The sequence below is a fragment of the Chenopodium quinoa genome, unplaced genomic scaffold (assembly GCF_001683475.1).
Source record: "Chenopodium quinoa cultivar QQ74 unplaced genomic scaffold, ASM168347v1, whole genome shotgun sequence".
Lineage (NCBI taxonomy): Eukaryota > Viridiplantae > Streptophyta > Magnoliopsida > Caryophyllales > Amaranthaceae > Chenopodium > Chenopodium quinoa.
This window is the reverse complement of record NW_018744111.1, coordinates 1,195,703-1,267,791: the sequence shown is the minus strand read 5'-3', so window position 1 is coordinate 1,267,791 and position 72,089 is coordinate 1,195,703. Positions and strand designations below refer to the sequence as shown.

The 72,089-nt window shown below is 40.2% G+C and overlaps 1 protein-coding gene across 1 annotated transcript; it reads right to left on the bottom strand.

Moving 5' to 3' along the window:
* Positions 1-40,454: 40,454 nt before the first annotated feature.
* On the bottom strand, positions 40,455-66,077 carry LOC110692421 (polyribonucleotide nucleotidyltransferase 2, mitochondrial-like). The gene is made up of 16 exons (XM_021869417.1): positions 65,656-66,077; positions 65,414-65,569; positions 64,768-64,938; positions 60,985-61,110; positions 60,744-60,905; positions 60,508-60,627; positions 59,829-59,966; positions 59,468-59,630; positions 54,975-55,100; positions 52,116-52,246; positions 49,853-50,072; positions 49,689-49,772; positions 49,334-49,413; positions 49,040-49,183; positions 44,075-44,662; positions 40,455-41,071 (listed from the first exon to the last, which is right to left on the bottom strand). Exons 1-16 carry the CDS (start codon positions 65,947-65,949, stop codon positions 40,967-40,969), a joined length of 2,808 nt encoding a protein of 935 aa, XP_021725109.1. The 5' UTR covers positions 65,950-66,077; the 3' UTR covers positions 40,455-40,966.
* Positions 66,078-72,089: the final 6,012 nt, after the last annotated feature.

The window sequence follows — 72,089 nt, the reverse complement described above, 5'->3', positions numbered from 1 at the left end:
GTAGCCAAGAAAGTACCCGAATTCCCTCCGGTTCTACCCCTTCTACTGCCACTCCCACTAGTCCCACTACTAACCATCAAACACATCATGAATGGTTAACCGAAACTGAGATGCTACTTTTGAAAAACCGAAGGAGTGAGGTATGGCGTTATTTTGTCCTAAGTAAAGATGGTGAACAATGGGCAAAATGTAAAACATGTAATAGTGTATTCACGGCAGTTACCAAAAACGGGATAGGACACTTATCTAGACACATGAAAGCTTGTGCAAAACCAGCTAGTGATCCAACCCAGCCCAAAATTTCCCAATTCCATCCATACGGCTTTACATACAACTATGAGAGGGATAGGGATGAACTAGGAAAAATGTTAGTACACGCCGAACAACCTTTTCTTTTCTCGGAAAGTGACGCATTCAACACCTACATTAACAAAGCACTACAACCCCAACATAAAAGAATCTCTAGGAAAACCGTTCGTTCCGCCGCAATGAAAAATTTCCTAGAGTACAAAGTCCGGTTACAAGCCGAATTGAGTAACCTTAACTGTAGAGTATCTTTAACAGCCGATTCTTGGGATAGTGGTTATAAATATCACTATTTATGTGTGACTTGCCATTGGGTAGATGATCAATGGATGTTACAAAAAAGAATAATACATTTCAAAATGCTGGAATACCCACACACCGGCATTAACATTGCTCACCATTTAATGCAAGCAATAGACAAATACAACCTTCGTGATAAAATGATGTCTATGACTTTTGATAATGCAACCTCTATGACATACACAGCTAATCTTATCAAACAAAACTTAACCGATGTACTATTAGACGGTGAAGCTCTTCATACTAGATGTGTTTGCCATGTACTTAACTTATGTGTACAGGATGGAGTTCGGGCAATTGGCCCATACTATAGCAAAATCAGAGATGCTATTATGTCTATTAATAGCTCTAACATGAGATACCAAGAATGGAAGAGTTTTCTAAAACAACAAAAGATAAGGGTAATAAAAATTAGAACCGATTGCCCAACTAGGTGGAATTCCACCTATGACATGTTAACAAAGGCAATTGAGTACAAGGGCCCGTTAACATTATTTTACAACCAAAAATTTCCACAAAATGCTTTGTATGATGATGATTGGAATAACTATGAAAGATATATGCAATTTTTACAGTTATTATATAACATGACGTATTGTTTTTCTACTGTTTACAATCCTTGTGCTCAAAACTTTCTTTCTAATGCATGCTTACTCGCCCAACTTTTCGCTGATCATCGCCATCAAAGTGATTATGATCAGTATCTTCCAGCAATGGAAAAAAAGTGGCGTAAATATTATAGTGAGATTCCTTTGATTTATATTTTTGCTTCCATATTAGATCCTAGGAAAAAGTATGAAAACACATTTATGTTAGTTGACATTTACTTTCAATGCATGTTTCTTGACGATGATGTAGAAAACTATAAGACTAATGTGAAGGATCAGTTTTTTGCTTTATATAGAGTCTATGAAGCCAAATATGGCACCGTTCCTCGCTCAGGGCCTTCCCAACCATCCAAAAACGTAAGTAAGAAGGCCAAACATTTATTTTCACAAGCTACTAACTTGATTTCAAGGTTTTCAGGTGATTCATCAATCAGGAGAACGCAAAGCGACGTCTCGGAGTTGCAGATGTACCTGAGTTACGACTTCACCAAAGGCATGGACGACGATGAGATAAACAGCCTCGACCTCCTTGCATGGTGGAAACAACAAAGCTCGAAGCATCCAACTTTGGCGGCAATGGCACGAGACATTCTTGCTATCCAAGTTTCCTCCGTCGCCTCCGAACGAGCTTTCAGCACATCCGGAAGGGTTTTAGACGATAGAAGAACAAGTCTAAAACCCGAAACACTAGAAATGTGCGTGTGTTTCAAAGATTGGTTGGATGCGGAAAATCGCTCACAAGACCGTTCTTACGACCACAACGACAACGAAGAAGGAACCTCCGCTTCCGGTTCGGGTTCGGCTAGTTCCCAATCTATGCAACTAGCCGATGACCTTGAAGGCGAAGGCGAAGACGAAGACGAAGACGAAGACGAGCAAGAAGAAGGAGAAGAAGAATAGACAATTATTGTATATTGTACGATTTTAAAAATATCAATTTTATCATTTTCCAATTTTTGTTTAATACCATCATTGTATGATTTTTATCATTGTTATCATTGTACAATTTTCTCAACTCAAGTAATAATAATATAAAGTACGCATTATTCACATCCAAAGTCCAATTTGCCTTTTTTCCCCGTTTTGTTACAATTTGTAAATTCATATTAAAAAAAAAAATTATACCAATTACTAATAAATTATAAACATTAAATTTTAAAGTAATAGTATAAAGGAAATATATAAATATAAATATTGAATATACAAATTATAAAACATAAATATTCAACTTATAATTATAAAATTCATAACTTAATAACTTATAACTTATAAGTTATAACCTTATAGAACTTATAATTATAATTTTATAACTTATATACATTATAAACTTATTAATTTATAATGTTGTCATATAAAAAATAAAAAAATTAAAAAAAAATTATTTGAAAACGGCACCAGCCCGCAGGCCGGCACGTGGCCGGCACGGCACGAGCCCTCCAGGCACGAGGGCCGTGCCGTGCCGTGGGCTGGCCTGTGAAAATGGCCGGCACGGCACGACACGAAATCTTGGGCCCGCCGGCACGACCGGCACGGCACGAACCAGCCCGTGGCCCGCAAGGCACGGCCCGCGGCGGTGCCCAGGTCTGATTACAAGGTTAGATTAAATGCACATTTTCATCACTAATCTACTGGTTTTAAAATATCCTTGAGCATAATAATGGAGTGTTTATTAGTGCTTAAGTTGATATACCAAGTTGTCACATAAACTTGTTTTTCACAAATTTTGCAAATAAATTGCAATAAGGTGTGAAAACTTGTTGTGATTTTGTATTTTAATTTCCCAAGTAATGTTAAAGTTCTAATCTTTAAATGTTTAAATGATTGGAACCCTAACCCTAAATTCCATGTTGAACAAAGTTTGGATTTTTTCATGTTTTGGTTGATTAAAATCCATTAAGTTCAATTACTTGTGAGTAAAATTTGATTAATCTTGATATTGGAAGATGTAATCTTGGTATTTTACACAAGTATGCAAGTTGGAAAATTTTATCATTGGATGGTTAATTTATTTTTCCAACTCCCTTTTGTCAAATCCATTATTAATTTGCATATTGGCAAGATTAATTTTGGACATAGCTCATTTTATTTTAAGCATAAAGTTTGACCTAATTTTGTTCAAAATGGACATTTTGGATAAATTTAGGCTTGTGCACCAATAAAATAAATTTATTTAAGTTAGACTTAATTTTATTATTTTATTTTCCCTAAAATTAATTCTAAAATTAATTTGGAATTAATTCATGTCACACGTAAATCGGGATTAAAATCCCGAGTCATAGCACGCAAATCAAGGAAAAACACCCAAGTGCCACCAAGGCTAGCCGAGCTGCTTAGCAGCCCACATGTGGCTGCCTGTGGTGCGCACAAGGGTAAGCCATGATGTTGCTGCTGTGCGCTGTTGTGTGGCAGGGAGGCATGGCTGATGTGCGTGGGGTGGCTAGGCTGGCCTGCGAAGGATGCTGCTGGGCAGCAGGGAAGTAAGCATCAGCCAGCGCACCACGAGGATCAGGAGGCGCCTGCCCAGCAGGCCAGATGCTCGTAGGCACCAGCGTGCTAGCAAGCATGTGCACCATGCTAGCAGGCAGCTGGGCCAGCAGCACTGCTTGCTAGGCACAGCAGGCCTCTTGCCACGCACCATGGCGACATGCCATGGGCTGCCTAGCAGCCATGGTGCGAACCCACCAAGGGATTTGTTGGGTGATTTTGCTTAAAGTTGAGCTATGATTTAGCGATTTTTCGTGTTAATAATTTTAAATTAATTATTTTAACGAGGCTAAAAACCTCGATTTTCAATTTTGCAAAATTTTGACAAATTACGGGTTATGCCGACTTAATTAATCGGATTAATTAAGTACGGATGCAGAATTTAGTGGGAGCTTAATTAAATGTGTTACCCTTTTGCGTTTAGAAATAATGGATTAAACCACTTTGACTAGTTTTAATTAGGCGCGTTAATTGGATTAACGACCCAAGTTAGTTACTAGTTGTGCGTGTTTAATTATGTATTTCGTAAAATTGTATGGGCCGTTCACAAATAGTGAACGGGTGAATGAAAGATTGATTTCAAAACAGGTTGTTTGAAAATGGCAACTAGTGAGGCCCGACTAGGATAGAAAATACGGACTGCGCTCCGTTATGTATTTTTGTAAATCTAAATACGGTTTGCGAATCGTTAAGTATTTTTGTACTAATTAGATTAATCTTAGTCGTTCTAGCTAGCTTCTTTTATTTCATTTTGGCCAAGATGTCTCAAGACGGCGTTTCGACGAAGACGAGCCGAGATGAAGACCCATGGAAATTGAAGATTTCAAGGGGTCATGCTAGTTGCCAAATGCATCTATTTTATGCCTTTCATATATTGTTATTATATATGATTGTTAGATGCATGTGTAGGATTTCTATAATGTTGCGATGATTAGTTAAGGTCACTTAAATCAACCAACATAGAAACCCTAGGTCCCTTAATAATATTGAGCTAAAATTTGTCGTTCCAAGAACAACACTTACCGAACTAATGCACGTACGTGATGGATTACGCCAAAGCGAGGCATCACTACTTCCCTAGGAACATAAGGTATACTAGGTATACAAGTTGTCTTGGTTAAGCTCAACGATATCAGTAAGGAGTCCTTAGATGTCGTGGCAAAATAGATAAAATATCAAGAATGCATTAGATGCGACATTTTATCAAACCGAGAGTAGCTTGGAGCTATTAGCAATTGGATTGCTTACCTTAAGATATTTAATGGTTAAGACAAGCCAAAGCATGCTTAACCATTTCTTGATCTTTGGGATCTCGGAATCATTTTATTCTCGCCCGTAAGGGACAATTTTAAAAATGCGTGGATAAAATGTTCAATAAGTGTTAATATGTGCATGAACGCATTAAATTTCAACTTATTGATGTATGAATGGTTTTTTCACTTCAAATTCTTTCAATTGTAGAAATCATGTCTGCAAGTAACTCAAACAACAACCAATTGTGCCCGGAACTCCCCGAAAAGTTGGCCTTTCCCTTAAAATTGGTCAAATTTAAGTAATGGGAGGAGGAACTCAGGAGAACTCTCCGGAATTGTTCCTTGGAGTATACTCTTCATACTCCCATTCCAACCTTCTTTGCCAAAGGGATCATGACCGACGAGGCTCATGAAGAATGGTCTTCCAACTGCAAAAGGGTCTCACGACTCATGGAAAATTCCATCCCGTAAGATTGGAAGGAAACTCTTTTCTCCTACCTTCCGGACATGTTCCTCAAAGCACTTGAGGACGTTGTCAATGTAAGAGTCACCAAAAGTGACAATGGCAACTTTGATGGACTTGTGCTTGACTTGACTAGGTCACTCTCAAACATGAGGATTAAGCCACCAAACGTGGGATGTCTTGCTAAGGAAAGGCGACGGCTTTGGACCAAGGTCTACAATGATAAATTGAGACCCGGCATGCCCCTCCGACCTCATGTGCTTGGTATGACTAGGCTCTTCAAACACATGCAGCTTCTCGGAATTCCATTGGAAGATGAAATGGCGGGGCATATCTTGATTGCTTCACTCCACTCGGGCTATGATGCACTTAGAGTGCATATCGCTGCGGGAAAGGAGACACACTCCCTCAAGGAGGTGGTGCAACTACTTAGCCAAGACACTGCCTATGGAATGACCAAAAGGCCCTTGAGAGCTAAGAAGAAGGAGTTCAAGAAGGTCAAGGCAAAGATGAGATGCTTCCATTGTGGCATGCAAGGCCATTACAAGAGGGAATTCATGCTCGTCAAGGAAGAGGGGATCACTCCGACCACCTCAGTTATCTTCCTCAACACTTGTGGATTAAGCTTATCATAATGTATTGGATACCAAGTATGACTCACTTTATGTTGCCTTTTCAGGGACCAAGTGAAGAAGCTTATCAAGTGTTGGTGCAAGAGCAAGAAGACGACGAAGATGGTTTTTTGGTCGTGCTTGCATGCACTATTTTGTCTATCAAATGTAATTAAACTATTTCTAGTTTTCATCATGCTTTGAACATACTATGATCCATGGTGTTGGACACCTAGGAATTTCAAATGTAAGACTTTTGACAATAGTTGTTTCAAGTTTGTCTTACAAATTTATGTTCAATTAAATTGCATGTTTTACATAAGATTAGACAAAAGTTGATACCACCAGCTAAGACCATCGAGTCGAATCATACCTACTTGTGTCATTGTCGTCTTGGCCATATTAACATCAAACGCATCAAGAAACTTCTTCAAGAAGGTGTTCTTGACTCATTCGACTTAGAGTCTTTTAAAAATTGCGAAGGATGATTATTAGGCAAGATGATAAAACAGCCATTCTTCAAGTTGGGAGAAAGGGCAAGTGACATATTAGATCTAATACACACGGATGTATGTGGACCCATGAGCACACCCGCAAGACAAAGTTACCGATATTTCATCACTTTCACTGACGATTATAGTAGATATGGCTATATCTACTTAATGTCGAATAAATCTAAATCCTTTGAAAAGTTCAAAGAATTTCAGAAAGAAGTTGAAAATCAACTTGGCAAGAAAATTAAAGCACTTTGATCGGATCGAGGTGGCGAATATTTGAGCCATGAATTCGATGATCACTTGAAAGAAAATGGCATTCTTTCAGAGTTGACACCTCCCGGAACTCCTCAATGGAACGGAGTGTCCGAACGGAGGAATCGGACCTTTTTAGACATGGTTCGGTCAATGATGGGTCTTAGTGAACTCCCTATCTCGTTCTGGGGACATGCGCTACAAACAGCAGCACTAACACTGAATAGAGCTCCGTCAAAAGCTGTTGAAAAGACTCCTTATGAATTATGTACTAAGAAACCTCCTAGGTTGTCTTTTCTCAAGATTTGGGGATGCGAAGCATATGTCAAGCGATTAATTTCGGACAAACTTCACCCTAAATCGGATAAGTGTTTCTTTGTGGGATATCCAAAAAGAAACCAAAGGGTATTACTTCTATAATAAATCCGAGAACAAAGTGTTTGTTGCTCGTGATGGTGTCTTTTTGGAGAAGGATCACCTTTCCAAAATGACAAGTGGGAGGAAAATCGAACTCGACGAAGTTTGAGAGGACGAGCAACAATGTTAACCTAACAAAACTGACAATCTAGATACTTTGGAAGCATCTAAGAAGATTGGTCAGAGTCAAACAGACAATGTAAATGCTCAACCGATTACCCTACGTAGGTCGCAACGACAAAGATCTCAACCAGACAGATACCTTGGTATAGTGTTAACTGATGATCAGGACATCCTAGTCATGTATGGTGATGAGCCGGCGACATACAAGCAAGCTATGACGAGCCCCGACTCTGCAAAATGGCAAGAGGCCATGAAATCCGAGATGGACTCCATGTCTGAAAATCAAGTCTAGGACTTGGTGAATTTACCCGAGGGTTATACACCCATTGGTTGCAAATGGATCTTCAAAGTGAAGACAGACAAAGATGGAAATGTATCGATATACAAATCTAGACTGGTGGCAAAAGGTTATAGACAAGTCCACGGGATTAACTATGACGAAACTTTTTCACCAGTTGCAATGCTAAAGTTCGTCCGGATCATCCTAGCGATTGCTGCATATTACGATTAGGAAATATGGGAAATGGATGTCAAAACCGCCTTCCTTAATGGGATTTTGGAAGAAACTGTGTATATGACACAGCCAGAAGGTTTTGTCGATCCATGCAACGCTGGAAAGGTTTGCAAGCTCAAGAAGTCCATTTATGCACTAAAGCAAGCCAGCAGAAGTTGGAATCCGCGATTTGATGAAGCCATTAGCAAGTTTTGTTTTATCAAGAATCCAGATGAGTCTTGTGTATACAAGAAGGTCAGTGGGAGTGATATTGCATTCCTAGTCCTGTATGTCGATGACATACTGCTCATTGGAAACAGCACAAAATTATTGGAGTCCGTAAAGGGATGGTTGGGAAAGTGCTTTTCAATGAAGGACTTAGGAGAGGCATAGTACATATTGGGCATCAAGATCTACAGGGATAGATCTAAGAGGATGATTGGATTAAGCCAGAGTACCTACATTGATAAGGTACTGGCTCGATTCAACATGGAAAATGCCAAGAGAGGGCATTTACCCATGTCCCATGGCATAACTCTCAGCAAAAAACGGTGTCCGCAGACACCTATTGAGCGAGAAAGAATGAATCAAATCCCATATGCTTCGCTAATTGGATCGATCATGTATGCCATGATATGTACAAGGTCGGATGTATCGTATGCCCTGAGTGCAACGAGTCGATACCAATCGAAACCAGGAGAGGCGCATTGGACTGCGGCCAAGAACATCCTTAAGTACCTGAAAAGGAACAAGGATAAATTCCTGGTGTATGGAGGCCACAAAGAACTGGTTGTTGAAGGTTACACCGACGCTAGGTTCCAAACTGACAGAGACGACTTCAAGTCACAGTCGGGGTATATATTCTGTCTGAATGGAGGAGTGTTTAGCTGGAAGAGTGCCAAGCAGAGCACCACTGTAGACTCTACAACTGAAGCCGAGTACTTGGCCGCTTCGGAAGCTGCCAAGGAAGCTGTTTGGATTCGCAATTTCATTAGTGAACTTGGTGTTGTACCCTCAATCAGGGGACCGATAGACCTTTATTGTGATAATAATGGAGCTATCGCTCAGGCCAGGGAGCCGAGAGAACACCAGAAGGTCAAACACCTGCAAAGGCGATTTCACATGATAAGGGAATGGAAATCCGAAGGTGAAATCAGAATTTGTAAGATCGGCACGGATGATAATGTAGCCAATCCTTTGACTAAACCTTTGCCTCAAGTGAAGCACAACAAACACGTTGAGGCAATGGGAATCAAGCACATAGGAGACTGGCTTTGAAATTCCCTATACATGTGTTTTAATTAAACGGGTTGATTTAATGTAAGACACTGTACTAAAACCATTCATTAATGGAGTAATTAATTTTTGTGCAAAATAATCATTCACTCCATTACTATTTAATTGTGGTTTAGAATTAAATAATGAGTCCATTCGATTTACAGAAATATTCAAAACAGGGTATCAAGACCATGTCTTGGATAAAGAAACACCTGTTAAGTGAACCTTGAATATTAAATCGAAAAGTATCCCTAATCGAGGTCATCTAACAGATTGACGATTGATGACCGCCATAGATTAGTGTGTAGTATGATTTACAGCACCGTTTCTTGTGCTGCGAGGACGTGACGGTCATAAATCATTTGCACAGGTACAGTTTAGAACTGTACTGGATAAGACTTATGAGAGTACTTCTAGAAAATTTAAATTTTGTCATAAGTACATTTCTCATTATGGTTATCGGAACTTTTTTCCTCCGACCATGAGTACTGTGAAGTTTTCTTGTTTAAGTACTAGACTCTTTGATGTTTCCAAACGTCTTCCGTAACTGGGGATCATAACGGGAACACTCGGGAGTCTATGTTCTCTTAGTAAGAAGAACTTACAATACAAGACTGGGATTGTCCCCCTATTAACAATAGGGAAAATGTTTTGTTGTTTAAAAGGCCGCTCAAAGAGTGAGACTGTGAAAATGCATGGCCGTGCTCAGATGGATTTTAGAAATCATCTGCTTATTGACAGTCGAACTTGGAGATCGAGAAACACTTCTGAACGTAATAAGGATGACAAAGAATCTTACCTTATAGTTCACGAAGAAAAATTAAGAGACAAAGGAAATGAGCTATACACTATATCCACACTTGTCAGGAAGGACAAGTGGGAGATTGAAAGGAATGGTGTCCTTCCAACAAGTGTATTCTTCCGATAGAGGGTTCAAAATTATTACAGAGCTAATTCTTCAGTAAGATCAAGTGATCGGACCTAGGTGGAGGCCGCTTCCGATCAATAATGTCAAGGTACAATTGATATTACAGCTTAATCTTAATTGAACCCTTCGGGTCGAACCCAATCGAATCACCGATCCGAGACGACGAATTAATCCAAAAGGATTCAATGAGTCAACAGAGTTTTACGAATACAAACGTCGGAAATCGAGCCTAGGGCGTCGAGACCGAGCGTCGCATTATCACAATCGACAAGTATGGCTGGCACCATGCCTAGGCGCTGTCGCAGCCCTAGCGTGATGGCTAGGCACCATGCCTGGCTATCGCTGGCACCAGGCGCGCCAACACAGCCCTGCCATCATGCCTAAGCACTATCGCATCCCTAGCATGATGCTGGGCGCCATCGCAAGCCAGCAGCCCATCGCAGGCCTATGCGCATCACTAGGCGCACCATGCGTGGCCTAGGATGGCTGGGCACCATCGCAGCCCAAGCAGCATCACTAGGCGCACCATGCGTGCCCTAGGATGGCGTGGTGCCATAGCAGCCCTAGCATAGTGCTGGGCGCATGGCAGGACCATACGCACCAAGCACAGCTAGTGCTAGGCACTGGCGCATGTGTGGTGCGTGGTGCTTGGGCGAGGCATGTGCGTGCATGGTGCACGATGTCGGGGCTGATGCGTCTGGCTGTGCGAGAGTGTGTGCGAGGGGCTGGCAAGCTAGCAAGCAATGTCAACCCAAGCATGCGTGGCTTGCTAACAGCACGCATGCTAGGCATTGTGTGCGAGAGAGATGCGTGGTGCGCATGGTGTGGGAGTGCGGTGCGTGGCGAGAGGCCAGCATGTGTGGCTCGCTAGCAGCACGCATGCTGGGCCATGCTAGCAGCGATGATGCGTGGCATGCTGGCACCAGCGCCAGCACGCACCAGCAAGCATCAGCGATGCTGTTGGGCTTGTGTTAGCATGTAGGGCAAGCTGGCACAACTAGCTGGCAGCTGGGCAGCAGCCTAGGGTGAGGCGGTTTATAAGGAGAGTGGGGACCAAGGCTTTGGGAAATCCTCGGGGAGCAAGGTATTGGTCCCCCCCCACCTCTCCATGGTCCTCACCGTTACTCTCTCTCCTTTTGACACTTGTCGAATTGTGATTTCATTTGTTTATTGATTTTTTTTAGAAATAAATTAATTGGCATATAAAACATTCTCCCACATTGGTTGGGGAATGAGAATCAAGGGATCATTTCCCTATAAATACCAAGCTTGGTATTGGGATTTGAAACAACCTTGAGTAGAATTAAAAAGGCAACTCTTGAAAAGAGTAAACCTTTGATTCGTAAAACTCATAGTTAATTTTGTCCGGGTCTTGACTAACCTTCAAGACTTGGGACGCTCGGGTCGGGTCTAGGGTACAATCCGTCGGAGATCTCGTCTTTTCGGGATTTTGAAGTAAGAGCTCTTTAGGAGAAAAGCACGCGTCAAAGGTATTATTCTCGTTCTTAATCTTGTTTGATAAGTTTATTATGCTTGTTTAATTGCTTTAATTAAGGGGAGGGTCTTGGTGGGTTTCCTTCCGCGTAGTGTCGGGTCACTACAAAACCCTACAGCTCCTTCTAGCCGGGTGCCAGCTATTGCTTCCGGCTCCAATGCGGCTGGGGGTGGTGGCACCCCTTAGTCGGATGACCAAGGTATGGACTCCGCTTTTGACCCCCCTGGCCGCTTGGGCCAGTTCGAGTCAAGTCTTATACTTCTCAGTCGAGAGACTCGGTCGGGAACCGGATGAATATAAGAGCCGTTTATTCCCAACACTTAACCGATATGTCTCATGATGCAGATACCGCTTCTCGCTGGCCGGACATGCAAAACTATGCCAGGAGAATGATAAGGACCTTGACCAGGTCCGAGAGGGAGGCTGTGCCGGGTGTCAGCCAGGTCAACCTTGACCAGCTCACCTCACTGCTGGCTGAGGTACGTTGCCGGATGTAGTGGCTTTGTACAATCTTTTTTTTTACCGGATGGGGTACTTTTGTGCAAGATTCGGTGGATGATGTTTTTAAGTTCAATTTTGCTAACTCAATTACCGGTTGATCTTGCAGGCGATGCTGAGGGTGGATGGGTTGAAAGCCCCCTTGCGGAAGAAGCAAGAGGAGGTAAGGGATGCCCAGAAACGGGCAGCCGAATTAATTGATGCATGTCAATACAACTCCCTAATGCTTGAAATCCACACTAAAGCCCGGGAGATGAAACAGGAGGAACTCATCCAGCAGCTGACGACTACTGCTGACACTGCAAACAAGACGGCTGCTGACCGACAACTCCAGATCGACCAGCTCAAAACCGACATGCAGGCTCTGAAGGATGCGGAGAAGGAGAAGACTAGGTTGAAGGAGGAAGTCACCCGGCTGCAGGGGAACCTCGACAAAGCCAAAAATGATTTGGTTAAGTCCAAGAAGGAGGCTCTGGACCAGCAGGCGGCTGAGCAAACCCCACAGGTCAACGAGAACGAGCGTGACTGCGAAGCACGCATGAAGATGGTGTGGTCCATGATCCATCCGGAGACCGACTACGCCTTTTTCGACTTGAGGTACAAATACACAACTGAAGTATTTGATGCTCAAGTTCTCGAGCTTCAGCAACCGGCGCCGTTTGAGGAGTGGGCCGGCGTAGGGGAGGAGTAGACATAAGGAGAGGTGCCGGGTGAGGGAACTCAAACCCAGCAGACCTAAGATGCCCCTAACGCCGGTCAGGACCAGCAGCCGGAGCAGCAGCAATAGCAGACTCAGCAGCATCAGTACGATTTATTTATTTCTTTTAACCATCCGACCTGCGAGCCGTGAATTCTGTATCACTTTTCCCGGACGGGGGTCCGGTTAACATTTGAATTCTAATTGTTTTAAATATATGTTTATACCTACTGTGTCGGTTTGCTTTCGCATTTTTTCAATCTCTTAATTTTTCGCCTTTTGCCTTGCGTCAAATCATGTGATATGCCGGATGTGTGAACCCTGCTTGCCCCTGGATGGTTGTTTTCTTATAGTTACCAGCTCTAAGTAGGCAGCCGTCCATAAACATCCGGACAAGCGATTAGGCGGTCCTTGACCGTTGCGCAACAGGGTTGGTTAGTTGAATTTGCTGACTGCGCTGGCTCAATTCAACGTGTATGGTGGCATGCAGGCAGAATTGTACTGGACGTATGCTCTTTGAATGGTATCCGGATATATACAAATAAGTGGATTACCGCCTGTATTGCTTTTGAGCAATAACCAAGCACAAGTGTAGTTGATATTTTTGTCAATGGCCGGTTGTATTACCTAGGGGCATTAGCCGGTTGTAATATAAGACAAAGTATATCGGCTGTATGGCCTAGGGGCAATAGCCAATGTCAATTTGAAGATGATTTAGTGAAATTCGGGATGGAAGCGGGGTCCGGCTGTAGTGCTTTTGGGCAAAGCCGGACGCTTAACAAGATTTAAGTTATCGTCTGTATTGCATTGGGGCAATGGCCGGGTTTATCTTGTTTGCGATAGGTCATTCAAACGTGCATGGGTTATCTTCAACCTAGACGGTTGAAGCCGCTTGAGAATATGACGCATAGATCAATGTACCACCCGGAAGGGAGATGTTCTCTTCAATGAATTCACCCGTATGGGCGTCGCCAGATGCCTGTTTTATATTTAAAGCAGACGGTTTAAGATATAAACGGCTAAGTTAGGTACTTAGTGTGTCCGGTTGTGCATTGAACAAGGGACTTAAGAGGTGCCCGGTTGTGCATTGCACATGGGACTTTAAATGGTTCCTGGTTGTGCATTGCACACGGGACTTTATACATAAAATTGAAATAAAGTATCTTTTTGTTCTTTTACTCCATTTACAAAAAATAATTACAAATTCCCCTAGAAGTAGTACTTTTTCAAGTTGTCTACATTCCAGGTTCTAGGCGGTAGGTGTCGTCTCTTATTTCTTCAAAAATCCGGTAGGGGCCTTCCCAGTTCGGGGTTAGCTTTCCTTGTTCGTTTGCCCTACCGGTTGACTCCATTTTCGTAACACAGAGTCCCCAACTTTGAGGGGCCGCTTGTGCACTCTTCTGTTATAAGCCCTCGTCATTCTCAGACGGTATATCTCATGACGCAAGGCAGCATTGCCCCTGCGCTCCGGGAGGGAATCCAATGCAAGACGCATAGCCTCCCAATTAGCCTCTTCGTCATAGAGCATGACTCGGAGTGTTGACTCATAAAGCTCAATTGGCAAGACGGCTTCAGTGCCGTATGCCATGAGAAACGGGGTTTCACCGGTTGCCCCCTTCTCGGTTGTTCTGATGGCCCAAAGGACGTGAGGTAACTCATCCACCCAAAGTCCACCGGCTCTTTCAATCTTCTTTTTTATGTTGTCTAAGATGAGCTTGTTGAAGGCTTCAACTTGACCGTTTGCTTGGGGTCGGCCAACGGATGCAAAACAATGTGAGATCCCCTGATCTCCCAACCAATCTTTGAGGGTAGGCGTTTTAAATTGCAGACCGTTGTCAAAGACCATAGACATAGGGACCCCAAACCGGGTGATGATGTTCCTCCAAATGAAGGAGATGACATCCTTTGTCTTGATGCCTTTGACCGCCTCTGCCTCAACCCATTTGGTGAAGTAGTCTACAGCCACCAAAATGTACCTTCTGCCGCCTGTGGCAGGGGTATAGGGACCCAGGATGTCCATGCCCCATTTTGAAAATGGAACCGGGATGTATATTGCCGTAAGATCAGTTGCCAGACGGTGTATGAGCCGACCAAATCTTTGGCACTTGTCACATTTCTTCACCAAATCCATGGCGTCTGCCTCAAGGGTGGGCCAAAAGTAACCTTGCCGCCTGACCCACTTTGCCAAAGACCTGCCGCCTATATGTGAAGCACAAAAACCCGCCTGCAGATCCTCTAGCACCTCTTTTCCCCTTTCTGGGGTAACACACTTCAGTAACGGCTGGAGGTAACCCTTTCTGAAAAGTTCTCCCTTGTACATTTCAAAGCTTAAAGCTCGTTTCTTAAGTGCTGCCGCTTCTGAAGAGGCGTCCGGCAAGGTGCCGTCTACCAAATAATCCCGGATGGGATCCATCCAGGTAGAGCTACGGTCAAGAATTCCAATGGGGTCATGCTCAATAATTCTTTTTTCCATGACCTCCCAGAAGACTGACCTAGGCGTATCACAAGTGGCGGATGAGGCCAATTTGGATAGAGCATCTTCCTGGTTATTTTCTGACCGGGGCACCTGACTCAGATGGAATTCATCAAGTTTCCCCGCCTCATCTTTGACCGCTTGAAGATATTTGATCATTTGACCATTGAATTGGCTAACAATCAATTGAGAATCAGAACAGGCGTCAACTTTTCTTGCCCCTGCCACGTTACACATGTGTATTCCGGCTAGTAGGGCTTCATACTCAGCTTCATTGTTTGAAGCTTTAAACTTGAACCGTAGTGCATATTCGTAAGTATCTCCTTCTGGAGATTTGCAAATTACGTCTGCACCACGGCCGTTCGAGGTAGAGCTTCCGTCTACGAATTACTTCCAAACCTGATCGGTGTTCTCCGGCTGTGCCGGCCTAGTCATTTCAACAATGAATTCGGCAAACGCCTGACCTTTCACTGCCCGCCTTGGTTCAAAAGTTATCTTCAAGCTTTGCATTTCAACAACCCACTTGATCATTCTACCGGATGACTCTATGGTAGTCATTGGACGCTTGATTGGCTGATCAGTATAGACGGTCACCGGGTGAGCCAAGAAGTACGGCTTCAACCGCTTGATAGCTTTGTAAAGAGTCAGCCCAAATTTTTCGATCATTGGGTACCAGAGCTCAGCATTCCTGAGTATATGGCTGATGAAATACACTAGGAGCTGCTTACCGTCTCTCTCAGCAAGGAGGACGACACTAAGGGAGTGATCTGAGACAGCTAGGTACATGTAGAGAACCTCCTTAGGCAGGGGGCTCACTAGCCTTGGCAACGAATGCAAGTGTTGCTTTAACCTCTGAAATGCAACCTCAACTTCTTTCCCCATTCAAATCTAGACCTCTTCCTGATTGCTTGGAAGAAGTAAAGGCACTTGTCACCTGACCGGCTGAGGAATCTTCTAAGTGCCGCCAGGTAACCGGTTAGCTTCTGGGCCTCCTTGACAGTGCGAGGTGACTGCATGTCAGTCACTGCCTGTACCTTATCCGGATTGGCCTCTATGCCTCTTTCATCAATCAGAAATCCGAGAAACTTCCCAGACTCAACACCAAAGACACACTTCTTGGGATTAAGCATGACCTTATGCCGCCTGTGGGTGGTGAAGGTTTCTCGGAGGTCAGCTATGTGACCCGTCTATAGCTTGGATTCATCAATGTACGCCTCTACATTCATGCCGATTTGATTGATGAAAACCGTGTTTATCATTCGTTGGAAGGTAGCAGGCGTATTTTTCAAGCCAAACGGCATCACCGTGTAACAGTAAAACCCCTGATCAGTGACGAAGGCCGTCTTTTCCTGATCCTTCTTCCATAAGGGAATCTGGTTGAAGCCTGAGTAGGCATCCATAAAACTTATCAAGGCATGGCCGGCTGTAGAGTCAACCAGGCTGTCGATCATTGGAAGGGGATAACTATCCTTCGGACATGCATGCCTTGTTCAGATCTGTGTAATCTACACACATCCGCCAGGTACCATTCGACTTCTTCACAAGGACAACATTCGCTACCCAATCCGGGTAGTAGCATTGCCGAATGAACCCGGCATCAAGAAGCTTTTTGACCTCAGCGGCTGCCACCTGAGATCTTTCCTCTCCATGATCCCTCTTCTTTTGCCTAACCGGCTTTACCTTGGGATCAACAGCTAATTTGTGGACAGCTAGATCCAGGCTGACGCCTGGCATCTCTTCCACTTCAAAGGAAAATATGTCTTTGAATTCTCTCTGAAGTTGGAGCAAGTTTGCCCCCAACTTTTCATGAGCAACCGTCCCAACCTTGACTGTTCTATCAGGGCGGTTGTCGTCCAGGACGACATCAACGCTCTCACCAGCCGGCTGTGGTCAGGACTCATCCGGCCTTTCACCAGCTAGTGATTGCTATTTTGTTTTTCTAGCGGGGGCCAACTGGTCTGCCTTTCGCTTTGTGCCGGCTGCCTTGGGGGCAGGCACTTCTTCGAGGTCAGCAGAATCCTCGTTATGACCGGCTGCGATAATAGTTGGCTTGACGTCCGAGAGGTAACACTCCCTAGCCGTCTTTTGATCCCCGCTTAGGGCACCAACGAATCCATCATCCCTCTGAAACTTGATCATCATAAGAGATGGGATGATGACAGCCTTGGACTCGTTGAGGGTGGGGCGGCCCAGAATAAGGTTGTAGGCGGTCAATTCCTCGACCACCAAACACTTGACGACCATGTGTCGCCCTTCCCCTTTGCCTCCTAGCCGGATGGGTAGGTTAATCATTCCCACCGGATGCACTACCCCTCCCCCAAAGCCAACTAGGGGGTGGGGAGCCTTGTGCATGCTGCTAGGCTTGTACTTGAGTTTTGTCAAGAACTGGTAACTGATCAGGTCAGACGAGCTCCCGGTATCGATTAAGATCCGGCCAACTCGTTGATTGGCAACTTTGCATTCGATTACCAGGGGGTCATCGTGAGGCCGCCCGACCATGCCCCTATCCTTCTCAAAGATGAAGACCTCAGGGAAGGTGTCTTTCGACGCCTGGCCCTCATCTTCTGGGTTGGATAGTTTCCGGATGTTATCCTTGGCCCCCCGGATAGTGGGACCTCCACTTGCGAAGCCGTTGCAATGGTGAAGATATGCTCTTCATCCGTTTCAGAGCTAGCAGCAGGCTTCTTGGACGGCTGTCCCCCACTTGATTTAGGGTTGCCCTTGGTCTTTACCAGATAGGACTCTAGGACCCCTTCATCAGCCAGACGGTCCAATAGCCGCCTGAGGCTATAGCAACCATTGGTGTCATGGCCGACGTCCTCATGGAACTGACAATACTTGCTTTTGTCTCTTTTCTTGATAGAGCTTTTCATCGCAGTCGGTTTTTTGATTGTCACCCGGTCCTTTATCTTCATGAGGATAAAGGAGCAGCCTTTGTTGAACTCGTACTCGGGGACGTACGGTTCCAACTTCCTTTGCTTTTTCTAGGACGGCTGACCTGGGCGGTCAGCTGCCTAGACTTCTTTTCTTTTATTTTCTTCTTTTTTGAACGGCTGGTTAGGCCGGCTGTCCCTTCTGTTGGACCGCTTGGGTTGCGACGGGTTCTTGATAGAGCATAGCTCAGTTTCCTGTATATAGGCCTCCGCCTCCATCAGCGCCTCTTGAAGGGTGGCTACCCTCTTGCGGACTAGGTCAAATTTGAAGGCTGACCCATCCTTCAGACCCTTGAAGAAGTCTGTATATGCCACTTCGTTAGACAGCCCCTAAATCTGAATTCTCATCAGATTGAACCGCCTGACATAGGACCGAAGTCCCTCCTTGTCACCCTGCTGGATAGCCCCTAAGTTGAGACTTGTCTTTTTAGCAGGGATATTCATGGAAAAATTGGATGCAAACAGGTATGCAAGCGTCTTAAAGTTATTAATGCACCCAACCGGCAAGTTGTCGAACCATCGCTGGGCTATGCCCTTCAATGTAGCCGGGAAGTATCTACACCAGGCGGCGTCATCCAACCCATGTAGGTACATGAGGTTGGTATATGCTATTAGGTGGTCTTATGGGTTGGTGGTACCGTCGTAGGAACCAACCAACACATTCTTAACCTTGATCGGTTGTACCGCCTCGGTTATCCCTCGGGAGAAAGCAGAAGGCTGTTTCCCAAGGTTTAGCAGTCGAAGCTGCCAGTTCATGGGCTGGACCTGGTAGGCCGCCTGACCCCCAAAGGGAGCCAACTGCATGAATGGAGATCCATACTGGGCGTATGGCTGTTGGGGCACATACGGGGTCTGCTGCTGGATCACATGAGGGCCTATACGTGGAGATACACTACGTGATTGACTCCCCTGCTGCGTCTCCGAATGCCTAATTGAAGTATTCCGGAAACTGTTTGAGTAGGTCGACGTTGAGGCCGACTGAGACATGCACTGACTTTTCTTCTCCCGGAGGAACAACCGGGCATTTGAGAAAGTCTTCTTTGACCCATCCGGCTGTGTATGCCGAAAGGCCTTCCGTTGCCCCGTTTCGGGGAAACGAAGTTTCGAAAGATCGATCAAGGGCCCATCCGTCCCCTTGGGTTTGGGATGCGGAGTAGGCACTTGGTCTTTGATTTGCTTCTTCCCGGAGGGAGAAGACTTCTTTGCCGACAAACCCTTGCTGGAGCCAGCTGACTTCCTGATTATATCTTTGATTTCCCCCTTAAAACTAGTCATGAGGTTCATGAGTTCGTCTCTGGTGACGGGGGCAGCACCCTCCGCCTCCTGGGGTTGTCTCAAAAGCTTGCCGCCTGGGTTGTTGGGACAAGCTTTGTCTTGGCTTCGTTCCCTTGTTTCCTTGGAGCGGGTGCGCCTAGAACGGAATGACCTGTCTGGGGCCATGTAGGTTTCGACGTCGTAGTCGTCCCCACTGCCACTCTCATGGTCCGAATGGACCTCAGGGTCATCCGGAGGCCGGCTTCCCTCTGCATTCGGTACAGGATCGGATTCCATCTCAGTAGTACTCTCCCCACAGACGGCGCCAAATGTTTTGGGTGTTTTTAGTCCCTCAGGTGAGTTACAATACGGAGTATGCGCACCTGACTTTTGTACCTGCAAAACCACGAAACTCCAGTTGGGGTGAATTCCGCCTCCGACGATCAAGTTAGTATGATTTACGGATGGGTAATAGTGCGGAAGGTAAATAGGTTTTTCTCACCAGAGAGATTCCGCAATTAATATTGCTCGGGTTTCGTGTATGAATTTTTGAATGCCCAATAAATGAGGAGGATTCCCCTATTTATAGTGGGGGAGACATGTTCCCTGATTAGGGTTTTGATGCCACGTGGCAGCATCCGATTGGATCTCGTTGGGCCATTGGTGGGCTGCCACGTGTCACGTTTCTACTAGGTCACGTGGCATAGGGTATTTTTACCCTAAACAGAGTGAATGATAATTTTGCACAAAATTAACTACTCCATTAATGAATGGTTTCAATACAGTGTCTTACATTAAAACAACCAGTTTAATTAAAACACATGTACATGGAATTTCAAAGCCAGTGTCCCACGTGCTTGATTCCCATTGCCTCAACGTGCTTATTGTGTTTCACTTGAGGCAAAGGTTTGGTCAAAGGATCGGCTACATTATCATCCGTGCCGATCTTGCAAATTCTGATTTCACCCTCGGATTACCATTCCTTTATCATGTGATATCGCCTTTGGACATGTTTGACCTTCTAGTGCTCTCTTGACTCTCTAGCCTAAGCAATAGCTCCATTGTTGTCACAGTAGAGATCTATCGGACCCTTGATGGAGGGTACAACACCTAGTTCACTAACGAAATTCTGAATCCAAACAGCCTCCTTAGCAGCTTTTGAAGCAGCTAAGTATTCGGCTTCAGTTGTAGAGTCTGCAGTTGTGTTCTACTTGGCACTCTTTCAGCTAAATGCTCCTCCATTTAGGCAAAATATGTACCCTGACTGTGACTTGATGTCGTCTCTGTCAGTCTGGAAGCTAGCGTCGGTGTAAACTTCAACAACCAGGTCTTTATGGCCACCAGAAACCAAGAATTTATCCTTGTTCCTTTTCAGATACTTCGGGATATTCTTGGCCGCAGTCCAATGCGCCTCTCCTGGGTTTGATTGGTATCGGCTCGTAGCACTCAAGGCATACGATACATCTGGCGTGGTACATATCATGACATACATGATCGACCCAATTAGCGAAGCATATGGAATCTGATCCATTCTCTCTCGCTCAACAGGTGTCTGTGGACACTGTTTCTTGCTGAGAGTTACGCCATGGGACATAGGTAGTGGCCCAATATGTACTGTGCCTCTCCTAAGTCCTTCATTGAAAAGTACTTTCCCAACCAGCCCTTTACGGACTCCAGTAATTTTGTGTTGTTTCCAATGAGTAGTATGTCATCGACATATAGGACTAGGAATGCGATGTCACTCCCACTGACCTTCTTGTATACACAAGATTCATCAGGATTCTTAATAAAACCAAACTTGATGATGGCTTCATCAAATCGCAGATTCCAACTCCTGTTGGCTTGCTTTAGTCCATAAATGGACTTCTTAAGCTTGCAAACCTTTCCAGCGTTGCTCGGATTAACAAAACCTTCTGGTTGTGTCATGTACACAGTTTCTTCCAAAATCCCATTTAGGAAGGCGGTTTTGACATCCATTTTCCATATTTCATAAGTGTAATATGCAGCAAACGCTAGAATAATCCAGACAAACTTTAGCATTGCAACCGATGAAAAGGTTTCATCATAGTCAATCCCGTGGACTTGCCTATAACCTTTTGCCACCAGTCTAGCCTTGTATATCAATACATATCCATCCTTGTCTGTCTTCAATTTGAAGATCCATTTGCAACCAATGGGTGTGTAACAACCCTCGGGCAAATTCACCAAGTCCCAGACTTGATTTTCAGACATGGAGTCCATCTCGGATTTCATGGCCTCTTGCCATTTAGAAGAGTCGGGGCTCGTCATAGCTTGTTTGTATGTCGCTGGCTCATCTCCATCCATAACTAGGATGTCTTGATCATCGGTTGAGACGATACCAAGGTATCTGTCTGGTTGAGATCTTTGCCGTTGCGACCTACGAAGGGTAATAGGTTGAGCATTTACATTGTCTGTTTGATTCTGACCAATCTTCTCATCTTCTTCCAAAGCACTTAGATTTTCAGTTTTATTAGGTTGACATTGTTGCTTGTCCTCTCGAACTTCGTCGAGTTCGATTTTCCTCCCACTTGTCATTTTGGAAAGGTGTTCCTTCTCCAAAAAGACACCATCATGAGCAACAAACACTTTGTTCTTGAATTTATTGTAGAAGTAATACCCTTTGGTTTCTTTTGGATACCCCACAAAGAAACACTTGTCTGATTTGGGGTGAAGTTTGTCCGAAATTAATCGTTTCACATATGCTTCGCATCCCCAAATCTTAAGAAAAGACAACCAAGGAGGTTTCTTAGTCCATAATTCATATGGAGTCTTTTCAACAGCTTTTGACGGAGCTCGATTCAGTGTAAGTGTCGCGTTTTGTAGCGCATGTCCCCAGAAAGAGATAGGAAGTTCACTAAGACCGATCATTGATCGAACCATGTCTAACAAGGTTCAATTCTTCCGTTTGGACACTCCGTTCCATTGAAGAGTTCCGGGAGGTGTCAACTCTGAAAGAATACCATTTTCTTTCAAGTGATCGTCAAATTCATGGCTCAAATATTCGCCACCTTGATCCGATCGAAGTGCTTTAATTTTCTTGCCAAGTTGATTTTCAATTTCTTTCTGAAATTCTTTGAATTTCTGAAAGGATTCAGATTTATTCGACATTAAGTATATATAGCCATATCTACTATAATCGTCGGTGAAGGTGATGAAATATCGGTAACCTTGTCTTGCGGGTGTACTCATTGGTCCACATACATCCGTGTGTATTAGACCTAATAATCACTTGCCCTTTCTCCTAACTTGGAAAATGGTAGTTTTATCATCTTGCCTAATAGACATCCTTTGCAATTTTCAAACGACTCCAAGTCGAATGAGTCAAGAATACCTTCTTGTAGAAGTTTCTTGATGCGTTTGACGTTAATATGGACAAGACGAAAATGCCACAAGTAGGTTTGATTCGACTCCATGGTATTAGCCTTTTTGGCAGTATCATCAATGTTATAGACTTGTTTGTCAATAGAAAGCACATAAAGACCATTTTCTGAATATGCTTTACCATATAAAACATTATCGAAATAAAATGAACAACTATTGTTCTTAATTCGAAATTCAAAACCTTTGGCGTCCAACGCCAATATTGAAATAATGTTTTTGGTAACACTAGGAACATGATAACAATTGTCAAGTTCTAAAATAAGCCCAGAGGGCAATGACAAACTGAGAGTTCCAACGGAGACGGTAGACATTCTTGCTCCATTGCCGACCCGAATCTCGACCTCTCCCTTCTCTAGCCTCCTATTTATCCTTAGTCCCTGAGCATTGGAACAAAGGTGTGAGCCACATCCGGTATCTAATACCCATGATGTTTTTCTAGCGAAGTTTAAGTCTATAACAAAAATACCTGATGAAGAAGCAACGGTGCCGTTCTTCTTATCTTCCTTGAATTTGAGGTAGTCCCGTTTCCAATGTCCCTTCTTCTTGCAGTAGAAACATTCGCCCAGATTTGGAAGAGGCTACCTTTTTGTTCTTGCTTCCCTTGGCAGTGTTTGACTTAGGCGGAAAATTTCTCTTTTTCCCTTTAAAGCTCTTCTTCTTGCCCAGACGTTTGAATGGCTTGCCCTTCCTCACCATGAGCATGACATGCTTGCCCTCATCCTTGAGGGTTTGCACGGCTTGCTTCAACATACCATGAAGCTCGGTGAGGGTTTTCTCCATGCTATGCATATTATAGTTCACCTTGAACTGACCATAGCCTTTGTGAAGCGAGTGGAGAATGATGTCAATTATCATCTCGGTTGAATACCCAACATCAAGCCTTTCTTCAATCTCTAAGGTACCGGCTGCCCTTTTTATTTTTACTTTCGCATTGACGATTTCAAACATTTCACCCCATCCGGGTTGCATGCCGCCTGGGAGGCCCTTAACCCATATCCCATTTGTTGAATCTTCTCCCTCAGCCGGCATAGCCCCGTCTGAGGGGTTTTCAATTTTAAAGCATTATGCATTCTGAACACCCCCATCCGGCTTAACTCCGTCTGGGGTACTTCTGAGTTTTTATCAAGAACCGATTTCAAAAACCCCAACCGGTTTTGAAGCCGGTTGGGTCATCATCCTTGTCTCTTTGGATTTTTCAAAGAAGTTTTTAAGATGCGTTCAATGCACCCCCATCCGGCATTTTACCGCATGGGGGTTATTTAAGCAGCATTTTCCTTCTTAATCAACATTCAAATAGCCCCCATCCGGTATCTAACCGTATGGGGGTCGTTTGAGCAGCCTTGGCTTGTTCTCAAACATCATTCAAATAGCCCCCATCCGGTATTTAACCGTATGGGGGTTGTTTGAGCAGCCTTGGCTTTTTCTCAAACAACATTCAAATAACCCCCATCCGGTACATAACCGCATGGGGGTGGTTTGAGCAGCCTCTAGCTTTTTCTCAAACCAACATTCAAATAACCCCCATCCGGTATATAACCGCATGGGGGTGGTTTGAGCAGCCTCTAGCTTTTTCTCAAACATTCAAATAACCCCCATCCGGAATATAACCGCATGGGGGTGGTTTGAGCAGCCTCTAGCTTTTTCTCAAACAACATTCAAATAACCCCCATACGGTACATAACCGCATGGGGGTGGTTTGAGCAGCCTCTAGCGTTTTCTCAAACAACATTCAAATAACCCCCATCCGGTATATAACCGCATGGGGGTGGTTTGAGCAGCCTTGGCTTTTTCTCAAACAACATTCAAATAACCCCCATCCAGTACATAACCGCATGGGGGTGGTTTGAGCAGCCTCTAGCTTTTTCTCAAACAACATTCAAATAACCCCCATCCGGTATATAACCGCACGGGGGTGGTTTGAGCAGCCTCTAGCTTTTTCTCAAACATTCAAATAACCCCCATCCGGTACATAACCGCATGGGGTTGGTTTGAGCAGCCTCTAGCTTTTTCTCAAACAACATTCAAATAACCCCCATCTGGTACATAACCGCATGGGGGTGGTTTGAGCAGCCTCTAGCTTTTTCTCAAACAACATTCAAATAACCCCCATCCGGTATATAACCGCATGGGGGTGGTTTGAGCAGCCTCTAGCTTTTTCTCAAACAACATACAAATAGACCCCATCCGGCATATAACCGTATAGGGGTTGTTTGAGCAGCCTGTAGCTTTTTCTCAAACATACAAATAGACCCCATCCGGCATATAACCGTATGGGGGTTGTTTGAGCAGCCTCTAGCTTTTTCTCAAACATACAAATAGACCTCATCCGGCATCTAACCGTATGGGGGTCTTTTGAATGAGTCCATTTAATATATCTGATCCTTTTTTCTTTATTTCAGCTTCAAACACATTCGGAGACTTCCGCCTGTGGAGGTTTCAAGCCATCATCTTAATCAAATCTCAATTTTCAAAGGTACCGCCTGCATCCCATACTTGTCACATTCTTTTATTTCCGGTTGCATAGCATTAGGATATGGACTCCACCAATGCACACACGGCACAGCCTACGACTGTGGTCAGCCGGTCACCAGGAACGACTGAGTCTAGGATTGGGATTGCCGTCTGGGGGTGCTTGGAACGACCTTCGAATCCGACCGTCTCTGTTCTTGTGCAGGACAGATTGGCTCGGATCAGAGTGACGGAAATCGACCATGACTACCAGTCCGAAGATGCAGCCGCTGACCCGACTAACCCTTTATATCAAGAACAAACCGAGGAGCCGGCTGAGGTGGCTCCTAATGAGGAAGTCCCGCAAAATTCTCCAAGTACACCTAGTACTCCGGGTGACACTATCTTGGATAGCTCTGGTTCCAACGCTGAGGAATCCGGAGAGGGGTCCGGAGAAGGATCCGGGGAAGCGACAGCTGATAATGGGGAGTCCGGCCCTGGCCCTGAGGAAGAGTCTTCTGAAGAGGCGGCTCCCGTTGAAGAAGAGGCCTACAAATGTCCGGCTAAGGGTGACCCGACTGATATGACCATGTCCGCCAGGGATGTGGTCACTTTGAACGCCACACTCCCTGCTTTTTTACAGAAAAAACCGGTTGGAGAGGGATGGGAAGTGGTCGTCCCGCCTGTAGAGGCAAGCGTCGTTTGGACCGACGACGTTGACCATGCCGACAACTTCTTCGGCTGCTATGAGGCGGCGTTTACAGCCGGCCTCCAGTTCCCCCTCCATCATTGCATAAAAGCCATACTGAAGGGGTATGACTTAGGTGTATGGCAGTTGACCCCTAATTCATGGGTCAACATTCTTGGATATATTGCCGCCTGCGAACTGCAGGGTGTCAAGCCAAGCTGGCAGACGTTTGCGCACATGCATTATTTAAGCAGAGTGCCGGGTGGGTGGAATGTGTGGTACACTCTCACCACGCTTCCAGAGTACATGATGACCTTGGATAAGCCGTCCAAGTGGAGTAATTGGAAGAGTAAAGTTTATGTAGTCTCTTCCCCCTCCCCGCAACTCAACCGCCGGTTGCGTAGATACAATAAGCACCCGGCCTTAATGGGTAGGAAATGCGCTCTCCCTAGAGTTCCGAGAGAGGCATGGGACCAGATAATGCAGAAAGGTCTCTTTCTGAAGACAACCGCCCCACTAGACGACGGGGGTGAGATCGTAGTTCCCAAATTTTTGGTGCCCCATCCGGACTGGTTTAAGGATGAAGGTTTTTTGTCACTTTGTAACTTGAGCACTATGTTCAGCAAGGGTAGGTTTAGTAATTTATCAAGTCTTTCCCGGATGGGTATGCTTTGTTTGATCTCTAACCATGTTTACTTAATTCTTGCAGAAGAAGCAAAAAGAATGGTGCCGCCAGAGAAGACTCCGGCTACCTCTGCCATCCTCTTGAGGAAGAAACAGCTAGAGGAGAAGAAGGCGGCGATGGCCGCCAAAAATGTCGGGGTAGTCTTTTCTAAACCATCCCTTTTTTTTTACCGGATGCACTTTTTACCTTGTTACAAGGTTTTTACCGGATGCATCCTATTGTGACTGTTTTCAGGCTGGGAGCCAAGTCATACCTCGCTCTATAGCGAGTATGCAGAAACGTCCGGCTGGGACTATTCCCATGCCAGCCGCCAAAGTGCCTAGGGTGGCGGCTCCTGCCCCGGCTGCAGGTCAGAAACAAAAGACGCCTGACAAGGACAGGCCAACAACTGGAGGGAAGAGCCTGCAGTTCACTCCCCACTTTGAAATGGTGATGGAGTCGGCAATACCGGTTGCTCGTACTCAGACGGGCTCCGGTTCATTAGCGGCTGGGGGGGCTTTGACCCCACAGTCCGAGAGAGGTAACACTTGTGCCTTTCGATTCCCCCTGGCCGCTTGGGCATATGAGAGTAAAAACCCAAGCAAGCCAATCCGGGGATTCTTCTGGACACCGACCTGGATATTGGCGAGGCATATGCCCAATACCTTACAGATGATTCTATTCTTGCAGATACCACCTCCAGCCTCCCAAACTACCAGCAGTATGCGAAGAGGATGGTCAGGACCATCACTCGGTCAGAACGAGAAGCTGTGCCGGCTGTGCACATGGTCAATCTTGACCGGATCACTTATCTTCTTGCTGAGGTACATAAACCGGATGGCCTATGTTTAAGCAATGCCCTTTTTTACCGGATGCATGTATTTTATCTTTAATCTTTCCTAATACTTTTTCCGGCTAATGCTGCAGACGCTGCTGAGAGTTGATGGGCTTAGCGTCCCTCTTCGCAAGAAGAAGGACGAGGTAAGAGACGCTCAAAAGCGCGCATCTGAGCTTATTGACGTTTGCCAATTCAATGCCATTTCATATGACTTGGAAACTGAACAAAGGAAGTTGCAACAGGAGGAACTGCTGAGGATGGCGACTGAGGCTGGGGAGGCGGCATTGAAGAGAGTTGATGAGCTTGAGCTCCAGGTCAAAAATCTTCAAACTGACCTTAAAGCCCTGGAGAATGCTGATAAGGAAAATGCCAATCTCCGGAAGGACAACAGCCGGCTAGTGACTGAACTTGCATAGAATCAGGCGGCTCATAAGAAAGAGCTGGAACAGGAACAACTCCGCCTGATTGCTGAAAATGAGGCCGACTGTGAAGAACGAATGAAGCTCGCTTGGAGCCTGATCCACCCGGATTTCGAGTATGAATACTAGAATCTTCGATACCAGTATGCCTCTGAAGTTTACGAGGCCAAGGTGCTCGGAACTGACCCCCCTCCCGTTTTCGACGAGTGGGTTGAGCACAACAATGTGATTCAGCCGGATGGGGCTAATCAGGATGCTCAGGCGGAGGATCAGCAAGTCTTTAGGACAGGCGTTTCGAACTGGGGGCCATTGTCAAAGACCATTGACATTGGTACACCGAACTGGGTGATGACATTTCTCCAGATGAAGGAGATGACATCCTTAGTTTTGATGCCTTTTACCGCCTCGGCCTCAACCCACTTGGTGAAGTAATCAACAGCCACCAAGATGTATCTTTTGCCGCCTGGGGCAGGAGTGTATGGCCCCAAAATATCCATGCCCCATTTGGCAAAGGAAATTGGGCTGTGAATAGCTGTTAAATCAGTGGCCGACTGTCTGATCAGCCGGCCAAACTTTTGGCACTTGTCACATCTTTTTACCAGATCTAATGCATCTTCCTCGAGGGTAGGCCAAAAGTATCCTTGCCGCCTGGCTCTTTTGGCTAGGGTCTTTCCGCCAATGTGCGATCAACAGAAGCCGGCGTGCAAATCTTCAAGTATTTCCTTTCCCCTTTCTGGAGTAACACACTTGAATAGCGGCTGCAAGTAACCCTTCCTGAAAAGTTCACCTTTGTGCATTACGAAGCTTAATGCTTGTTTTTTAAGAGCAGCCGCCTCTAATGAGACACCTGGTAGAGTGTCGTCTACCAGGTAATCCCGAATGGGGTCCATCCAAGTGGAGCTTCGATCTAGAACTCCAATGGGGTCATGTTCAATGCTTTTCTTTTCCATGACTTCCCAGAAGACTGATCTAGGCGTATCACACGTGGCGGATGATGCAAGTTTTGATAATGCATCCGCCTGATTATTCTCGGATCTGGGTACTTGACTTAGATTGAATTCATCAAATGCCCCAGCCTCCTCTTTGATCGCCTGAAGATACTTAATCATCACCGGATGGGTGGCCTCATAGTCGCCGTTGTACTGGCTAACGATGAGTTGAGAATCAGAACAGGCGTCAACTTTCCTTGCCCCGGCTGCCTTACACATGCGGATACCGGCTAGCAGGGCCTCGTATTCAGCTTCATTATTCGAAGCTTGAAACTTAAATCGTAGAGCGTACTCGTATTTGTCCCCCTCTTGAGAATGACAAATTACGTCTGCCCCACAACCATTCAGCGTAGAGCTCCCGTCTACATAAACTTTCCAAACTTGATCAGTTTTATCCGGCTGTATCGGCCTTGTCATTACAACAATGAAGTCGGCAAACGCCTGACCCTTCACTGCCCACCTGGGTTCGAAAGTGATTTCTAGACTTTGAATTTCCACAGCCCATTTAATCATTCTTCTGGATGACTCTAAAGTCGTCATAGGCCTTCTGAGCGGCTGGTCAGTGTAAACCGTAACCGGATGAGCCAAGAAATACGGTTTCAACCGCTTGACTGCCTTGAACAAAGCCAGACCGAATTTTTCAATCATGGGATATCGAAGTTCAGCATTCCGGAGGACATGGCTTATAAAGTAGACCGGGAGCTGGTTGCCGTCTCTCTCAGCAAGGAGAACGGCACTCAAGGAATGATCCGAGACGGCCAAGTACATGTAGAGAGCCTCCTGGGGTAGGGGACTCACTAATCTTGGCAAAGAATGCAAGTGTTGCTTTAGCCGTTGAAATGCCGCCTCAGCCTCTTCACCCCATTCAAACCTTGACCTCTTTTTGATTGCTTAAAAGAAATACAGGCACTTGTCACCTGACCGGCTGAGGAATCTCCCCAATGCCGCCAGGCAACCAGTAAGCTTTTGAGCCTCCCTGACGGTACGAGGCGACTACATGTCAATCACCGCCTGCACTTTGTCCGGATTGGCCTCTATGCCTCTCTGATCAATCAAAAATCCGAGAAACTTCCCAGACTCAACTCCAAAGACGCATTTTTCCGAATTTAACATGACTTTATGCCGCCTGAGGGTGGTGAAGGTTTCTCGGAGGTCGGCTAGATGATCCGCATGTAGCTTTGACTTGATTATCATGTCATCGATGTACGCCTCCACGTTCCTTCCAATCTGATCATAAAAGACCGAGTTCATCATTCGTTGGAAAGTAGCAGGCGCATTCTTCAACCCAAATGGCATCACCGTGTAGCAGTATAACCCTTGATCTGTGACGAAATCCGTCTTCTCTTGGTCTTTCTTCCACAAGGGTATCTGATGGAAGCCGGAGTAGGCATCCATGAAACTCATCAGGGCATGGCCGGCTGTAGAGTCTACCAAATGATCTATCTTTGGAAGCGGGTAGCTATCTTTTGGACAAGCCCTGTTCAGGTCCGTGTAATCTACACACATCCGCCAGGTTCCATTCGGATTTTTCACAAGGACGACATTGGCTACCCAGTCCGGGTAGTAACATTGCCGGATGAACCCAGCATCTAATAGTTTCTTGACCTCGGTTGCTGCCGCCTGGGACCTTTCCTCGCCATGGTTCCTTTTCTTTTGCCTGACCGGCTTCTTCCTAGGATCCACAGCGAGTTTATGAACAGCAAGATCCGAACATACACCCGGCATCTCTTCTACTTCAAAAGCAAACACATCTTTGAACTCCTTCAGCAAAAGGAGTAAATATGATCCCAAACTTTCAAACGCAACCATTCCAATCTTGACCGTTCTGTCTGGCCGGCTGTCTTCAAGGACAATGTCAATTATTTCTCCTGCCGGCTGGGGGCGAAGGCTGTCTGGCCTCTCCCCGGACAGTGATTGCTATTGTCTCTCCTTTACAGGCGCCAGTTGGTCCGCCTTCCTCTTTTTACCGGCAGGCTTAATAGCAGGTGAGGTTTGATCACAGTCGTCAAGTTCAACTATTTCTTTCTCTTGACCGTCTGTGTCAAGCATTGGTTTGATGTCCGAGAGGTAACACTCTCTCGCCATCTTCTGGTCCCCACTCAAGGAACCGACTGTGCCATCATCCCTTCAAATTTGATCAACATTAAAGATGGAATGATGACTGCTTTAGAGATGTTAAGGGTTTGGCGGCCAATAATCAAGTTGTAGGCAGTCAGCTCTCCTACAACAAGAAACTTGACAACCATGTGCCGGCCCTTTCCCTTTTCTCTAAACCGGATGGGTAGATCAATCATGCCCACCGGATGTACTACTCCTCCCCCAAAACCTACAAGGGGATATGAGGCCGGACGCATGCTACTGGGCTTATACTTGAGTTTTTCCAAGCACCGGTAGCTGATGAGGTCGGATGAGCTCCCGGTATCAATCAAGATCCGGCCAACTCTTTGATTGGCGATTTTGCACTCGATGACTATTGGGTCATCATGAGGCCGCCTGACCTCTCCTCTATCTTTCTCGGAGATGTTAACTTCCGGAAATGAATATTCAGACGACTGGCCCTCATCTACTGAGTTGACCAGTTTTCGAATGTTATCTTTTGTGCCCCGAATGGTAGGCCCGCCTCCCGCAAATCCGCCGGCTATGGTCAGGATGGTATCCTCATCCGTATCCGATTGAGTAGCCGGCGTCTTTGGGGGTGGTCCTTGTTTCGGAGCACCCTTTGACTTGGATAGGTATGCTTTGAGAACCCCTTCGTTAGCCAGTCGGTCAAAGAGCCGCCTGAGGCTAAAGCAACCCTTAGTGTCATGGCCAATTTCCTCATGAAAAAGGCAATATTTGCTCTTATCCCGGGCACTTAAGGGACTCTTCATAGGAGCCGGTTTTTCAAGATTCATCCGGTCCTTTACTTCGTTGAGAATGGAGGCACAATCCTTGTTGAACTTGTACTTGGGCACATACATATCCGACCTCTTTCTTTTCTGGAAAGGTTGTCCGGATGAGTCTGCCGCCCATACCCCCTTTCTCTTGTCTTCCTTTTTGGCCGACTGGGTAGGCCGATTCTCTTTTTTATCGGATCTTTTGTAATCCGTTGGAAGTTTCACAACACACAATTCCATTGCCTGAATGTAGGCCTCCTCCTTCATGAGCGCCTCGTGAAGAGTAGAGACCCTCTTCCTAACCAAGTCAAACTTAAAAGTTGATCCGTCTTTTAAGCCTTTAAAGAAATCAGTATAGGCAACGTCATCAGACAATCCATGGATTTGGATCCTCATCAGGTTAAACCGCCTGACATATGACCGGAGCCCCTCTTTATCTCCCTGCTGGATTGCCCCTAGGTCAAGGCTTGTTTTCTTGGCAGGGATGTTCATAGAAAAGTTGGACGTAAACCAGTAGGCCATTTTGGAATGATACAAGGGCAAGTGTTTTGTTTGCACATTTAAACAGTTATAAATACCTTCACTTTATTATTATTTAAAAATCGAAACTAATAATTGCTTTTATTTGTGCTTGAAGAGTCTGTTTAATATTCCAAATAATGCCACCAAGCAAAGGGTGTTTGAATCTTTACTAGGGGAAAGATTTAGAGGCTTCAAGACCTCCTTAGTTCGTTGTTGGATCACAAAGACAGTTGTGAAAAAACCAAAGAAGAAGAAAGAAGGTGGCAATGATGATGAAGTCATCGAGGAAGAGCAACTCCCATGGAAAAAATGGCCAAGCATATCGAAGGACGATTGGGAAGCTTTCGTTCTTCAAAAAAGTAAAAAGGAAGCAATTGTAAGTTTAAGTAAATCTGATGACAAATGTATAGTATATTAACTCTTTTTGAACTAATGATACTAACATTTCTAATTATGTAGGAATTGAGGGAGCAAAATTCCAAAAATGCAAGGATGAAGCAATACACCCAACGTATAGGGTGTAAGATATTTGGTGAATGGAGGGAAACGTGGGTCGATGGAGGAGTATACCCCACTTCGCTTCTAGGGTCCTCCAAAGAACCCTCTGATTCCACGAGATGATTTCTTATGTTCTCTACATGCGCGTGACAAGGAAACTGGAAAATGGGTCATCAAGGCTCCTGAAACCAAAGAAATGGCAGATAAGCTCGTAAGCAACTATGAACTTGTGAACTTTATGAAGCTTCTGCATGAAAATCACTTATGGTTTGCTATGGTCTTGCTTGTTGTCCTGTGTGCTGAGTGAAGCTGTGTGTTGGTTTGGATGCTGTTGGTTTCTGTTCTGTTGCGTTTAGCTGTCTTGTTCTGTTGGTTTCATGTTGCCTTTTTTGTTTTTTTTTCTACAGATTGAACACACTGAAGAACTGGTTGAAGGCAAGCTCGTCCCAAGTGTAGAAAAAGACCCTTTCACCTTAGCTTTGGGAAAGCCCTACCATCCAGGACGGGTAGTAGGTGCGGGGGGGAGATTGCTCGGATGGGAAAAGGTGATGGTTCTAGAATATACCAAATCAGGAAGATCCCGAGCAAGTGTTAACTCACCTCATGACTTGGTTTCCACAGTGGCATCAATTAAGGAACAAGTGCACAACGAGCTCGTAGGTGAATTCAATGCTTGGGCGAAGAAAATGAACTTACCGAGCTTGCCATTCCCCTCGGCTACACCATTCGACTCATGTAGTCACCCAAAAGGACAAGGAGAAGATGAAATACATGGAGAGGATGATATACAGGAGGTAGTTTCAAATCTATTAGTTTTGGCATATTGAGTTACGTGGGATCTAAGGTGGCATTAATTAATTTCCTGTTGCAGGGTGGTACTCCTACACATGTGGACTCGAGGGAGCTCGATGATCCAGCACCTCATCATTTTCCAGATTTACAGGTGATTTTGTTTAGTTCCAGCTTAGTGAATATGGGTACATTGAATGAAATTGTGTAGGAAACGACCCCTTGTGATATGTTTGGTTCTAATAAGTGATCTTTCAAATTGGTGTAGGAAGAGACCCGTTGTGCACTACTACACCCGGGCGAATCTGGAGCTTTGCATGTGATTGCATAAGGTAGTGCACAACCAGCCGAACAAGGTACAATTCATTTGCAACCGCTTAGGCCACAACATTACTCGGTCGGGATCAATTCTATGATTGCCGGGTTCGAGGACATCATAATACCGGTGCTCGTAGAGGAGGATGAGTTTACTACACTTTGGGCAGCAAAAGGTAGCTTTGTGTAGTGGCCATGTGCTTGGGTAAGGTTGATGAACCAGGTAATTAAGATTTTGGGTTCACTCTTTACCCTATGCCCGGTTGTCTTCACAAGAGTTAGATGGATGTCTTTTCTAACCAATTGCATGATTTGTTTTATCAGATTTCGAAAAAAAAACCAACCTTCAAAGAGGAGGGTGGAGCAGCCTGAAAGCATTGATCAACCGGTGCCAAAGAAGAGGAGTGAACAACGGTCAGAGAGTGAAATAGGGTCGAAGAAGAACTCTTCGAGAGGTTCAGCTATGCTAGCAACTCCACTTCTTGCTTACGCGGTCTTTCAAACGCTCTAAGATTTAACTTTTCTACACAACCGTGTTAGTATGTTTCCTAGTGACACTCCCATTCAAGTTGCACTACCTATGGCAATGTTCCACTTTGATGAGGATGCAGTTGCATGGCTTAGCAAAGAAGATGTGAAGGAACTTCTAACTGGTTCAATGCTTAACATTTCCCTTATTCAAACATTCATGAGGTAATTCAATGCCGCTTAAATTATGTTATTCAGATTAGTGGTGATTGTCGTTTATTTTTCAATTAATATATTATTATCATGCATGCAGAGCACTACAGGAGCACTTACTTAAGATTGATTCTCCGTGTCAAGTAGGGTGGTTATGCCCCGAGCAGATATCCACTACTAGAATCTTAAGCAACTACCCTGACGTGTTGTACTATGTTGAACGGGGTATCAAGGAATCAGTGCGTGCGAGAGACAAGTTCATATTCGCCCAATGTTTTGAGGAGTACGTCTGACCATGTCAAATTCATTTGTTTCCCTTAAGTATATGTTGTACACGGCTAATTATTTATTTGTTTGTGTATTGTGAATTTATGTAGTTCACATTGGACTCTGCTGGTGATTTGTGTTTCCAGTAACACAATCTTTGTTTTTAATTCAGCTCGATTGTCTCATCCAAAAAAGCTCCTCGTGAAGTCTGTACTGCGAAAGTAAATAAAGCTACCTAGTGTTGATTATCATTACCTAACTCATTTATTAGTCATACTAATCAAGTTTGAACTTACTTTTCTATAGTGTTATGAAGAAGATAAATTATCAAGCTCCTCAAGGTCCCACATGGAAATCACCGATGGTAATGCTACATGACATTGTGATTTTCGTAATAAACAATGCATAAGATGTTGCTAATTTGCTATGCATGTTTGATTCATGTACTTTGTTCCTGTGCTAGTGCGCACAACAAGATAACGGAGTTGATTGTGGACTATACGTGATGAGATTCATGTTCGAAATACTGAGCCGTTGTACAGACACACTACAGCTTGATGAGGTATGCCATTGACTTAGTTAATTTGCTCTTTTCGTGTGATTTAACAAGAACTGTAGAAAATAGGCAACCTAGTATCCATATAGGCCTTATTTAAGATGAAATTGCGTCCTAAAACACTTGAATTGCTATTTTAATGTGATTTCAAGGCTTAGCTGCCTATAAGTAGGTAATAATGACATGTTAAGAGCAAGAATGAATTGATTTGACAAGAAATGTAGAAAATAGGCATCCTAGTAGTCATGTAGGCCTTATTTGGGATTTTGAATGAAATTGCGTCTTAAAAACATTGGATTGATCTTTTACTGTGATTTTAAGCCTTAGTCGCCTATAACTAGGTAATAATAACATGTTAAGAGCAAGAATGAGTTGATTTGATAAGAAATGTAGAAAATAGGCAACCTAGTATCCATATAGGCTTTATTTTGGCCATTTTGGATGAAATTGCATCCTAAAACACTTGAATTGCTCTTCTAATGTGATTTCAAGCCTTAGCCACCTATAAGTAGGTAATAATGACATTTCAAGAGCAAGAATGAGTTGATTTGATAAGAAATGTAGGAAATAGGCAACCTAGTATCCATATAGGCCTTATTTGGTTCATTTTAAATGAAATTGCATCCTAAAACCCTTGAATTGCTCTTTTAATGTGATTTCAAGCCTTAGCCTTCTCTAACTAGGTAATAATGACATGTTAAGAGAAAGAATGAGTTGATTTGATAAGAAATGTAGAAAATAGGCATCCAAGTAGTCACGTAGGCCTTATTTGGTTCATTTTGAATTAAATTGCGTCCTAAAACCCTTGAATTGCTCTTTTAATGTGATTTCAAGCATTAGCCTTCTCTAACTAGGTAATAATGACATGTTAAGAGAAAGAATGAGTTGATTTAATAAGAAATGTAGAAAATAGGCAACCTAGTATCCATATAGGCCTTATTTTGTCCATTTTGGATGAAATTGCGTCTTAAAACCCTTGAATTGCTCTTTTAATGTGATTTCAAGCCTTAGCCGCCTCTAACTACGTAATAATGACATGTTAAGAGTAAGAATGAGCTGATTTGATAAGAAATGTAGAAAATAGGCATCCTAGTAGTCATATAGGCCTTATTTGGGCCATTTTGGATGAAATTGCGTCCTAAAACACTGTAATTTCTCTTTTTAATGTGTTTTCAACCCTTAGCCGCCTATAAGTAGGTAATAATAACATGTTAAGAGCAAGAATGAGTTGATTTGATAAGAAATGTAGAAAATAGGCATCCTAATAGTCATATCGGCCTTATTTGGGCCATTTTTGATGAAAATGCGTACTTAAACACTTGAATTGCTCTTTTAATGTGATTTCGAGCCTTAGCCGCCTATAACTATTTAATAATGACATGTTAAGAGAAATAATGAGTTGATTTGATAAGAAATGTAGAAAATAGGCAAAGTCGTAGTCATATAGGCCTTATTTGTGCCATTTTGGATCAAATTGCGTCCTACAACCCTTCAATTGCTTTTTTAATGTGATTTCAAGCCTTAGCCGCCTACAACTAAGTAATATTGAAATGTTATGAGTAATAATGAGTTGATTTGACAAGAAATGTAGAAAATAGGTGAAGTAGTAGTCATATAGGCCTACGTATTAAATATTTGCCTAACTTAAATTGTAAATGTATTTTTACATACATAACCTAAGTAATTAATTCCAACATAATTTTTGTTTATCCAAGTTTTTCAAGGTACAGAAAGGAGGTCCATTGACGAGCAAGGAACTGAATGAAGTTCGAGACATGTTGGCGTCTTTCATCACAAATAATTTAATTTGAACTTGTTAACTACATTAATAATTAATATTGTTTGTAAATATGACACTTTTTTTTTATAAGGAGTTGTAAAAGCTATATGACACTTCATTGTATTAATTAATATCTATGTATTGTTGTTATTATTTCAATTTAGAAATTATTATATTATTATTTTATTATTATTATTATTATTATTATTATTATTATTATTATTATTATTATTATTATTATTATTATTATTATTATTATTATTATTATTATTGTTATTATAATATATATTGATGGTAGAATTAATGCAGGATGTGCAGGTTTTTATTATTATTAATATAATTATTTATAGCCAAAAAAAAATTTTAAAAAAGGGGTTTTCGCACCGGTTTTTGCTTAGAATCGGTGCTAAAAGTATTTAATATTCAAGGCGCGCAAGACTTTTGGCACTGGTTCTAAGTAAAAACCGGTGCGCAAAGTTCAGTTTTTGCCACCGGTTTTCCCAAGAACCGGTGCAAAAAGTCATTTTTCCCACCGGTTTTGAACCAGTGCAAAATCTATGGGGTTTTAGCACGTCCCAAATCCAACCCGGTTCAAAACCGGTGCGAAATGGGGGGTTTGAACCGGTGGGGAATTCGGTTTTTCTCCTAGTGTATGTGGATTAAAGTTCATATCAAATTTACAACAAAGGGTCCTAACCATAACAAAGGTTCCTAAGCCTAACATCTTCCTCGTCTAATTAAAAGAGTCTACATTTTATAATTACCCAATTCAAATACTCATTTATAACCCTCAATTTTCAACTCCTTCATCTTCAACTCCTTCCACCACTTCAACTTCCTCATAATCTGACCCCCATTCCTCTCCATCATCTTCTGATCCCTGTTCATTCTCCTCCTCATCTCCTTCTCCATACCCATGCTCACTCTCAAATCCCTCCTTATTACCACATACATCATCCTCACCACCATCACCCCCTATAACAATGACACGGCCATAAAACAATCATATACACAACACCACCACAAGTAACAAAGTACAATATCTACATTATACATAACATCATTTTCATGGCTACAGAAACCACCATACCAATGAACAACCATTTTCCAAGTATCAATTTCAGAATTTAAAGACAACCCTCACTATTAATTTCAACCTACTCCAAAATCCAACAAACACAACACAGATTAACCACACTCACCAATTGATCAGGTTACAATCAACAATCTAACAATATCAACAACAATTTCTCAAAAAATGACTTACATTTAAACAATATGCCTACTTATTTAAGCACTAAGACAATCACTATAAACAACAACTATAAATTGGCACAATACCAATAATTGAGAGACACCAAAAAACCCTACCTTTTCAGCTAATTCAATTTTGTTTACTCCCTCAACTCATGCCTTACTAACTGTTAACTCAAACAAATACCTCATACACAACAGAACGACCTACAAAGGGGTTTCGAACACTTACATTCTCACTATCAAAGCGCAACTCCCTTGCGCAACCATGGCATTCTTCACCACCTTCACGCAATGCTTCCGCTAAATCAACTCCCAATAAATCAGCAGCTAACCGAATTCGCATTGTCAAAATGTAGTTCGGATTCACAAATTAACTGCTAACCATTTATAAACAACTACATCACACTTCCCCTTTTCCAAAATTAATTACAAATCTACCTTCAAACTGAATAATTACAGTAATGCATGTACCAAACTTACATTTTCACAATCAAATCACAGCTCCCGAGCGCACCCATGTCCGTCTTGTCCACCGTCACCAACTGCTTCAGCTACATCCACACCAAGAATGTCAGCTAACCTCGTTCTCATCCTCAATTTCCAATGTCAAATTTACGGCATTTCAGTGGTTTTAGTGCACCTGGGACAGGATTTCAATGCCTTCAATTTCATTTCGCTCAATTCGCCATTGAACAGTAAAACTATTCTTTGGGAAGAAAGAGGAATGAAGGAGCTTTGGGAAGAAAGAGGAATGAAAGAGGAAAGTTGCTTTGTCAGACTTCATTTTGGTTTCCCGCTTACATTTTGGTTTCCCCGTTTTCACTTTCTTTGCCCCGTTATTTTTTCCTCCAGCTGGCACCTAGTCCCCACCCAACTTCAACATATTTTTACATAGATTGCCATCCTATTTGCTTCACTCATCAATAGCGCCTATGGGCTGATAGTTATTCCCTTGGGACTACTAGTTGTTTTTGTTAAGTACTACTTTTGTTGTCTTTTGGTGGTGGGCAAGGACTTTTATGCACCTGTTGTTACTAACTTTTAGTTGTGTAATTGTCAATGTTGTACTTACTAAAACCTTTTATAATAATTTAGTGTTTAAAAAAAAAATTTGTAAAGGGATCCATGTAAGGCTTTAACCTTATTAGTAAGTAATATATAAAAAAAAAATAAAAAATTAATAAATAAATAAAATAAAATTCAAAGGGTGTTCACACTTTGGAATTAAACAGATATTAGTTTTATGCTCGAGCGATGCCCGGATTGTTGATAAGATAAACTTTTTGGCTTGAATGTTCATTAATATAGTCATGTAATCCATTTTGATAATGCATGATATTAAGACATACAATTTCCTATAGCTTATTTATAGAATAGTATGTATACTTTTCGTAGTTTTGTTTGTAAATAGATACCTATGTTATTATGGACTTGAAATTATTTTTACTAAACTGAAAGTATTTGTACCAAACCAAAATCATTTTTATTGATTAAAACTTATTTTAACTGATTCTCTATTATTATTTTTAACTATATTAAATATATTATTATTGGATCTTATTTAAAAAAAAATTACAACAAATTTTATAATGGAAATAAAATCGAGTTATAGGATATTTATTAAAAGTTATGATTAATTTTGTATATATGAAATATTAGAAATATAGTGATAATAAAACTCTATACAATATTTTTATATTAGAAATTCTATCTAAAAATCCCTTATTTAGCATCATATATGTCACAATAATACCTATTTGTCACCTACGTGGCGCAACACTTGTCGAAAAACTAGAATGTCAAGTGTCGTTGTCTCGTGACCTGGCTACGAGACTGACTTTATTTATTAGTGATATGATATGATAGGTCATTTACATTGCTCAGAACATTACTTTTTTTTTTTTTTTTTATGAGAAACCGCTCGGAACATTATTATTGGTAAAACAATCTCTAATAAGGTATGTGACAAGATCATCCAATTTATCCCAAGAATTTTGGCAAAAAGGTTGGACAATCTGGCAAGGAGTTCTAATGAGTTTATGGGCTCATTAGAAAAAGACTTAACTTTATCAACGTTAGGAGAAGAACCCAGCTTGTGAACATCCTCTTGAAGATAGATTTACTATTAGGACTTTGGATTTCAACCAATTTATACATCATTCAGATTTGAAACTACATCAAAATAAAGTAGCCAAAAGGATAAGCAAAACCCTTAAATTATCGTAAACAATTTACATTGAATGGTCAAAGTTTTCAGCTTAGTAATTATTTTGCCATTCAATCAGTTACATTAAAATTAAGTAAACCTAAATTAACAAGAAATCACATAAAATATATCTAACAATTAAATCTTTTACAGAATTGAGACCATCACATCCCTTCGAATGTGTCCTGCCGAAGATTCATCTATTGGCAGCATGAGAGCCTCCCTCATGTCACCATTAAGAAGCAATTAATTCTATGAAGGAGGCATAGAATTAATTCATCGATGCAAGCTTCGCAAGAGTATCATGAACATCAGCATATCAATTTCCCTGATGCTGCCATCTATACGTATAAGTTCCGAGGAGCTTGTTGTCATCAAAATATATATCATAAAGGGTAATAAGTTGTACTACTCATCTTTCACCTGTGACATAACTGGAACCCCTTTGCCTGTAAAACTACAGCACTGCACTCTCAATTCATCACCTACCTTAAAGTCCCTCTTGTCATTTGCCTGCAGACAAATATGAAATTGTTAGAAGAATAAGTTTTATGCAGAACTCCAATCTCAAAGGAATATACTTCCTCTATATTCATTAGATTCATCACTTTCTAAATATAAAAATTTCAATTTAGATGCATCACTTTCCCTTTTAGTTCATAAATTATCTCTATCTCTATCCTACCACATGGACCCTCTTTATTTTTTCTCTCTAACTCTCTCCACTCCGAAAAATGCCTAATAGTCCACAATTACAAAAATGATGCATCTAAATAAAAACAGGAAGTAAGTTGACTCACTTCACTAGTAAAGTAACAATTAAATATTACAACAAGACCATTGCATTGCACTTGGCTTCTGGAGAAAGGCAATTTGCACACTAGTCAGCTTCTCTGTAATAAACAATTAAAGCAACTAACCACTTTTCTTACCCCATTAAACAAAGGGGAAAAAAGGTGATCAATTTTGGTAGCATTTGTAGATGCAAGAAAAGTTTTTTTTTTTTTTTTTTTTCAATTCCAAAACAGTGCGATAGCTGGAAGGACATCAGAATGGTAATAAGATCACAGAACAAATTTAATGTCACAGCAACAAAAAGATCATGCTCCTTTCAACTGGAACTAATGTTGAGGCAGTCTGGGTACATACTCGGTATGTTTTTGTAAAGACATACCGAGGTATCAATCAAAGCCTTAATCCCATACCGGAACCTCTTACATACCGGGGTATAATAGTCATTTTATTTGAAGCATTAAAATTCAATGGCATCTTTTGTGTAATATAATTTATCAGATTTCACTAGGGGTGAGCATAACAAGGTACCTATTAAATTTCCTGGAACTGGAACCGGAACCGAAACTTGTTGCAACAGGTTCCTCAAAATGAGAACCGGAACCGAAAACTGTAGGTTCCTGAAAAATGGGAACCGAAACCGAAACTTGCAGGTTCCGGTTCCAATTCAAGGTACCCTGTCTTTTAATATATTTTGTACTTTTTTTGCAAAATTATTTCAAAAAAAATTTGGAGGGTCATAAATTTACAAATCTTACATCTTGTAAATACAACAAATCAAAAAAGTTGTTTAGAAATTTATTAAATATATTTATAACTATTATGTTTATTTTTATTTATAAAAAATTAGGCTTGAATTGATGTATGATTTGGGCTTAAATGATACTTTTATCAGTTACAGGGTATCTTACTGGTTCCGTTTCCAAAATATCAAGAACATGAACCAGAACCTGTTGCAACAGGTTCTCCATTTTATTAACCGAAACCGAAACCTCTCATACAGGTTCCACTTCCGGAACGTGCGGTTCCTAATAGGTTCCGGTTCAAATTCAGGGTACCCTGATATTTTGCTCACCCCTAGATTTCACATTGGTGTATAGAATATGATAGATTACTTACAAATTTATATTTACCCTAAAAAGGTTGCATTATATCATTACACCTTTTAATGGTATTACAGATTTACTTGGTTGCATATTACACATACACTAGCATAAGATGTACCCATTTACAACTTTGTCAACTATAAAAATATCATGTATAACTGTGATACAGGTGAAATAAGAAGGAAGTATAATTTAGTTGATTTTGGCGGGAAAATCTATTATTGAACAAGTTGTTATTTTTGCTTTTGTCATTTGTGCTTACCTGTAAGATGCCATAATTCTTTTATGTCTTTTGGGTTGTTAGGAGAGCTAAATACAGCTTAGTCAGTGTAATATTCTCATTAAGAAAAATACACTGAATTTCCTCTTTCTCTCTCTTCTCTCTTCCCTCTCTTTCTCTCTCTATTCTGTTACAATTTCTTCTTCTTCTTTTCTGTTCTTCATTTCTGGAAATTACTCAAGCTCTGTACGATCAGAGCTCGATAAGGATTTCTCCCTTATCAAACTGTACCATCGAAAGGTATTATAATACCATTATTACATCTAATGGTACTATTTACAAGACAGCATTATGATACCGAATTAGTACCTCATTTAAGTTACTCAAACTGGGTCATTAATGATGGCCAGTGAGGAAGTGAGTATGTTTCTAAGGGTTAACACCAGTTGACCTCAAATAATTTATGCAAATTTTACATTTTGTTGTGCAAAATGAAGAATCAAGAGTTCATATATAAGTTGGAATAGAGATTATTTAAGATTGGGGTGATATTAGAAATGTTCTAGAATTTTGCTTCAATTAATCAAACAAATTACAGAAAGCAGTATGCAACCCAAAGTACTTTCCTTCCTTCTACACATCTAGTGTGACCCCAAGTCTAATATGAGGCAAGATTCTTTCCATACACCTGAAAGAAATTTATTTCATATGTTCCAAGAGATGAGACCGTGAAAGAAAACAAAAAACTCAGTAGTATCTAAGTTACTGTGACAAGCCTCTGCTGCAAAAACACTGTAGCCATTTCTTTTATTTTAAATAATGGCCATCTAAGTGAAGCATTTATCTTGGTGTAGAGGGACCATTACCTTCTAGACTGAAATGGCAGGAACGGCAATAAGAAACATAATTACACATTAACATGAGATGGAAACCATTTTAACAGCTTCCTCAATATTCCAGTCAGTGACAGAATACAGCAAAGATATTTAGAATCTGAAGAAGGGCAGTGTCCTCATTGATCTCCTACCTTAAAGGGGAATTCGAGAGAGGGAGGGGAAGGGAGCATATTAAATGTAATGGTGACTACAGATTCTAAAAAGTTAACAAGAATGACAACAAAATGTAGCACACAGATCACAACAGGTGTACAGAGTCCGCAAAAGCCACTAATATAGGTCAAGCAACTTTGAGCATCCATGCATACAGTTTCTTAATGAATAGCTTGCTTAAAATTCTTGGATGATAGATCAATAATTTAAATCATATTAGAGATAAGTTATACTTCGTAAAAGATCTCATAACACATAAGATTTTTCAAGTTGACATGGAGGCCTGAGAATACAAAACTCCTATAACAGAGTAATTCAGGAAAGGATGAAATGTAAAAAGGAAACATACCTCGTAACGATACATTCCTTTAAGTCCGCCTCCCAAATCGAGGACTAACCCCCGTGTACGAATTTGATATACTTTAGCTGTGACTACTGTGCCAAGTTTCAGGTCTTTCGCACAAATACCAGATCCCACTTCCGACTTCTTATCTTTAGACACTTGATTCAGACTAGCAGATTTTTCTCCACCAGAGTCATCAACACTTTGATCTAGAGTTAGTTGATCAGAGGAAGCAAAAGTGCTGAGAGTCCTATTTTGACTTAAAGCAGCTAACTTTTCTTCCTCTTCATCACACTCTGCAGCACTTCGAATAAAAAAGGAACTATCTGAAACAGCAGAGGTTGCGACTTCAGCAGCTGCATATTTAGTTACAACTGGGTCCTTTTTACCACTATTCTTCTCTTGACCATAAGTTTTATCTCCAATTGATGCCCATACTTGAGATGCACCTTTTTTTGTTCCAGTAAATCCTTTATCAGCAGAAGAGCTCTTATTCGCTTTAAGGGATAGTTTAATATTACCACGAACATCCTGCTCTATACACATCAAAGAAAGCTGCTGACCAATAGACACTACATCTGAAACTCGAGAGACCTGATGGGAAAAACAGACACGGGAAGTTAAAAACATTTAGCTGATTCAGTTGACCTGCTTGAACTGTAGACTCCAAAAACTAAACTAAAAACAAAATTTGGTCAAGGTCACTTGATTTGACAGCTCAAAACAAACGAGACCTGATAAATGCTCAAGTATTTTGCATAAACACAAAATCATTCTTCTAGAAGAGAATAAAACCACCGCCAAACTGATCAGCACAGTATCAAGGGTTGTCAATGATCTCAGATATATAAGACTTATAGTGCAAAGGCATGGTATAAATCTATTGCTTTAGATTTGAGATGGATGCATTTAGTTTTGATGTTCTTATTTCCCAATTCTCCTATGATTACTACATAGAATCCACCTTCATGTTGCTGAAATTAAGCAAATTTCAATTTAGAAGCCTAGAGGGTCCTGTAAAATGCTTGTACTTGTCCAATGGTTGAAAGAAATTATGTGCTAAAGCAGGGGATTACTAATTATTCACATGCTGCTGATGGAAGATTTGCTGAATTGATATCTCTTGACTTGTCATTGGGTGTTTAACTTTAATAGATAGGAACAAATGAAACACATAAAAAATAAAATAGACAAAAGGCAATTTTATGACTTAGTTTGCTATTTCTTTCAATTTGTGTGCCACTATTATGTAAACTTCAGAAATATTGCAAAGCAAGATGTTAATGTTCTGTTCAAAAATTTGACCATGAGAATATTAAAGCTCTGTAAAAAGAGCGTAAACTACTTGGACCTTAGATTCTTTTTTGGATGCCGTCCATAACATGCATAAGGCCACAGAAATACTAATTAAGGGCAAAATTCTGAGGAAAAAAAATGAGCTGGAACATGTCAGGAAGAGGAAAAGGTTTCTTATATTTGAAAGAAGGTTCATCGTTATTAAGGAAGGTGATTCTAACAAAGACAAAAGTTGGATTACGTCATTAAGTGAATTTGCTCACAAAAATTGCCGACGAATATACAGAAAGGTCAGTAGGTTAGTGTTGGCAGAAGCATGAGACCAGTATTCTAGAGCAGCATATTTTATACTGGAAAATGTGAGACTCTTACCTTCATAAGTTTGCTTCAGATTATCAGAAGCTAATTTCTAGGGAAGTAGTTTCCTTTGATATCAATCCAATTAGATGGCTACTATGCGGATAAGAACAAAAATTTTCAAGCATGGCTTCATAGGATAAATTTACAGTAACCCACTAATGGATTTTGGTTGACTTAGCAGCAAGAGATGGTGGATCAAAAATCAAAATTCTAAGAGGAGACGAATTCCATCCCAATAGTGATGATGACAGAAAGGAAAAAGTAACCGCATTCATAGAGCCCAATGAGGAGCACCGTTATGTCACTAGAGTAATGCTCGGAATGGATTTTTGATTGGAGACTTTAGCAACTCCATGGAGATAATTCCAATGGACAGATTCTTAGAGCAGACTAGTATTTCAATTTCCACCGACTTCCAGTGGGAGCATCATTGCCACCCAATAACACAATGGGAAGAGCTAATGAGGATGCTTCTGCGTAAGTTCTGACCTTGCATGAGCAGTGGTAGCTTACACAACTCAGAGCAGTGGCAAATTACCAGCGGCGGTTAATCAAGCTGTAAGGATCATTGGAAAGCATTTAAGAAGCCATTTCCATATGACTATTTGTTTATGGATTGTGCAATGACATTAAGGTGGAGGGAGGGATGGCAATGGATCCGTATCTGACCCGGATCCGTGGATCCATATCTGTTTTTCACGGATATGGATCCTTAAATTTTGGACCCAACGGATCCGGGTCAGAAAAGGATCCCGTACTAAAAAAACAGATCTGGATACGGATCTAGCCTAAATACCTGTATCCAGATCCGTTTACCCGTTTTTTTTTTTTAAAAAAAAAATATTTCCAAACTAAAGCCCAGCCCACATATTACAAAATTACACTATTCTACCAAACCCCCAAACAGAAACCCTAAAATCACACTCTCTCTCTCCTCTCTCCCTCTCTCTCTCTACTGCCGACCACAACTCTTGCGGCTCCACCCTCCAGCCTCTCCGGCGACTGTGAGTCTAGCCCATCCTCTCCGAGCTCCGACGATCGACCGCAAGTCGCAAAATCACAGTGCACGATTTTCTGACCTTTAGTATACTTATTGCAGTTGCATTATGTTTGGTTTTATTTAATTTATTTCTGTCATATTAGTGTTTACTAGCTTGTTAGTATATAATCCAAGTTTACTTTATTTTATCAAAATGTCACAATGCATCATCTTAATGCTTACTAATTTATGAGTGGATGCATTTGTTTGGTGCTCAGCAGCTCACGGTTCACTTCTTCACTTAATTGGAGTAGTTGTACAATTTTAATTCAAATATTGAACTTGATAAAGCATCTGAGGGATGTTTGAAAGTTAAACGTATACATTATTTTAGTTGAAAACTTTTTTTTATTAAAAAATAGTTACAATGTGCAGGATCCGTTTTGGACCTGTAAGATCCAACGGATATGGATATGGATATGGATCCTCCTTCTCCATACCCGACGGATCCAGATCAGATATGGTACCAGGGTGCAAAAACGGATCTGGATCCAATCGGATCCGGTCCAGATCTGACCCATTGCCATCCCTACGTGGAGGTAAGGCTGCTAAGACCCAACCAGGATTTGGCATGCAAGGTGAAAGATAAGCTTCGGTTGGGCTAGCAAAGAAAGTTTAGTGGCCCAACTTGAAACAAGAATAATGCTGCTTCTTATAACACTTTTGATTCTTATAACTCAATAAGAATTTGAACAATGATTTAACCGCGCCGCTAAATAAAAACATTAAACTAAAATCCTGCTAAAGTTTCAATCAAATCCTGTCAATATCAAATTTTAGTAATCCCAATAGTGCTGTGAGTAATTTCTTTACTGCAATGGTTTTTGTTGGAAAGCGGAGTGGGGTAGCCACGGTAGGATAACCGATCAGTTATACAAGAAGGTTGATTTAGGAGAAAACACACAACAAAACTAATAAATAAATAAATAAAGGAAAAAAGAGGAGAAGAAAAAAAAGAAGAGGAAAGGGTTGTTTTGAAATGTTAATCATAAATGGGGCAAAAAAGAGTTTGAGTACTATGTTAATTTTATGAATGGTAGATGGTCTAAAATAAATATATAATTCCTTGAATTACCACAAGACCATTAAGATAATGCCATTTCTTTCCAATCAAATGCTCAACAGCATTTTCCTCCAAAGCAACATAATTTCTTTCCTTACCAAACCCCACAAGCTAAATCATTAGCCAATCTGCTAAATTTGGGCCCAAAGCCAAGGCCACTTTATGCATCATATGTTCTCTGAAGAAATAAAACCACCTACAATGATAGGGACAGGGATAAGGAGGATATGGTAGGATAAAAATGATGATTTCCCTTTATTGGCAGGAATTAGATTGGGATAAGTTACAGAACTTCATAACTACACTTACCCTTCTCCTCTCTCCTCCTCTTTCCCTATTTATTACGGGTAAAAAGTCTTTAACTAACTCATTTTTATACCCATCCCTTATAAACCCCCCCCCCCCCTTTTAATACTATTTAGAGGAATAAGTAGCTTTCTTATCCTTATCCTTATTTCACTAAACAAACAAAAGAATTCTCGGATCCTTTCCTTCTTATCCCTATCTCTCTTCTCTTATCCCTCTAAACAAAAATACTTTGAAGGAAAACATGTGAGCAAGACTCACTGTTAACTTAGCAAAGCAAGTTGTGACCTACTTTTTGGAGCATATCATTAGTATTGATCCTACACAAAGTTAGTGTGTTAAAAAAAAACTTCCACCTTAAGAGAGATCTTAGCCTTTAATACAAACTTTGTAGGTGGAAAAGGCATAGCGTTTTTGGAAACTAGCAATAACCAATCGGCAGTTGCAGTCCCTATGCTATTTGTTTTGGATTCTTTGTCTTTTGTTAATTTGTCTCTAAAAAAGAGGGGAAAGAAAAACACTCAAGAACCACCAAAACATACTCTGACAAGTACAACACACATACAGACACACACATATAATTTTTTCCCTAATAAACCATTATAAGCTATTTGCTTTATTACCTAAAGCAATTTGAGAAAAAAAAAATTCAAATAAATTACCAAGATACAAGTCATGACTACAATAGAAAATCAAAAAAACTTCTATGGAACAAGAAATAAATTTTTAACGTTGAAAAAGTGACAACCATTTCAATATTCCTTTGAAGTTCAAGAGGAATAAGTTCATGCTCTCATAGCCTTTTTTTCCATCCTTTTTACTTCTTTTTTTGGGTTGTGGGATTAAATGGGATATAAGTTGTAAGTTTGAAATCAGGTTATCAGGATATCACAAGAATCTCACTTACAGGTTCATGAGACAGCTCAGACTTATGCAGAAGACCTTGCTGACCTCCATTAAACTCCACAAAAGCACCATACTCTTTGATTGATGTTACAATACCTTTATAGACCTTTCCAACTTCAATATCACGACCTATGATAAATTCAATCTGAAAATAGAGAATTAGTATTCCTATAACTCAAGGAATCATAAGAATATTTGTATTGGTGTTGAATGGAACTACAAGCAACTCAACGGACTGAACAATTAGGGTTTAAAAATAATTATAATTATAAACAGAGGAGCCTAGATGGGGCACCTTCTCCTGTGCTTTTTCCATTATAGATTGATTTTTAGCAATTATAGTAAGTGTTCCATCACCAACGGAAATACGTGCACCTGACAAGAAAATTGATGTAGCAACTATTAGCACTTGTTAAAGAGAATTACAGGCAGTAGAATGTGTTATTAATTTTCCAATCTCAATAACCTTATATTTGAAGTTTTAATTTAGATAACCTACAGAACTTTTTTTTTTTTTTTTTTTATTCTTTACACAAATCCTGTTCTTACTTATTTGGATCAATAATGCTCATACTGAAATTTGCGGATCCACAATTAAATTTTGGAAAACTAGGTCGAACAAAATAAACCGTATTAGATTTTAAATGAACCTGTTTCTTCTTCAATCCTTTTTTTTAGGGCACCTAAAGGTCCAACCAATCGGCGAATAGAGTCATTGTGGTACTTCAAGGTAGCTGCAGCAAGGAAAGTAACTAGAATTAGTAAAGGTGCATCACAACGGTGACAGAGAAGTGCGGATGTCATCAATAATTACCTAATCGAGGGGAGTTTCTATCATCTTTAGTACGAGGTGCATTAATTGCACGCTCCATATGATCAAGAATCTGGAGACGGCCTCTAAAAGCAGGATCCAAGCTTTCACAAATTATATCCAACGGAATTCCAGCTGGTTTTATGTCTAACTGAATTGCTGTTATTCCATTACGTGTCCCGGATATCTTGAAGTCCATATCTCCGAGATGATCTTCCAGCCCCTGAAAAATTTGATCAATGAAAGCATTACGCTCTGATAGTCTGGCCAATCACAAAAATAAAAAACTGAAGAGTATGTGATTTAGCTCGGATGGGCAAAGGGAGCCTTAGAAAAAAAGTTGCGTCGAAGTAGCTAATGAGCTATAAAACATATATCTGGCAGCTCCCACAGTAATAGTAGTTAAATAGCAGACAATAGATGATAAAAAAGAACTATCTATCTCGCTGATGCTAATTCAAATCTAAACATTTATTCATGAAATCAAATGAAACAACAGAAGTTTCTACACTTATCTTCGTTATAAGAAGCGTCCAATTCTGCATGTAAGGACTCAATCAAACCACAATTATAGGCTCAAAAGACTAGAGCTCATTGTGACATGACCACATCTTTAAAAAGTTCATGAGCAACATTGAATGACAAAAAGTAGAGTGATGCATTTGTGAGCACAAAATTTCCTACTATAGTTCACCTATAACAGCAGCCCAAGTTTATTACAGTAATGATACAATCAATAGTAAAGTGAAGGCAAAATTAAGATTAGTGGCTAAAATTGCTTAGAATGAGACCAAGGCACATGAGCATCAATTTTTACTTCTTTCCCATAACACTTTAAATTAAAATCTTACATGATGCTCCATTATTTGCATATGAGTACTCAATCAAAATTCTATTGAAGGCTCAAAATACTAGAGCTCATAGTGACATGACCACATCTTAAAATGTTCATGAACAACATTTAATGGTTAAAAGTAGAGTGATGCACTGGTGTGCACCAAATTTCCTACTATAGTTCACGTATAACAGCAGCCCATGTTTATTATAGTAATGATTCAATCAATAGTAGAGTGAAGGCATAACTAAAATTAGTGGCTAAAATGAGAGCTTAGAATGAGACCGAGACACAAGAGCATCAATTTTCTAATTCATTCCCATAGCGATTTCCCACAAAGGTTGATATTCAATCAATCAATCAAAGCCTAAAGCTCATAAGTGGGGTCGGCTACATGAACCAAAAGTGATTATTCTGTGTAGTCATCGACAAAAATCCAAAGGTTGATATTGTTTCTTAGAATTCCACTGCAGAAGAAATACACGTGAGAGAAATTTAAAGTGAAAATAATTTGTTTTTCAGTTCAAGTTGGGTGCTTCCTTAAAATTCATAAGGAAAAGGATATAATCAAGGGACTCTCTTCTACCATTTTGACTATACTCCCTTCTTCCCCTTTTGCTCCATAGAATTAAGGTCACTTTCTTTTTTATTTTTGGTTGGAAGAGAAAAGTTTTGGGACCAAAGATAGTGGTTGTGAGGATAAAAGTGTGGTCCCTTAACCTTGGTTGGAAGAAATTTATGGAAGAGAAAAGTTTTGGAACCAAGGATAGTGGTTGTGAGGATAAAAGTGTGGTCCCCTAACCAAAAATATTATGGGGCAATTTAAAAGGGATAGACTAAAAAGGAAATTAGGGTGAATGTTAAGGGCCAAAGGGAGTATATCTATGCTCACTTACAAAAATCCTTATGTGCATCATTTAGTCTTTTAGTTGCCTACATTTGGAAATCTAAGCTATAAAAAAATGTTCATTAGCCTTTGTGTGGGCAACATATTATGTTGGCGACAAATTAGGAGTTGTTTCATATTGCTAGAATGACTAGAGTTTTCTAGCACTCTAAGTTACTGCATATCTTCAGAATTTGGAATCTCGAGGAAAACATTCTCCTTCCACCTAAATCACATATGTAGGTTTCCAATATAAGTTGGGAAGAATGAAATGAGAAAATCAAAATTAAAGATAAGAGTGTTTGGCTTAATTTGGATTAGGTTATTAATAACGCTCTGCGTGTTTGTCTAGGACCTTCCAAAGATGATATGCGTAATGATAACCCACCCACCCCCCCCCCCCCCGAGCTTTATTTATAGGATCATATTTACAAGTATAGAAATTATGAATTAGGGCTTCTTCCACAATCTTTAGCTCAATTAACTTTATAAGTCCCACAAATATCAGGCATTATTAGAAGAATGATGATCAGTAAGTGCCTCACCAAAATGTCAGTCAGAATGCGATAATCCGTCATCTTGCCAGTAATTGGGTCAACCTCACTAACAAGGCCTACAGATACACCTGCTACATGTTCTCTCACAGGAATTCCAGCATCCATCAGAGCCATACTACCTACCAGAAAAACGGAGTAAGCGAAGGGAGGAAAACGGAATCTAAGTAGAACTACAAATGCATCAATAATAACCCATGAAAATTCATAGAGCACTTACATAGAAAAGTTATCCTTATATCATTCAGAAATAGAGGGGTTGGGGGTGGGGGGGGGGGGTGGATGGCATCATTGGCAAATCCAAGATTTTGAGGGAAAGAGGTGCATATTTCTATAGAAAAATTGTAAACTAATTAACGTCTTGCACATAAATAATTAGTTTAGTGTTACAACAGAACAGTGGTGGATCAAAAAAAATTTCCTAATAAGTGTCCCTCCATGTTTTAATAAGTGTTACACTTTGAGCGGCACATAATTTTAGGCAACTTAATTGACTTAAATAAAATAAGAGGTAAGTGGGGTAGTTGGAATATTAAAAAATTGTAAAAGAAAGATAATGGAGTTAATAGTTTATTGAAAAGTAATAAATGTGAAAAGAAAGAAAGCTATTTATTATATCATCATCCTTAACAATTGGTTCTTTACTTCTTTACACAAGTCATTGAGGAGAATACTCTTCACGTATTCAAAACTAATTAACACTAATTTTACATTAAACCCTAACTCGTAATCTCTTGACAACACGTAACATTGTAAATTATAATTCTAATTCAACCCTGAAATCTGAAATAATAAAATTGCTTGAATTGATTATAAACGACAAAAATCACTTCAAATAAAAGTGAGGTAGTCAATGCCTACGTTTGCTGCTTTGGTTTGTTTGGGAAATCGTATTAGGAGTCCTTTTGGGCTAGTGTAAGTCAAAAAAGGGAAAAAAAAAACAGTTAAAAAAAGGAGGGGGGCAGCATATTCAATCCCGTGACCACATGGTTTGTTTGGGAAATAGGTAGCCTGAAACATAGTGCTTTGTTTTCATATAACCCATTATCAAAACTGGTATGAATACAAAACCGATCAGTTTTTTTTTGGATACAGTATGGGTTCAACTGAACCCATAATGGATCCGCCACTGCAACAGAACATCATTGTTTATAACTATAAACTTTTTTGTATTTTAATTCAACTTTTAACATTGCCTACCAAACTGACCAACATAATATCAAATTAGATGATTATAGTAATAAATTTATACTTGTGTAAAATATAAATTCTCTCTTTAAAAGATAGTTTATCCTAAATTTGCTTGGCGCAAAAAAAAAGACAAATTTTTAATTTTTGTAAAGGTAAGTTATGTAATTTTAATAGAGTGAAATATGAGAATAATTAGTGAAAGTTATCACTAGGGGTGTTTATAAACCAACATGAAAAAAAAAAAAAAAAAAAAGATAAATATAAAAAGCACAATTAATAAGTAATTCAAATGAAAGTTATCACTAGGGGCGTTTATAAACCAATTCGTTCTCTAGTGCGGTAGACCACAATTGTATTTTATTTGAAATTATGTATATAACCCTCTAAATTGACTAACTTTCTTCAATATCCTTGGAAGAACTTAATATTACAAGTTATTTAACATAAGGCTATCAAAAATGCATTAAATAATTATTTCATCTGTCCCATAATAAAGTGCTCATATTCCATTTTAGGTGTCCCAAAAAATCGTAATCATTTGAAATCTTACCATATCTATCATATAAGTTTGGGCAACTTTACCCTTGTTAAAACTTGTCCTACCTTTTTGTACTAGAAAATGCCATAATTAAAAAAGGGATGTTGACATGCTAGTGGATATTTGTACCATTTCACCTATTTCCCATTCATTCAAATTTTAAGCCATCACTTTCTCTCTCATAAAATGCAAAAAGTACTAGCAGATGTACTTACCGTTAATTACAAATAAAGGAATCTCACGTTTCCTTAATTTTCGTACTGTGTGATAAACAAGCACTTAATTATGGGACGGAGGGAGTGGCTTTCTTTAATAACAAAATTTCCATATTACTATATAAATATTTTATAAATAGAGAAAAAAAATTCCTTCAATAGTCTTTGGTCTGATTTTAGACTGGTGATCAAACCTTGTTGATTACTGAAAAGGTATGAAGTATGAACAAAGGGAAAAATATTAAACAACCAAAGACTTTAGGTTTGAACATAGGAGGTTGGGACTCATTGCAAACAAGTACAAGGCTGGAGCGTGTTTACCACTCTAAAATATTGACTTAGAGGTATGGGAGCCGAAAATCAAATATAAAAAAGACAACTAGTTGGGCTCGGGGGTGCCAGACATCCACCAGCCACCTTATAGCTCCTTCCATGGGGTGGAGACATAAAAAAAAATAAAAAAAAAATAAAAAAAATCCTTTCAAACATGTACGAGAATAAAAAGAGAACAAATGATGAAGTATAAAGCATTTATCTTAGATATACAAGATAAAAGACAAAGTTAGAGACCAAATAGGCACTCCCTCCATTCCATAATAATATTGACACACTTGACTTTTTTTCACTATTCATACATTAACTTTGACTATGGTTTTTCATTAATGTATTATAATAATAAAATAAATAAAAAAATTATCATGTACATGTTAAATTAGATAATGACATAAGGTTTCATTTTCTCAACATTTTTGTAATTTTTATTAATCTTTAATAATTTATATTTAGGGTCAAGCTGGTGCATTGGCAAGTGTCTTATTTTGACTGCCAATTATTCTGGAACGGATGGAATATTATTATGAAAAGTTAGACAGAATGGAACCGATGCAAATAATGTATGAGAAATACCTCCACAAACACTTGCCATTGAGGTGGAGCCATCAGAAGCCATGACTTCTGAATTTACACGCACTGTATAAGGAAAATCATGTTCTGGCGGCAATACAGCAAGAAGAGCTTTCTCAGCAAGTGTTCCTACATCACAACAAATTATATTTTAAAGTCATCAATTGTGTGAGATATTGGAAGAATTGGCCTTAAAGCATAGCATTTAGAATAAATAAATGTACCATAGATTCAATAAATTTTTAACACATAAACAGAAGATTAAGGAAATCATAAGTTACTCATAAACAACAATGTCTCCCACAATGTCATCAATTTTACGACATAAACATAAAATAAAACATTAAAGGCAAAAGCCAAGATTTTGAACCCATATTAACCTCATTCAATACAGCTTCCTGAAATAATTACAGAATCAAATATGTCTGCAGAACAAAACAACCGTACTTTGCCTTTCATTAAATAAACTAAGCCTCCAATCAGCATTTATGCACGGCACATGGAAGCTATATACGATCCAGATACCACACAGCTTGCAAATCTAATGTTCTGGATTATGCAATTGGTTAATAGAAGACAAAGTTATACATATATGGGGGTGAAATGGCTATGCCTAGTTGCCTATGCTATAGAGTATTTCTCTACTCTCCTCACATCTCACTAAAACATTTGGATGCCACAATCTAAAGGTTTTTAAATGTCCAAGTTTGACCTTTCACATCTTAGATACCCACCATAAATCTCTTATGTTTATGAAAATGCATAGGACAACAAAAACAACCTACATCACTACACATTGTAATGTTTACATAGAAAACTAGCACATGACATCAATTAGTAATGACTTAGGAGTTGGTCTCTTCACCTTACATTAGGATCTTGTCATGTGATCAAATATCTGTAATTGTGTATTAGTAAAACTTATAAATATTAATTATCTAAATAAAATACACAATAAGAAAAATCTAAAACCTTATTTGATATTAGTTTTCCACATGTATTTGTGTATATATATGGTAAAAGTTCAGTCATACAGCAAATCAGATGAGAATCTATATTATTATTAAAACACAAAGGGATAACATGTGATTGCCATGTGTCACCTTTTCCTTAATATGACATGTATTTTGTTCTAGAAAAAAGATAGAATTGTCATCTAACTTATGTTACAAAGTCAATGTCTTCAAAAGATTCAACAATTACTTTTAAAGTGAATGTTTTATACGGTACACTCTAAAAAAGACCTTTAATAATTTACGGTTGTTCAATGACCTGGAAACAATCTCAACTCCATCTTTCAAATGCAAAAAAATAAAACCCCCAACTCAAATTAAGAATTCGGGGCAACGCTCGCACCACACACTAATTACAGGATCAAACAAAACATTAATAAATTCATATCAGATCACCTACTTTAGGTGAAGGTAGCAAAGCCTTTAGAATAAGGCTTACCTTTAACTCTTTAATACCCTAGCATTGAACTAATATTTTAAAATAACAAACAATAATAAAAGAAAAAATTTCCACACGTTATTCCGTTTTTCTCTTATAGAGTACGAGGTCCAAAAAAGCCACTATAATAATAAAATTATTCTTTCAATGAAGTAGTTTAAGCATTCCTGAGGTTATTTACATGAAGCACGATGTTCCACTTTCCCTATTGTCCTTGAATGTAAGACATAAGATCATTCTAGTAAAGCATTTGCCTCAATACTGATTTCACATACATACCCACTATAAACCCCTCACCCCAACCCACTCCAATCCACGATGAAAGGAATAACGTTGTATTTTGGAAAAGGCTAGATATTATTATTATAAACTTAAAAGTGGAAGGAATTAAAAAATATAAATCAAAAAATAAAATAATCAACATTTTAACCTAATACTTGTACAAACAGGATATATTTCTTCTAAGTTTTTTACCTGATATAATAATTTATGTAATTCACTAAAAATAAACCTTTAATAATGAAAACTAGTATAATAATAAGTATGCATAGAATCCATGATTCAATTCCACTTTAATATAATATTTGTTTATTATGTTGTCTTATAAGTTATATGTATTTTGTTTGCAATAATTGACATATAAAAAGATATAGCTTAATGTTTAAGTTATAATGTTTAACCTTGAGATTAAGAGTTTAACTATTGTACAATCATGTATCTACTTTTTTTTTTTTTTTTTTTTTTTTGGTTGTTGTATGATTACATGGAATGATAAACAAAATGGGAGGGTTGAAAGAGTGTCACATGGTGTATGGATATGCTTAGACTTGTACACATTGCATGTAATTTGTCATTGCGTAGCTTTGCACTTGTATAAGGAGCTTAGTAAAAGTCATTCTAGGGTTGATATGGAAGCATTTCACCATATTGATAACCATCACCCTGAATTCACCATAGGTTAGATCAATTGAAGCCATCCCTTTGGGATTGAAAGGAAAACAACCCGATTTATATATTTCTCTATTGTTCGTCACTTTGATATTTTCAAACTAGGAACAAGGTTTTTGAGTTTTTCTTGAAACTCTTTGATGAGTCTTACTTCTTTAATATTAATTCAAGAAGTCAATATTCATCACTTTTAGATGCTCATCCTGCACCTCCATCATAATTATATTCCACATACTCCCTATATTTCATTATGTTTAACATGTCTCACTTATTACATAGTTTTCACTAAACACATTTAAGCATAAATATCTTCAAAAGTGTATTAAATTCCCTTAAAAAAAATTGTTGATATTTTGAAACATATCACGACGAACAATATGAATATGTGTTCCCCAATTAAGGGAGTATTAGATTCTAATTGCATTAAAATCTTATAGATTCTAAACAAATCTAACTTAAAGTAATAGAGGGATCACTATCTAGATCTACTATACTTGATACTCTAGACTCTAAATGATGCAAATATGAGAAGGTCTGGAATTTAACTTAAAGTAATAAAGCAATTTATATTTTACTTTCTATTATTAGTTGATTATTAACTCCGCCAAACCCACAGCCAGTCCAAGATAAAGGAGGAGGGTTATGGTAGGCTAGTGACAACCAGTGTAAAATTATGTCACATCACGTGACATGAGCCACAATAATTGAGAGTAGTACTAGGATGGGTGACCTTTTAGGAAGTCCTCGTGTTGGATCATGTAGCCGACTCCTCTTATGGGATTAAGGCATTCACACAAGCAAGCATTACTAGTTCATTATTATTGGATAGAACTTTATAACTTTTAGGAGTTAGGAATAATATTATATAAGGAAACAACTGAAATTTTTATATTAGAGTTTATGAAGAGTTAATTCTCCTTTATGGCATTAATCATTTAATCATGTTTTAGGTGTAATACACAAACGTAACTCTTTATTCAAGAATGAGCTAGTTATTTATTGTGTTCCCATTTAAGAATGATTTGAGGGATTCAAGATCCAAGGAGTTTCTTTAAGTTGTGTGATTTGATTATTAGTTACTTTATTTTTATGGACAAATTCTATATCATCCAAAGGTTCTTGAAATTTTTAGAATTTCATAAACAAAATGACTCATATGGTCCATTAAAACAATGTCATCCACAATCACCCTATGAATTTTCAGATAGCTTTAAATTATGTTGATATACACATAAGCTATTTCTTTATAAATCAAATACCAAGGACTCAAAGTTGACCTTGGTTTACCACATATACACAAAGAAAAGTTCACATATCTATGTTGTTTGCCCAATTTATAATAGATCCAACCCAACAATCAATTGACTCCACCAACCTACTCTTTCGTTAGCCTTCATATATTCACAATGCAATAAATCTTCTCCCTCTCTCCTTTTTCTTTAATTATGTGTCATTACAAGTGGAAGTACCAATTGAAAACATAGACATTATTTATCCTTTGCTTTGTTGTAATAGTAAAAATACTGTTTCTAGGTTTTTATTTTCAAATGTAGATATTAATAAATGGGCTTCAAAATTATTAATATAATATGAAGTTATCAGATTAGTAAAAAGGCAAATGACCAGAACCCCCTCCCAACACATAATGTGGTTTGCAAAAACAAAAATTTAAGTAAATAAAAACATATTAAGAGCTTGCCATCTAGTGATTTATTTTTCTTCATATATTGGCTCATCCCTTCATATAACACTCAATTAAAGTGAATTCTAATTTTTTTTTTCTATGCCTTTTTCTAATTTAGACTTCAAATCTCGGATTGTGCAGACTGATATGCACTTCATTATTCTTGTACTTTCTCTAACACTGTCTTGCTTGCAGGTTTCTTAATTGGATGCTCTCTGGTTTAATGTCTTCTAATTTTTCTCTGCTTTACAATCTTGTTATGTGCTTCTAGTGTGCACTTGCCTGTTTCCATAGTAAACCACTGGCCCTAGGCTAGCAAAAACGCTATAGTCACATGTCATTCTCTAGAGTTCAAAGGGTCAGAAGACAATTCAAACAAGGCACAATCAGACTGTAGATATTACTATCATACCATGCCCAACTTCTCGCCTATTAAGGCCAGCTCGTTTCCCCACTTCATTGATTGAAAATGGAGGAAAACTGTAATGAAGCATGAACCGTTTACTTGAAGGGCCCACTACAGATTCCAAGCGTTGTGCATCACCAGGTGCTCCAAGAGTCACAGTACATAGTACCTGAAGTTTAACAAGGCAAGTGACATGAATAGAGCTTCAAAGCATCCCATATAAGTCTTTTTGTCCTGTTTCTAAAGATATTGTACGAATTAATACTTGTAGTGTATCATGGCAAGTGACATGAATGAAACTTCAAAGCATCCCATTTCAAATTTTTTGTCCTGCTTCCAATGAAAATATATAGATAGATATACTAACCTGAGTATCTCCACGTGAGAAAAGGGAAGATCCATGCAAAGCAGGTAAGTTACCAGATTCACAGTAAACTGGCCTCACTTCGTCAAGGCGCCGTCCATCAACTCTCGCACCTTCTTTAAGAATCCTTCTTCGAACAATCTGGCAAGACATCATTCTAACTATTACTCCCAACATTCAGACATGTATGGAATTAAAAATCCATGAGCACAAAAGGTAGAAGATAAAGGGAAAGACAAAAGATTAGCGCTGGCAAAATATATAGTTACTGATATGGTAAATGCACTCCTAATGTTGAGTCAGCATCTTTCAATTGTAATTAAGAAGATTTGACAATGGGTTGCCTACATTAGAGGATTCAAGGAGTATTTCTCTCTAGACCCCATTCAGAAGAAAGTCAACAAATCATGTGAGAAAAAGGTGCTGAGACTGGTCTCAAGCTCATCCTTGACCTTGAGTTATGAGCAAAATAAAAAGAAAGTAATCCAAATTCATGACTTTGAAAATTGCAGAAAGAGTGGTTGTAAGCCTAATTGCACCAAGAAAAATACTTCATGACTTAGATTTACAACCAAAACAAAAACCCCAAAAAAAAGGCTACTTACCAGTATGTCTTACAAGAATTTAACTTAGTAAAGAATGCCAGGAAACTATGCAGAATATAACAAGACAAACAAACTACCTGCTTCCTCACAGTATCTACTGCCTTGGATAGTCCTTGTATGCTTTCTTCATCACATTCTTCATCAAGGGATTTCTTTACATCTTGGGTGATTTGGTCTAAAGCTTCTCCTCTTTCAAACTAAGCATTAAAATTATGAAAAAGAAGACGGATCAATTTTCTACTTCTATAAAACACTGAATGAAATCAAGAATCTGACATTCACTAGAAAACATTTACAATAGTAATTAGTTTACCTTGCTATAAGTAGGATCAGAAAAAATAGCTTCAATACGTGATTCTGACAACTTCCTAATCTTTTCCATTGTAGTTTCTGGCATCATAGATAATCTGTATTCCTTCTTTTGTTTGCCAGCTTTAGAAGCCAAGCGGATTTGAGGCTCAAGATATTTTACAGCCTGCAGAATTTAAGCCAAGGTTCACCAATACTCTCTAGATTATCCATACAATATAGAAGAATGCTAATTTGAAACTGACCTCAGGATGCGCAAGCCTCAGGCCTGCCTTTAAATCTTTTTCAGAAATTTCGCAAGCTTGCACATCTATCATCAAGGTTTTATCCTTTGTGCAGGCATACACCAGGTTAAGATCACTCGAGCTCAGCTGCAGAACATTGACATCAAGGCAATAGAGTTAATAATTCTAAACATTGTAAGTGCACCAAGGCACCCAGGAACAAAGCTCGATTATATACTCTCTTAGGAGCCCAAGCACAGTGTTTCTCGTGCAAGGCAAAAGTTCCATTGAGGTTGATGAGGCACATGAAACATGCCAATATATGCACATTGCACAAAGAAAACCAATGGTGAAGGCAAATGGAGAGACAAAGCTTCACAGTCCAAGTGCATTGACAGCGGATCGTGAGAATGGTGAATTCTATCACAATTCACAAAGGAAGAAGACTTTGATAACTACGGAATGTGTTACCCTGTTACACATTTTGCATCGCATTACCATATATTTATAGAAATATTTGTATGCATGTCACCTTGACAAGGCACATGCACTTGACTTAACCTTAGACTAACACTTCAAGACCCAAAGTGCCTTGATGCACATGAAGCCTTTTACAACATTAATTTCAACTCAAATAATTGAAGTATTTCACAGCAAGGCCACCACAATATTTTTTCATCATAGAGACTCAAATGCTTTCTTCATTATTTACTAGAGAACCATCAAAGGAGGTACAATTTCAATAAAGGTTTACCTATACGTACATCTATGATGCAGGTCAATCTCCCACGATTATTAGTTTTGGACATGTGAACCATTAGAATACATATTCCAGGGAGCCAAGCCATTTAATATACAAATTCCTAGGTTTCAACATTAAGTAAGCTTGCAAGTTGTTCATATAAAGTAGTGTCTTGGATTTGTTATTTTGAGCATATTCCAAGGTCTGATGTCCATTTTAATTACGTGAGTCGAGATAGGAAAGAACAAGAAACAACAATATATCATATTAAAGACTTCAAAAATGAACTCCATAGAATATATGATCTCTACCATTGCACGCAAAGGTATTCCTTCCCAGAAATAAATATCTGTATTCAACACATATACACCATTCACCCACAACCCAAGTTATTTCAGCATAGAAATCTTACACAAATTTGATAGCTATAGGCATAGCAAAAATCATGTGCAAAATGACATACAAAACCAACATATAGCTATTCTATATCAGTGTCATATGATGGTTCACTCATAGGTGATTGCAAATACTCCTTGACATAGCAAAGCTCTAATACTATAAGCAAATTAAACAACTCCATTCTAAGATGACAAAAGGAGAGAACATGTCAACATTTTCCAAGAAGTAATCAGATTTGAGGGCAAACTTATGTGATACTTGCATATATTTCCTTCGTGTTCACTTTTACTTGGAGATTAAACAAGAAGAAGGTGGCAAGTTGGGCTGACCTAGCCGTTTGTCTAGTAGGTCCTAGTTAGATCACAATTATTTTCAGAGTTGGTTTATATTTTTTACTACCCTTTTTAGGGTAGGTATATCATGTGTTTAAGCACGTTTGAGTTTCTTAATATTTTTCAGAATTATTTTGTAAACTTTGTTTTCAACCTTTTTTTTGTTTTGAGCTTTCTTAGGCAATAAGGATTCATAATAAGTGTGACTTAATAACCAACGTAAAGGTAGGACAATGATTAACAATCAGTGAATATGTGTTTATTCAGCCTATAAGCTTTTCGATATTTCGAATTCGGAACCTTCATTTTCCCTATTATTCATTGTGTTTACACACCAGAAATATAAAACTTAAATTAGGCATGTGGAGCTTAATTTTAGCAAAGTAAAATTGTTTAGCACGTGAAGCTAAAATATCTACCTAAAATACCCTCTTAAATCATAAAATTTAGGTGACTGAAGTCTTACAAATCATAATCTTGAACCCTTAGGCTAAACACTCGAGTGAAATTTGTTGAAGCCTAAGCTAAAGGATTTTAGAACCAAACCATAAACCAGCTAATTAGATAATCCTAATATGCCAATTAGAAGTATGGCATAGAAGGTTAATTAAAGTATTTCATTCCATGTAGATGTTAGAGGGCCTAATTTAGATAATATGGGCTCCCATTTCCCTTGAAATTAAGTGAAGGTCTAGATTAGAAAAAACAATTTACGATCCATCCAAGACGATTCGAACATATTGGACATTCAACTAGTGTGCCATACACAATTACCAAAACTTGATGATCCATTCCCCTCCAAATTGAATTCCAAATCATTTCTAGTTTAATTTGTTCAACTACAAACACAAAGAGTGTGTTCAACTCACCTAAATTCACTTACTTACACTTATCTTATAGTATCTGGACTTATCAAAACTTATTAGACCTTATTAGAACTTAGTTATTTTAGTTGTAAATTTAGCCCTTATCAACCCTTACCAAAACTTTTAGAACTTTTTATCTTTGATCTTATCTGAACTTATTTTTCATACAATAAATGAAAATAAGGTGAACGAACAAGGCCGTAACAACTTCTAGGTTTAGTAAAGAAAAAAATAATTTTAAGCATTAGCTAAACTTTGTACCAAAACATGTTGATTTAACATCCTAATCAAATAAAATAGTTGATCAAGTTAGCTAAAGGCAGCAGCTACTGAAGAGGAGCTGTTTATGTTTTGACACACTTTTATCAAGTAGCATGTAGCTAGCAGCTGATTATATGTTTGATTGTCTCCCAATTAATTTGCCATTTGTGTGCTTGGAATGGCAAGAACTCCATGTTAAATGAACAAGTTGAAATAAAAAATGAAGCAATAAAACAAAAATGTTAAACACACTCCTCTCAAAATTAAGTTTCCTTGGCAGAGTTTGTGTTACAAAATGCTGATGGTCAGATGTTATCTCTTGGGAATAGGCATGCATAAAGCCTCTTGATGGTGCTCTCTTTGGGCTATACAAGTCTCTTTAGCAGCGTATTAGGCTTTAAATAGTGATCTTCACAATCAATATAATCAATTTGTTCTTGGCATAATTTCACTATAGTGCATCATAGCCATGCTATTACCCTGCGAAGCTCAAATGGCTATGATAGCGACAAACAAAGCAATGGACAAAATAACCACAAAAATGGAGCACGATACTGATGCTCGCACAGCATGTCCATGGGGTCCATAATCAAAACCTTACCAATATAAGAAAGAAAAACTACAAGCAAATTTGAAGCCTAAATCTCCTCAAAATTTTCTCCAGATTTGCCTTTATACTAGTAATTTATTTGAAAATTGTTGTTATATGATTGACCATTCCTATTAACTTATTGCATTGGAAAATAGATTGTAAATGATTAATACCCAAATTTCTCATTATTATTTTCATAAACTTTTCCGTACTATCTAGCAAGAAATGTTAACTCTTCCCATTATGGTGCATGTCCCCAGCATTATAAGAATTCCCACTCATGTTCCCTCACTAAGAAGCAATTTAACTTAAGCGGTGTTCGGTTACTCACAACTAACCACTATATTCGGTATTGATTGGTTAATGACAAGTCACTCACAAAAACTATTTTCCATTGTTTAAGTAAAAGAGTAGTAAAAGTCAATACACATTATCAATATACACCATATACAGAGATAAAGGAAGGATTGGAAAGCAAGAGGAAAGCTTCAGAATCATCTTCAAACGTAATCTTAGTGTGTGTATATATGGTGCAAAACATACTTAACATCCTTTTAGATCTATGCTAACAAAACTTACAAAAGATACATAAAAAAGATCTGAATTTCTTACCTCATCCATGGTAGGATTAATTATAAATTGACCATTAATCCTCCCAATACGAACCATTCCAATAGGACCACCCCAAGGTATATCTGATAATATAAGGGCAGCAGATGTTGCGTTAGCTGCCATCACATCAGGGTCTTGTTCTCCATCAGAGGAGAGAACACTTGACATTACCTACGGAGAAGAGAATTGAAGGGCAGTGGTAATATTATTGCTCGTCATACAAGGAGGTGGCGAGAAGGTGGTGCAAAAATAACTTTAAAAACTCATTTGGTAGGCACCAATTAAGGGACAAATATTTGTTTGGTTTTTTTTTTTTTTTTTTTTTTTTTTTTTTTTTGAGTTTATATGTAATTATTGGTCAGACATTACCTCTGGCATACCTCATAGATGTTCATAAACACTATCATGGTTGATATACATAAGGAATCATATTATGACGCTCCATATAACATATAATTTCATTAGCATTGGCATCATACATTTACACCTAGCATACCTCATCGATGGTCATAAACACTATCATGGTTGATATAAATATGGAATCATATTAGGATGCTTCATATAACATATAATTTCAATAGCATTGCCATCATACATTTACACCTAACATACAAATAATAGCCTAATAAATGAAAATAAATCATACCTGAACCTCATGGTAGAAACCAGGAGGAAACAATGGCCTAATAGGTCTATCAATTAAACGACCACACAAAAGTTCGCGCTCTTTTGGGGCACCCTCCCTCCGCATAAATGTGTTCGGAATTACGCCTTGTGCATACTGTTTTTCCTGGTAATCAACCTTAAGCAAACAAAATAAACAATTAATTTCAATTTGTAGGTACTTCGATATTCAATAATAATCAGACAAAAGGGGCAGGCACCTACAGTGAGAGGTAGAAAATCACGAGCAGAATCCCCTTTAGCAGAAGCAACAGTAGAGAGGACTTTGGTCTCATTGATAGCCATGACAACAGCGCCATTAGCAAAGCGAGCAATTTTACCAGTTTCGAAGGACGTTAAGCGATTTCCAACCTCGAATTCCTCCTTGAAAATTTCAAGGCACTTCGTCCCAAGTCTGAAAGGAGAATTTCCGCAGCAAAATGTGCGTAATTTGAACCTTCGTCGAGTGAGTAACAATGGAAGAGAAGTAAGGAGAGGATTCAAGACTTTGGTCGCCATGGAAATGGTGGCTTTACAGCTTGGAGGGAAGTGACTCCACTGAATAACGGTTTGACAGAGAAGGGTTTAGGGTTTAAGGGTTTTTTTTTTTAATTATTTATTTTAAGTTTTTATAAAAAAATAATAATAAAAAAAAATTAAAGAAAAGAAAAAAAAAAAAAAAAAAAAAAAAAAAAAAGTACATCATTGCTAATGGTTCGAACCTATCACATGAAAAGACCAAAAGCCCTATTATCAAGAAAAAAACCTAAAAAAAGAAAATACATACTTCGTAAAATAAAAGAAAATATAAAATATGACAACAAAAGTAGAATATATATGAGGCAATAATAAATTTCTCACCTCTCCTCTCCTTTTCAATCCTCCTCTCTTCTAGGGTTTCTCCAAGATCTTAGTCGTTTAGACCGGAATAGTCTAATTTCTTTGAAAATTAGACTACTTTCGACCCTTTTCCCTTAATTTTCTTTAGTTTTGCAATTTAGGTTTCAATAAATCTACACAAGTAGTGTAGATATTCGTCTGTCTCCCTACGGTGGAGTCGTTAGTTTTTGTTAGTTTAGTTGTTTGTTTATGTTTGGGTTTGTTTGTGTGTTAGGGTTTATCAAAAAGGTAATCATCTTTTTCCCTATTGTCAGTTTGTTGGTAAAGATTTGTTCGGGATCGCAACGGTTGTCAAGTTTTCAAATACGTTCAAGCGAATCAGATGAAAATTATCCTTATAGCTAAAACAAATCGTTAGACCGTCTCTCCGAAAAGGTTGTATATTCTAGCGATGTGTGCAAGAGATGTACTACAGTGCAAGATATTTTCAATGATCGTAGATTTGATGAAAGAAACCATAATTTGATTTAATTTTATGTATTTGTTAATTCAGATTTCATTTGTAGATGTCGGATAGTTTTTTATTAATGGATTGATTTGTTTCAAATAAAAAAATCATATATATATATGAGGCAAAGGATACTTCGTAAAATAAAAAGAAAATATAAAATACAACAAGAAAAGTAGAATATATATGAGGCAAAGTGATTAAGGGATTTTGCTCCCACCAATCAGAATGCGCCATGTGGGCCAATCAGGTCCTGCCAAGTGTCCTCTAATTGGACTTGTCAGAGCCTGCCACGTGGCACGCGCCTATTTGTCCACCAAGGACCTATTATGTCACGACACGTGGCATCCTCCATGCCTAATGGAAAAACCGGCCACCTAGGCCCAACTTTCAAGGGAAGCCCAATCAGCCCTAGGTTAACCGAAAACCTAGGATTGGCACGCATCCCAAGGTTATAAATACCTTCATTAATCCTTATTAAAAGGTATTACCCAGAGAAAGACATTTTACTTTTCCGCATTAATTACTCCTTAAACAAGTTCTAACTTGACCGTTGGAGGCGGAACTCCAATCACTCGGAGTCTCCGTTTGTTTTGCAGGTACAGGCGTCCGGTTCTAATCTCGGAATTGTAACTCTCCCGTAGGACATCAAAAAAAACCCCGAAACATCTTGGCGCCATCTGTGGGGAGAGTACTTTTGAGATGGCATCAACGTCTGTACTAACTCCAGAAGAGAGGCGTCCCCTGGACGACCCTCAAGTTCACTCAGATCATGATACTGAAAATGAGGTTGAAGTTGAAGCACACACAGCCTCAGACGGGACCCTAAGGGCCAGACGTACCCGTCACACCGAAAGGAAAGAACGGTTAGATCACCAAACTGGACCCAGTAATCCAGTCGGCACACCGCTTGATGAGCAGCAGGCGGCTGAAGGGTCTGCTCCCATTACAAGAAACGAACTCATGACCTTCATGAGGGGCTTCAAGAGGGAGATCCAAGAACTGATCAACAAGAAGACGCCTGGTCTGTCTAAGGAGCAGTCGGCTAAAAGGCCTTCCCATTCAAGAAGAAGGAAGCCTGTTCAAGGACGAGAGGCGACCCCTCATCCTAACTCTAGGAAGTAGGAGCCGCTTGTGCTTGACTTCTCAAAGTACTGTTTTCCCACACCAGGGAAGAGGAAGCCCGTTCGTCATACACAAGCGGACAGGTCAAAGAAAACATACTCAGACGCTCGGCTACTGCTAGAGCAAAAGAAGAACGACCGACTGTCAGAGTCGACCTCTACTTCAGATTTCCAAGATAGTCTGCATAATACTTCTATGAGATATACTCAATCAAATCATGAGAGTCAGACAAGCGGTACCTCCCGTCGGTCTGGATTTCATAACGACCAGGCGGTACCAAATTTACCATTTGTACCGCAACAACAATATTTTTTGCAGCCACCTTTGTTTGGAGGACAGGCGGCAAAAAATGTCCAGCCTTTGGACTGGCAACTACGGTTGCTAAGACTTGGGGAACAGCCGTCCGCTTTCTCCAAGGAAATTACAGAGGCCGCCTAGCCGGCCAAAGTTAAGAATGTGCTAGTAGGCGCCTATGACGGCACTACTAACCCTGAAGACCATTTGATGGCGTTCACCAACCTAATGTATCTCCAAGGTTTGGATGATCCCACTTGGTGCAAGTGTTTCCCAGCGACTCTCAAAGGAATCGCACAACAATGGTTCGGCAACCTGCCGACTGGTTGTGTGAACAACTTCAGGATGCTTGCTTACTTATTCACCTCCAACTTTGCCATGAACATACCTGCAAAGAAGACGACCCTTGATTTAGGGACAATTCAACAGGGAGAGAAGGAGGGGCTCCGTTCATACATCAGGCGGTTCAACCTGATGAGGATACAGATTCAAGGGCTACCGGATGAGGTGGCCTACACTGACTTTTTCAGAGGTCTCAAGGACGGGTCGACCTTCAAGTTTGATCTAGTTCGAAAGAGGGTTGCGACTCTTCAGGAAGCCTTGATTGAAGCAGAAGCCTATATACAGGCGACTGATCTTTGTAGTACTGGAAAGAGTCGGACGGAAGGAGGTCCGACAAAAAAGAAGGCCGACCAAAGCAGTCGGTCAATAAGGATGATAAAAAGAGAAAAGAGGTATGGGCGACTGATTCCTCTAAACAGCCGGCCTAGAAAAAGAAGAAAGAATTCAAACCATACTCTCCAAAGTATGCGTTCAGCAAGGATAGTCAAGCTATCCTCAAAGAAATCAAGGGCCGAATCTCAATCGAGAAGCCGACCCCCATGAAGGGTTCCGCGAGCAATCGGAACCAAGATAAATTCTGCCATTATCACGAAGACGTTGGTCATGAAACCAACGAATGCATCAGTCTCATGTGCTACCTAGACCGCCTGGCGGAACAAGGCGACCTTGACTCCTATGTCAAGAAGTCTAAGGGGAATACTTCCTCGAAGAATAAGCAGTCGGCCAAAAAGAACCAACAGGCCGATAGTTCTGACACAGATGATGCAGTCGTCTATACAATTGCAGGCGGCTTCTCAGGAGGCGGCCCCACTATCAGGGGCAATAAAGACAATATCAGGCTGCTATATGTCAATTCCGTTCACCAAGAACGGTTTTCCAAAAGTTCATTCCCAGAGATTGTCATCACAGAAGAAGATCTAGGAGGGGTAAAGGGGCCGCATGATGACCCCATTGTTATTGAATGCAAAGTGGCCAACCAAAGAGTTGGCCGAATCCTCATAGATACTGGTAGTTCCTCCGATATTATCAGTAGCAAGTGTCTGTCAAAGCTCAAATACAAGACTGATTGCATACATCCGGTATCCCACCCTCTAGTAGGGTTTGGAGGAGGAGTCGTACACCCAGTGGGGCGAGTGGATTTACCCATCCGCTTGGGTGAGAAAGGGAAGGGTCGTCACATGGTGGTCCGGTTCCTGGTAATTGAGGAACTCTCGGCCTACAACATGATCCTGGGACGACCTACCCTAAATAATGTTGCTCAAATTTGAGAAGGATGATGGAACAGTCGGCTCCCTAAGGGGAGATCAGAAGATGGCCCGGGAGTGCTACCTCTCGGATATCAAACCTACTGTGGCAGCCGCTGGGCCAAGTGGTGAAAAAGCAGATCTTGACATTGTCAAGGAGGATGCGCCTGCTCAAGAAGCAGGCGGCAAGAAAAGAAAGGCTGCCCAGTTGGGGGCCGAAAGAAAAGAAAAAAGATAGCAATCACTGGCAGAGGAGCCGTCAGACGAATTCTGCCCTCAGCCAGTTGGTGAGCATACGGACCTGGTCCTGGACGACTCGCGCCCTGACCGAACAGTCAAGGTGAGGATGAATGCTCTTAGAGTTCTGGGTGAAGATTTTCACCAACTTTTGAAAGAATACAAAGACATCTTTGTATTCGAAGTTCATGAAATGCCAAGCATCAGTCCTGACCTGGCGGTACATAAACTGGCCGTGGATCCGAAAAAGAAGCCGGTAAGGCAGAAGAAGCGGAACCATGGCGAAGAAAAGAGTCAGGCGGCAACCGCCAAAGTTAAAAAGCTGCTTGACGTAGGGTTCATTCGGCAATGTTACTTCCCAGACTAGGTCGCAAATGTTGTGCTTGTCAAAAAGCCGAATGGTACCTGGCGAATGTGTGTGGACTACACGGACCTAAACAAGGCGTGCCCCAAGGACAGTTACCCTCTGCCCAAAATTGTTAGTCTAGTTGACTCAACAGCTGACCATGCTTTGATGAGCTTCATGGACGCCTACTCTGGCTTCCATCAGATTCCCTTGTGGAAGAAAGATCAAGAGAAGATGACCTTCGTCACTGATTAAGGGCTATATTGCTACACGGTCATGCCGTTTGGTTTGAAGAATGCCCCGGCCACCTTCCAAAGAATGATAAATACGGTCTTCTTTGACCAAATTGGGAGAAACGTTGAGGCATACATCGATGATATGATTGTTAAGTCCAAGCTTCAGAAAGACCATCTGTCGGACCTCCGAGAAACTTTCACCACACTCAGGCGACACCATGTCATGCTCAATCCCAAGAAATGTGTATTTGGGGTTGAGTTTGGGAAATTTCTCGGATTCCTCATCAATCAGAGAGGAATAGAGGCGAACCCCGAGAAATGTGTATTTGGGGTTGAGTTTGACATGCAGTCGCCTCGCACCGTCCGAGAGGTTCAAAAATTAACAGGTTGTCTGGCGGCTCTAGGAAGATTTCTCAGCCGGTCAGGCGACAAGTGCCTTTACTTTTTCCAGGCTATAAAGAAGAAGGCAAGGTTTGAATGGGGGCCGGATGATGAGGCGACCTTCCAAAAATTAAAAGTTCACTTACATTCCTTGCTGAGGCTGGTCAGTCCTTTGCCCAAAGAAGTGCTTTGCATGTACCTGGCCGTTTCTAATCATGCTCTAAGCGCTGTCCTCCTTGCTGAAAGAGACGGCTGCCAGCTCCCGGTCTACTTTGTCAGCCACGTGCTGAAAAATGCCGAGTTAAGGTATCCCTTAGTGGAAAAGTTCGGTCTTGCTCTTTTCATGGCCGTCAAAAAATTGAAGCCCTATTTTTTGGCACATGCAGTCGTTGTGTATACAGATCAACCAATCAAGCGGCCACTAACAACTATGGAGTCGTCAGGCCGGATGATCAAATGGGCAATAGAAACTCAGAGTCTCGAAATCACATTCGAGCCTAGGAAAGCAGTAAAGGGGCAAGCTTTTGCTGATTTTATTGTAGAGATGACTCGGCCCCCTGATTCTCAAGTTCCAGACCTCAAATGGTTGGCAGGCGTCATATGTCAGTCGCCCGAGGGCGACAGGTATGAGTATGCTTTACGTTTCAATTTTCAAGCCTTATACAACGAGGCAGAATATGAAGCCTTACTAGCCGGAATCCGCATGTGCAAGGCGACTGGGGAAAGAAAGATAGACGCCTGTTCTGATTCACAATTGATAGTGAGTCATTACAATGGCGAATACGAAGCAACCCATCCGGCAATGATCAAGTATTTACAGGCGGTACGACAAGCAGTCGGATCCCTAAAATATTTTCATCTGACTCAAGTACTAAGATCTGAAAACAACCAGGCGGATGCTCTTTCAAAGTTAGCATCCTCGACCTCCTGTGATACTCCATGAACCGTTTTCTGGGAGGTTATGGAGAAAAGAAGCATTGAGGAAGACCCTATTGGAATTTTAGATAGAAGTTCAACCTGGATGGATCCAATCAGGGCATATCTGACAGATGACACCTTGCCGAATGACCATCACCAGGCGGCCACACTAAAAAACGAGCGTCCAG

What these genes read in the sequence shown, in the direction of transcription:
- LOC110692421 (XM_021869417.1), bottom strand. Translation starts at nt 65,949, where the DNA reads ATGGCGACCAAAGTCTTGAATCCTCTCCTTACTTCTCTTCCATTGTTA. An exon ending in TAGGCGAGAAGTTGGGCATG is followed by an intron (nt 55,101 to 59,467) that starts GTATGATAGTAA and finishes GTTGTGATGTAG; the next exon opens with GAACACTTGCTGAGAAAGCT. An exon ending in AAGGAATGTATCGTTACGAG is followed by an intron (nt 41,072 to 44,074) that starts GTATGTTTCCTT and finishes ATTTGTCTGCAG; the next exon opens with GCAAATGACAAGAGGGACTT.